The sequence below is a fragment of the Ochlerotatus camptorhynchus genome, unplaced genomic scaffold (assembly GCF_037179485.1).
Source record: "Ochlerotatus camptorhynchus isolate MF236.1 unplaced genomic scaffold, CSIRO-AGI_Acam_v1.1 ptg000193l, whole genome shotgun sequence".
In the NCBI taxonomy this organism is placed as follows: domain Eukaryota; kingdom Metazoa; phylum Arthropoda; class Insecta; order Diptera; family Culicidae; genus Ochlerotatus; species Ochlerotatus camptorhynchus.
Genome location: NW_027040683.1, coordinates 11176581 through 11248669, shown reverse-complemented (window position 1 = coordinate 11248669; position 72089 = coordinate 11176581). Strand labels below are relative to the sequence as shown.

Genomic DNA, 72089 nt, shown 5'->3' with positions numbered 1-72089 from the left:
TCTCGGTTGATTATAAGCCGATTTCAGTTCTTGGCATATGATTCGCTTTAAAAATGGTTTTTCTTTCGTTGTATTTACTAAAAATATATATATTTAACCAGAATCATATATAAAAATTCACCAAAAATTTAGCAAGTTAGACAAGCCCTCCGAAAACCCGGAATATCTCCGGTATCCGGTGATCAGGATTATTTTATATTAGTTTTCCAGTCAAATGCCTTTGGAAGATTTAAAATCGGATCATATTTGACGAAGTTACAACGCTCCAAAGTTGACCAAAAATTTGCCTATCCTAGTTATTTTGAGTAACCCCTGTATATATTAATGGGTTTTTTTTTTGAATATGCACAACGTCATTTTGTTGTACGCAGTTGATTTTTTACTATTTTAACCAAGACCAATGTTCAACGTCACACGCCGAAAGCACTGCTGCTGCTGACACCGACGACCGGACACAACCACACACGGTGATTGAATGAGCACCGTTACTACTGAAATGTTTGTTTTTTTACTTATTGTCTTGTGCTTTACAATTATTGTTCATTCCAATTGATTTAGCCCGAAAGCTCTTCATCTTTGTTTTGCACTGTAATAGTTTAAATTTTGCTTTTTGAGGAAAGCATATTTGCAGGGCTGTTACAAAAGGCGCGGATTTCGCAAATTTCGCGGATTTCGCAAATTTCGCGGATTTCGCGATTTTCGTGGATTTGTCGCGGATTTGTCGCGGATTTGTCGCGGATTTGTCGCGGATTTGAACTTTCAGTCACGAAAATCACGGAAACATTAAATGATGTCGCGAAAATCGCGAAGGGACTGCTGTGCTGTCACAAAAATTGTGGAATTCAATGTAACCTTTCCGTCCCGGATTATTTTGCTGTCATCAATTTTGTTGTTCATTTGGCTCTCAATTTTTTACCGGTTCAATCCAAACACCCTGTAAATAATCGAAAAATGATCTCAATTCCATAAGTCACACCGGATTTACACGGAAATTCCATGAGGTCTGTCCAATGTGAGACATTTTCCTTTTTTTTCCCAATATGAACATAGCACATCATAAACGAATCGTATATATGCGAGTAATTGTCATGTATACCGGATATTCTAGGTTCTCCAAATCGTCCTGGAGTTGAGTTGATTTGTTCTACTATATCAACCAAGACTCCAAACAGATTCAAAGTGTCTATGTGGATTGTCCCCGACCTATTGCTACGTATACAAGATGTTATAGGTTCTGAAATCATTCTGGTGATCATATTTTTTTTCTACTAGATCACCCAAGACTAATTAAATATCTGTAGTATCGAAATATGTCCAAACCAAATTGCAGTGTCTATGTGAATCATACCAACCTATTTCTGTGTATGCCAAATGTTCTAGGATTTCCAAATCGATATTTCGATACTACAGATATTATCCTAGTCTTTGTTGATCTAGTAAAACAAATCATCTGAACTCCAGAACGATTTGGGAACTTAAAACATCTGGTATACATGACAACAGTTCATGCATGATCCACATAGACACTGTGATTACTCGGAAATAGATCATGCATGATCCACATAGACACTTTTTTTTTTTTTTGATACTACAGACATTATTGCAGTCTTGGTTGATCTAGTAGAACAAATCAACTGATGTCCTGGACGATTTGGAAAACCTATAATTTCCGGTATACATAGAATCTCATAATGTAAGGGTGTTTTATTATGTTCACTTATTACTCAGAATGTACACTATACATAAACAAATGAAGATGATACATTGTTATTTTTTATTTTATTTTTTCAAAGGTTACACACGATACTCCTTAAGCACAGTCAGTAAAGGCGCAGCTACAAAGCAAGTTCATGCTGAAGGTGGCTGAGTTCGATTCCCGTCCGGTCTATTAGTTTTTCGGGTTGCAAAATGTGTCTACTTTCTTTGGCATAGGATGGTACGGGCATAGAAAGTTCACGATTAAAATGTGAAAGTAGTTTAAAGAACACTAAGTTGAGCGCAGGCAAAAATCTAATATGAAGCAATAAGCTTGAAATGCCATGTAGTAGTACACAAATGTTATTTTTAGGCAATGAAAACAGTTTTTTTTGTCGTGGATTAGCATTTGAAGTCGCGGATTTCTTTTGAGAAATCGCGGATTTCACGGATCGAATTTAGAAAATCTTGTAAAAGCCCTGTATTTGTTGATTTTAATTAGAAGATTTGGTAATCTACCTACTTAACCTAGTTGCCTAACCTAACGTGCCAGAACCCTAATGATCTGTTGATCGGATCGCGTGCAGTTATCTCTGAACCTTTCGATGGTAACAGTTCTCCGTAACGCCAAGGTCTGAATACCAGCCAGGCGGTGGACCTCAGAATTTCTAGAACACGGTGGACTGTTGAGGATCATCCTCAGGATCTTGTTCTGGATCCTTTGTAGTTTGAGGTGATGAGAATGTGCGCAACTCTCTCAGATTGGCAACCCGTATTCTATGACGGAAAGGATTATTTGCTTGCAGACAGCAAGCTTGTTTTTCAGGAATAGGGTGGATCTCCTATTGATTAGCGGGTACAACGACCTTATCAAAATGTTGCATTTTGTTTTTGTTTTGTGAACATGCTCCCTGAAAATCAGCTTGCTGTCGAGTGTTAGTCCGAGGTAGATTTCAGGCAGATTTTGTTATTCTCAGGCGGAACAAGTCTTGGAGATTTTGAGTGTGGAAAAATTATGACCTGGGTCTTCGCCACGTTGATACGGATCTTTCAGCTGTTGAAATACTAAGACAGGACATCCAAGCCTCTCTGAAGTTTGGTAGTCCGAGCTCCGATGACCCTACCCTTGTAGACGATGGATGTGTCGTCTGCGAACAGAGACAACGATCCACCATCAGGGAGAGTCGGAATATCGGAGGTGAATAGATTGAACAGGATGGGCCCAAGGATACTTCCTTGGGGCACATCTGCACCGATGTTGAAGGCATCCGATGTGATGTCATTCAGAGAGACCTGGAACATCATGTCCGATAGATAATTTTATATGATCTTCATGAGGAAGATCGGAAGACCGTATTGATGCAACTTGTACACCAGGCCATCATACCAGACATTGTCAAACGCTTTTTCAACGTCTAATAATGCCATAGCAGATGATTTTGAAACAGTTTTGTTCCATCTAAGAATGTTTTTTACTCGGGCCAGTTGGTGGACGGTTCGAGTAAGATGTTTTTTTTCTTCGGCAGATGTTCGGAGCCGGCTGTAAACTGCCCTTTCCAACAGCTTGAATAACCCTGAGAGAAGGCTGATGGGTCGGTAACTTGAAGGAGAGGAAGGATCCTTCCCAGGTTTTCGAATGTTGATGACTTTAGCTAACTTCCAGCACGAGGGGAAGTAGCCAAGTTGGAGATGGTAGTAGAATCTGGAACTCAAGTGCTTGAGCTCCAGATTCAGGATGTTTTCGAAACCTGAAGCCTTCATATTTTTGGAAGTTTTGATATAAGCTAACAGTTCATCAGCTGTGATCTCAGATTCCTCGGGAAAGATGTTAGGAATCTGAGAGGTGGAGATTGGTTACATTTTCAGCAACCTCAGCTTCGTGAGGGCTGGTGATGTTTTGTCCGAGAGTGTGGGAGCTGACGAAATGTTGGTGTTATCAGGTGAACCACTGAACCGTCGGGAAAATTCAGTGGAACCAGCGGTGGAATAGGCCTCGGTTTAGTTTTGAGGACTTTTGTTAGTTTCCCAAAGGGTTTTGCACAATCTGGGAGGGAATGGATGTTATTGGCAAAATTATCATTGCTGAGTTCCAACATTTTGGCTATAATAAATTTGGTTAGACGGTTGGAATGGGTCTTCAAGGTAGGCAGTCCAGTTCTCTGGTACTGCCTACGTATGGCGTTACGGAGTCTGATTAGGCTTTTAGTATTCTGATCAAGGTTCAAAAAATTACTCATCCGTCTGGAAGCTGACACGTGTTGTTCGTGGGCTCGGGATACCAACTCCTCAACGGCGCACAGAGATCTATCGATGTCATCAGTCGTCTCCAGTAGGGCACCGAAATCAATGGCTTCGTCAACGACTTGTTGGAACCGATCCCAGCTTATCCGATGGTAATTCCAACGGGAAGCTGCTGTGTTACGTTTTGATGTTAATCATAAATAAATATGCTATGCTCACGATTAGTAAGGCTGACAATGTGTAAAAACGTATCAGCGTGTAGGCCATATAGCTATAATAATAGCGCTCAGCTCTGCCGCACCACTTGACAGCAGAAAACAAGCAATAATTTTCTTACTAACGGACCGTGGACCGGTTATCAGCTCAAGCGAAGTGTGACGTTTGTACTTCCTCAGCCGAAAAAGCCGACTGCGAGAGAAGGAGTATATCGTCAGAACGCGTGTGACGAATCATCCCATCGTATGGGAAGCGTTCATCGCGAGTGAGGAAATCGCAGTGCATAAATGGTACATCCGTCCGTCCGTCGGAGTCATCTGCTCGGGAAAGTGCACTAGGTGCAGACAATCGTTGTTACTACGCTTTTATCTGCTCAGCGAACACATCCACCCGAGGCAAGTAAGAAAAGTGCGTGTCAGATCGTCTCGTCGTAAGAGAAAACTGCGAGAAGTGCGGCATCGGGAGTCGCAGCGGTCACACCGTCGTCGTTGGCCTGTGGAAGCATACCAGGTGCGGATTTTCACTTTCGCCGTCAATAGAACCGCAAGAGCACGTGAAAGAACGTGAATCGTGAACGAACCAAACACACCAGCCGGTCTCACGTACAGCTGACACGGCAAGAGACGACGAAATCACCCCAACGACAATCAATCTCAACAACGCGGTTGAGGAATCCGACGCTGACGTCATTAGTAAGTCTAATTGAGTATTTGAACGAAGTCTGAAGCTAATTCCCACAATCCCGACAGACGACAGCACGAGTGAGTTCAACGGTGTAGACAACGGATAACGTGCGCAGCCAACGGTTATGTTCCGCCAAAACACCTGAATCAACTCAGAAGGGCCCCAACGGGTGAGTTATATTGAGTGGTTGGATTCGGAACACAGTGCTAATGTGTAAATCCTCCTTAGGGCTCTTTTTTCGGAGTTTGTTTGGCAGACTGTCTGAATCGACTCGTTTCCAAGCACAAACCATCGGATCGGTACTACGAATTGGCATACACTGCATCCAACTGCTGGTTAGGAGTACCAGCGAGCGAGGAAAGTAGACCGATAGCCGGTGAAGTGACTTGGGAACCCGTGAGACCGGTGTCTTCTCCGTGATCTCATCTTATCTGGTCGGCAACGCGAGCTTCTACGGAGGAAAACCAATCCACTGCGTTGTGACCGGGATGAAGTGCGATGGCCTGCTACACATCGCTTCGTGAGACTCATCTAGCGTTGCTGGCTGGTCAAATGGTAGTGGCAGCGGCACGGTACGGCAACTGAGAAGCAGTATGGTGAGCGAATTATCTGTATTACTCTTAAGCGAAACTTTGAGACCAGTAGGACAAGGCAGGGTATATTATAGGAGAGAAATCGTGTTTGTTATCTAAAATGAATAAAAACTAAATATCTTGAATGTATTCAGCTTAGTGAGTGCACTTTTGGAACATAGCCGGAACGACCCGAGATTTCACATTCCCCTCGGAGGTTTTCATTACAAAGCATGAAATCGATTAAAGGAGGATCCCACCGCGGCCACCACCGGAAAGTGGTCCGAGCTTAACTCTTGGTGGGCTACCGGTTGGGAGATGTTCTCCATGTTGGCGATGTCGATGCTATGTTCGTTTAGGAAGTCAACGAACTCGATAATTTTGCGCTTGAGCGAGCAAACGTTCCAGTTTGCGATTTTGATGAGCTCACGGTCCATAACTGAGCATGAGGGTAGCCACAGCTTGGAGCTGAACGGATTTGTTCTTGATGGTGTTGGCAATGTCGTGCATCTTGAGGAAGATGATCATTGGTTCCGCTGCGGCAAACCACGAACCATCGTTGATGCCTGGCTGCGGTAGGGACAGGCCATCCTGATGCCAGTTTAGTCCAGGGGCTGTGGGGAGATCCATGGCCGAACAGCAGGCAGTTCGAGCATTGGGTGACTCCGCGGCTTACTGGCTTGTACCGCTCCCACTTCACCATGATGTTGAACAGGACGCGGATGCCCTGTAGGTCCTTCAGACTTGTTGAGTTCTTCACAAGGTGGACCAGGTATAGCTGGTCACGGTACTTGACGGCCTTGTTGTCGCGGGCGATCTTGTGAATTTGGATCGGCTTCAGTCCATTAGCCACCAGCTCTTCCAAGAGGATGCTTGTGTCCATGTCGTATAGTCCTTGTAGGACCACCTTGAGCGGCTTAACAGCCTCGATGTCGTGGAAAAAGTACTCCACCTGTGCTTGGTCCAGCATGGTCTGAACCGCGTTGTAATGGAACCATCAAGTTGTATCCTTTCGTGCACAGCTGGATGGTGCACCGGACGCCCTTCGTGATGTAGAAGTTTATGTTTTTCCGCAGTCCGGGAAGGAAGCCTTTCACGTAGAAGGACGGCATTCTGTCCTTTTTCGGCGGTCCTGTTATTACCGTCACCGGCTCTGCAGCGTCCTTCAGAACGGAGAATCGATTGTTGTCAAGCAGCTTCTTCGCAGCTGTCGCACTGTCACTATTGTCTTCAGGCCTAGACCGTTTCCCGGGATTGCCGGCACTCGCGCCATGGAGAAGCAGATTTGTGCAGAGTAAAACCACCCTGTGGAAACCAACGATTTAAAATTGCCTCACTACTTGACTAGCCTATTGGTCCCAAGCAAACGATTAACGTACCCCATTCTAGTTGAAATTCTAGTACTACACTATGTTTGTTTTGATTCACTATGAAAGTTTGACAGATAAAATGAGGGGTTCGTGGATTTTCCAATGTTTCGAGGGGTGTATCGATTAGCTTGGGACCGAAGATAGTACCAGAGCTGAACCAAAAAGTTGAGCACGTTTCTTCGGGACCTGCTGGTCTTAGAGTTACCTATATGGTAAAACTGACTGAGAAATATCCTTTTGACCCTATCTCACGCATGACCAGAAAGTACTCTAGTACATGTTCATCCACTTTTCTTCATGAATGACCGCACTGTTTTCCTTCTTCTGAAATTCAGCATGTTCCACCCGGTGAAATTACTTACAGTGGCTAACGATAATTTTGCAGTAATTTTTTTTTCTTCGCCTGCACAAATTTTCGAATATCAGTCAACCCTATAGAGTCGACCATTTCATCGAAGTCAGCAATCCACTTTTCAACTGAGTACACTTCCGTGCCACTTCCGTTCTGCAACCGACGATCTTTCAAATCCGAAAACTTTTCACTTTCACGCGGCGTTCAATGTTTCGATTTACTCTTTACGCATTGTTCAGGCTATCGTGCCTCTTACATCACTATGACCGACGTGACGATTGTTTAAGCCATGAGAAATGAACAGAGAGAATGAATCATGCACTATAGCCGAGCAAGTACTGTGTTGGCAGTGGGAGATTTTGATTCTTTTCTCAATGTGCGTACTTACGTTCTCCAAGTTTTCCAGAAGCTAATGAAATCGCTTTGACGTTCTTCCGGCTCCCCTGAAGTTTCCAAAGTATTCCAGAATTATTCCTCAGAGCTTCTGCAAAGAACCATCCATTTTTGTGAAGCTAATGGGACTGCCTAATAAAGAGATCTCTAATCTTTCTTGAAGTTCACAAAGCTTCACTGAAGTTGTCACTAATTTACTGATGCTGGTCTGGAATTGACCGAAATATTTCTAAATCTCTCTGAAACTGGACTTTCCTGAACTTCTTGGAATTTAACTTTGTAAAGTTTCGGAAGTTTTTCTTAAGTTCACAAAACTTTCCTGAAGATTTATGGACTAAAGTATAATTTTCGGAACTTCTTGGACGTTCCAGGTATTGTCCTAAAATTAATGAACCTACCCTAAAGTACTACAAATCTACCTGAAGTTTTCGGAACTTCCCTGAAGCTCTTGCTGTTTTCCTGATATTCATGAAACCGCTTTGCCATGTTCCGAACATTCTCGAAGTTCACGTTGCCTCTATAAAGATCATAAAACTCATAACTGAAATGTTGGCAACAACGGTAAAGTTCTTACAATATATCTGAAGTTAATGGAACTGCCCTGAAGCAGTTTGATATTCGATGAAGTAAATCTTTTGTGAAATCTATGGGACCGTACCATTCGAGATGCATATTTAAATTTCCCCGTAGTTTTAGACGTTCTTGATGTTCGTAGATCTACCCTCAAGTTTTCGGAACGTCCTTGAGGTTCTTCTCTTTAAAAGTTCCGGCAATTTTTCTGACCGCACCAGAATCGTTTGGATAATTTTTTCTCATATACTTTAAAGATTTTATTATGTGATGAAGTTTATTTTAAAACGTTAGTTTCAATCACTAGGGGTGGAGCAATGTTGCATTTGCTTAATGGGCGCCTATTTGAAATTTGCATTTAAAAATATATCAATGAATTTCGAGATACAGGTTTCTGTCTTCATACGAACGCATGAGCATTCATGAGGCGGCCCAATCAAATCAAAACAATTTGCACCTAATGGAATATTTGAAAGCTGATTTTTTTTCTTCAAACAATTGCTTTTGAAAATGTTGTAGGGGAAATGACGGCTTCGGCATGCCAGACTATTTTCGGCAACCCAAATTGAAATACTATTTTCACTGGATTTTCTTACGAAAACACTTCGCTGAATGCATGCAAACGATTCTTTATGCTTTCAGCTTCAATTTGATTATATTTTTACCACTGAGAAAAAGCAATCTAGCAAGGTTTTCTTGAAATGAAACACACGCACTACAAATTGTAGCTGATTTCGAGTTGCCGATAATAGAACAGCAGATTTACATGCAGTTCAAATGGAACGGTTGCCGAAGAAAAACTGGTTGCCGACAATACTCGCTCTCACTAGAGAAGATTGGAGCTTTGTAAAAGCGTTTCAAAACAGTTTTTGACAATTCTTTCGACTGAAATTGTTAGAGCAGCTGGCAGCAAAAGATTGTAAACAAACCAATACTGCATATGTGTGCATTCCTTAGAGAAAAAGGCTATAGAAAGAAGGTCGCTGCTTAGGTTGCCGAGAATACGTAAATTCCCCTATCTCTTTCAACACTTAGAGGTGCAGTTTGCATCTAGATTAATTATTACAACTTCGTGTATTGTAAATTTCCGTGCATTTATTACATCTAGATCCTTCGAACTGCAATTTCCAGTGCAAAAGTTATGCAACTCGTCGAAAATCCTAAAACCATTCCGATCCACAGCACCGATAAGTCATTAATCCGCAAGCCCATAACCCCATCAGACTTGTCATGTGACTCACCGATAAACCGTTCGATCTCTTCCTGTTTCCATTTGGACAGCAATCCAGCTTCGAAAAATACGCGTTGAGTAAAGTAGAATATCTCCGTCAACGAATTACCGCGAAGCACGAAATAGGTCCCAACCCGCATTCCATACGAATCGCTCAGTTTCCGATGGCTTGACGTCCGTACAATGATCTCGATCTTGTCACTCGGCCCGTAATATGCACTAGCTCCGTCCAGCATCAATCCATCGCCACTTACATACATCGTTGAAGCGTTCTTCAGCCGGTTATCGATCGTGGTGGTGGTGGGATCGAAAGATATGAAAATCTTCAGGACCATCTTGCTCTCAATCAGGTCTTCAGCAGATCCGATCTCACCAACCACCATCGGCTTGACGATCATGAACGACAAGAACCGAGCTCCACAGAGATGCATCACAAGAGCCAAGAATACGACTATCGATAGAACAACGAACTTCCGTGCTTTAGAGAACTTGGACCAGCTTGTGTTGATCAGTTGAGCTGCCATCAAAATCGAAACCAGAATCATCCAAACATTCCAGGTAAGCGACCAAAGGAACATATCCTTCGCCAGCAGAATCTTTCCGTCGGGAACTGCAATCATGCTCACACTCGGGAAAACGTCAAAAAGCATACGCTGCATGAACATCTTTGATGATGTAAATACCGAAGACGTTACCGACACGATGACGTGGTTCTCAGCCAGATGCGTAATGTAGCAGTCAATGAACGTTGCCGGTCCGACGCCATCACAAGGGCTCTTGTAGTAGCTAGTTGTCGCATTCAGAAACTCCGCCGTACCTTCTATCCAATTTCGACCAACGGGCGAAACCGTGGTCTGTGAGCTGTACCTAATCGTACGTCCTTGCATATCCTGCAGAATGTTCTTGAACAGGTCCCGCGGATGAACGAAATCCGTAAAGTCCGCAACTCGTCCATCGAAACCCGTCCGGACGACCTTCAGGATTCGGATTTCAATAAAAACCACCTGAGTGAAGATATTCGGCAGCGCCAATATCGAAGCCAGTTCCTTCATAAAGCTGAGTTGCGCTCCGGCGAATAGGATCATGATTCGGGTGTTGGGATCCAGCACCTGGAACATCCTCTGGATCTCTCGCGGATCGACCGAGTAGTCCGGTTTCCGGAGGTTGACCACCATCAGCGATGGAGTGAAGGGAAAATAGGCGCTTGCCTGCACCCAGTAGGAACTGTTGATCACGAACCGGGGGACTCGGGTGAGCCGTGGTGATTGCAACAGTTCATCGAACCAATTGTCGAACGGGCGGCCACCACCGATATCGTAGAATACGCACTCAAAGAACCCAGCATGTTGCTCCGTTAGGTATTCGATCACCGATAGGGAGTAGTTCAGCAATTGTGGAGAGATCCAGGCGCTGCTGGTTGAGGTGAAAAGGAATGTCAGGAGTGTGAGTCGGTGTAGAATTGGCAGCATGGTTGAAACGGTACTGAATGATGGGGAAAAGTACATTACTTCGATTGGTAGCCGATATTATTGTGATGGAGGAGCTTGCGTGTGTCTAAGTATTGATTGGAGATTATATATGCATTAATCAAATAGGCATATCCACTATTACAATTATTTATTGAGTTGTTGTTTTAGCTGTGGTTATTATTTGCATATCAAACCACGAGAGAATGTGTCAAGAAATGTTTAAACTTAAGAAGGGTTGTTCAAAACAGGTTAGATATGTTGATGTCTGCGAGATCCGTAGACCACCTACCGAAGTTCTCAGATTACACTAAAAAAAATTCTACATCAGCTCACACAGGTTGTACAGAATTTTGTTAAACCATTATGAGTAGATGTAAAGTTTTTTTTTTAATGTGATCTGAGAACGGATATTCTGAAGCTCAAATAAAGTATTATGTAGAGGTGGGCACAATTCCGGTAATCCTCTAACAGCTAATTAGCTGAGCTAACACTGTTTTCCGTTAGCGCTTTTGATAGCCTACGCTAAATTTAAGTTCTTCTGAATCTTAAAGCACTGACGGGCATATTTGCGGTAGCTAACGATAAAAAATTATAGCTGCAGATAATAAAGAAATTATTCTGGCCACCCTGCTTACTGCTGCGTTAGAGTGAGAAAGATATAAATGACGTTTGTTGTTAGACCTTTTTGACGTTTAATCGTATTTCTTTATCTAGCACACGGTGATGCGTGAATTCAATGTTATTGATGAATCTACGCGAAACTGCACCAGTGCATGCGACACCTAGGTTTGAAATCCAAAACCACAAAGGGAATGATATACTAAAAATTATTCCATACGATTTGACAGGTAGCAAAACGTCATTATCATTTTCTCATCATTTCCATCTGCTGGTCGACCGTAACGTAAATTCATCAATCCCACTAATCAGTTTCCCTCTTGCTCGCACTTCTCGATTTAGATGGTGCAGCAGTGTGTCCCAATTAAACGGCCAAAGCTCGACTCAAGTGCAGTGTTTCTTTTGTTTTGTTCGAGTTATTCATTTCAAGATCTGATCAATTAAAGTTAATCTGTTTTCGATCATACGTACTGAACGTATCACTTAAAGCAGAAACCATGGCAATAGCATCAGTAGATCGAAACATCGTTCGAAGTTCGTGGCCGCATCTCAGTAGTTAGTTTACGTTACACGCAGTAGATAGCAACAACTTTCTGCAGTATCGTTGCGTTTTCTGTCAGCCGAAACCAGTTCTAACAAAGTGTCAGACCACTAGTTTATTTAACTTGAAATCACACATCAAACGAATCGATCCCGGTAGCATCGATAAATTTGATGAATGTATCAATCTCGTGGCCGTGGAAAACATGCCAATATATCGAAGATAACCTCAGCCTCGGTCTCACCTGCTAAAAGGATGTGTCAACTGACGCTCTGATCAATTACAGAAAGGTTCGTGTCTGCAAAGCGAGTTCGCCAATCGACCGTGGACAGCAAAGCCTAGTGAAGACTTTGAATACAAGCAAATCTACGTTGCCTCAACGAACACTGGGTAGAAGAATTGCCCAACGGCAGCAAAACCAGGTATAAATTCCGTTTTCTCGTTCTTTAGTTATGTTAATCATTTTGATAAAACCTAACTAAAATTATCCATTGGTAAAGTTGTTCAACGACATTCCATGGGAAGGTGACCTTTTGACCGGTGTTGCCAGATATGACGCAAATTCCTCTAATGACTTTTCGAATGACAAAGTCGGCAACGCTGACGAGCACCTAGAGTACGTCTCTTAGGACGAGTCCTGTTTTCAAATCAGCATATAGACTGACCATGGCTAAGGCACAAGCCATTTGGAATCAGCAAAATTGCATTTCGGTTTCAACTGACGTCATTGCAGGAGAATTGAAGCGACGATTGGTGACCCCAAACATGATGGAACTCTACCTACGATTACATAGTTGTTCTTCATGATCTGCTGGATTGAAATCAGGAAGGAGGCCGAAGATCATCTTCTTCGACAACTTCACTGTTGAAAGTACCATGACTCATCACAAACGGCCAGTCGGAATAAACCCCGATCGCAAACGTGCCCTGCTGACTTCAATTCTTCCCATTGTTCCTGATGATCAAAAAGTTGGAGGGTGGTGTGCAAGACACGACCGCATTGTTGACGTAGGTCTACGAAATTTTTGTTCGATTTCGAATGAGAATCGATCAACAGTGATAGGCCCTTTTCTCGTGTTGCGCGAGAAATCAGTTTGGCACGGCATTTGTGACCAGCATACCTTCCAGTAGCATTAAACAGGTCAAAATTGCCCAAATCTGTCAATAAATTGGTTTGTTTTGCATTTGCTTATAGCAAAATACTGAACTTTTCAGGAACATTCACGCCAAAGAACTCACCAACATACTTTTTGTTACATGCCTCATGCATATAACAAATGAAATTTTGATTGCCTTTCTTTTTTAACACGCCTGTAAAGTACACAGACTCCTCCCATCATGAGTTATCCTACTATCAAGTAGCAACACTGGCTCCTCTCCTTTTGTACTCTCTGTACTTTAAGTCTATACTCTATGTACTCTCTATTATTTAACGGTTCGGACGATTTCGAAGATGTCACGCAGCAGGAGAATGCAATGATGAGGGTTTCTCAGTTTATGAAAGTGAAACGAAATAAATTTAACCTACCGATAAGACTACAAATAGAACATAATTTGTTTCCCTAACAAATTATTTGATTTTTGTATCATTGTGATTTAGGGTTAACTACCCCATTTCCGGCCTATTAAGCACAACCCGCACTTAGTCTTTCTTAATCTAGCGCAGTTTAGCACCAAACGGAATGTGGTTATTACTGATGGCTTCCAAATTTATTTACCTTTCCGTACGTACCGTAAGATTTGATAAAGAGAAACCAATCGTTGAGATATTGTCAAAAGTCTAACACTGCTTCTTGACGCCAAACTCGGCCTAGAGATTTTAAACTCGGCCTAACGCATTGAAACACCAATGAATTCACTTCGGCCTATCGGATGAAGATAAAAATTGATTCGGTCGGAGCGCTTCTTTTGTTTTTGGGAATAATGGGTGCAAACCTTCATATCACGCGTTCTCATTGACTTCGTTCTGTAGCTTATTAACTAAAGTATCGTACCAAACGCATAATTGACTTATTAACTCTGAAATCATGGATTTATTTGAAGGTTTCTGCTCGATAGGCCCAAAATGGGCGATTAGGCCGAAGTAGTTCTCTACCCTATTTAGTGACAAATTGAATGGGTGAATCATGGGTTACTCTGTATAAATTCTATTCTAACTCTTTTCTTAAATGAACTTGGTGGCCCTAAAAAGGGCCGTTTTGTTACGTTGGTGATAAGTTTTAACCCCCGAAACCGTACAGAGTGCGTCCCTGTCGCTTCAGAGTGTAGACGACATCTGTTGGAAGAATAGTTGCGGATGTCGCCTGAATTAGCCGAATTCATTAACATTTATTACCGAGTAATAGGGAGGTTATAAATTCCTAGAGGGATTAATTAATAAATTAGACATATGTGAAATCAATTACCCTAATCAACCTACTTTTAGCAATTCAACTTCTCTTCCACATAATACTCCGAATGCATCTTGAGCATTCCTAGCTATGCGCAGCTTTAGCGTTCACTTGTGTAGATCTAGCAGTAGTTTGTAGTATTTATAGTATAGCACTAATTTCTCCTTAGTTTCTAGCCGTAGTTGTAACCTTATGTTGAATTTAGTATTTACGGTCAAGGTATAAGCACTAGATACATTAACATAGGTTCTAGCACTAGATTATAGGACGTAACTAGTATCTTCTTTTGTCTGATTGGTTTGTTGTCTATCCTTGGTATCGCAGCGTCGAGTGGGGGCACCGACGCTCTAGTTACCGACGGGGCGTAGACAACACTCCCTCCAGAATGCGCGAAGGATCATCCGATAGCGTACTCGATCAAAACAGACTGGCCAGTGAGTTCACTACGAGTCGTACCCAGTGGACATTTATTCCACCGGTTTCACCACACATGGGTGGAGCATGTCCCCGGTTCACTCTCGGGTTTCGGCACCATCGATCGTGTCTCCTTCATTGAATCGAAGGTAGACGACCGCTGCAAACCCATTCTCATTGGCGTCGACGAACGTATGCATCTCAAAATCTGCTTCAACGGATGTCAAGGATCGGTAGCATCCGGGAACCTCGACGGAACTCATCTGTGGAAACACTGCCAGCCATGTCAACCATTTTTCGAACTGCGTATCTTGAATCGGATCATCCCAGCCGATCTCTGTCCTCCAAATCTCCTGCAGCAACACCTTCAGGAACATCAGTAGATGTGAGATAAATCCCAACGGATCGTAGACCATCATCAGCATTCGAAGAACTTCTCGCTTTGTTGGCCAACGACTTCCGGTTAACAATGCTTGTTCGTATCGGGATGATAATTTGTAAGTGTAACGATCTGTCATCGTGTTCCACCACATCTCTAGCACCTTCTCCATTGTAGCTTCCTCACCGATGTTCAGATTTTTCTCCTGAACCCTTTTGGAGTTCGAAATCCAGTTTCGTATCTCGAATCCGCCACGCTCATGAATTTCCTTCACCTCTTGCGCCAGTTTCACAGCTTCCTGTTCCGTTTCCGTGCTTACCAGCTTGTCATCGACGTAGTGTCGTTTGATGATGGCGTCGACTGCTTCCGGGTGGTCCTGTTCAAAACGCTTTGCATTAGTGTTCTTGACGTGTTGCGCGATGCTCGGTGAACAGCAGGCTCCGAAGGTCATTACCTGAACGACGTACAAGCTGGGTTCTATTTCGTTTTCCTCTAACCAGAAGAATCGTTGGCAGTGTTGATCCATATACCGCATCAGAATCTGATGGAACATCTCCCTGATCTCTCTGAAGCGAATTAATACGGACATAAGCGATGTCAGCTCATCAGGACCCTTTAGAAGGACCGAGTTGAGAGAAATGCCGTGAACCTTGGCTTCAGCTGTCAGCTTCCTAACATAGCCCTTGCTGATGTGTTCCTGCATCTTCGTCTTCAGCCCGTCCGCAAAGGCTGGATCCTTTATCATCCGATTTTCCAGACACTTCCACCGCTGGAGGGCCATCGCTTTACTGTCCGGGAGTCGGACATTCTCGTACTTCCATAAAAGACCACATTCGTAACGGTTATCTCCTAAGCGGGTTTGAGAATCCAACAGGGATCGAGCTCGCTGTTCTTCATGTGAGAGTAGTAGCTTGTTTGGTTTGACAACCCCGAGGCTGTCAAGCGCGAAATATGATTTCATCGCTTTGTGGAGATCATCATCATTCTCCCGATTGCAATCGCAGGTTTGGACACTGTGGTAGTCTCTTCCTTTCCGATACAGTTGCCGTACACCATCCAGTCTAAGCGAGACTTCACTGCGATTGGCTCACTCTGCTTTCCCTCCCGGCTTTTGATTCCATGTCCGAGTTTGGCGTTGTTTAAACCGATGAGGATTCGAGGATTCATGTCTTCGTACGCTTCGAGTCCAGCCAGGTGCGGATATTTGTTCTGCATCTCGGTCAGTAGCAGCGTTTGAGGACGAATTTGAAGGGAAGACATGGTGTGCACTCCCGACAGGTCGTACTTCTTCGAGCTTCGCACACCGGATATTTGCAGATTCACTTGCGGCGACTCGTTTTCCACCCTACGGGTTGCGCCGGTCCATTTTAGGCACAAAGATTTTCTCGGCTCTTCGACGCCTAGTTCATTAGCTAAGTCTTGCTCCATCAGGGTTAGCTCGGATGCATCGTCGATGAACACGTAGGTCTGCACTGCCTTTTCCGGACCGTATAGTGTACGACAGGAGCGATGCGGAATAACACTGCCGACTGACCTTGGTGGACGTTGCAGCTCGGCTCCGGTCCTTTCGGTCCAGACGGAAAGATCGTAGATGATTGCGACGTTGATGACTTAGGGTCGTGGTACTTTTCCAGATTGTGGAGCAGAGGATGATGCAGGAATGTACATCCGTTAGTACCGCACTTTTTCTGTTGCTTGCATGTTCCGTTATGCTTTCGCAGACACTTGCGACAAAGCTTGCACTCTTTCACCGTCGCCCACTTCGAATCGTAGCTCAATCCCTCGAACCTGGTACATTTTGCAACTGACGGACAGCTCCCTTTGCACACCGCGCACTGCTCCTTGATCGGATCCTTCGGAATGGACGGCTTTGGCTTGCTATACGTTTCGATTGGTTTTGCGGCACTCGTTTCTGGCTCGGAGTGGAAGTTCAGGAACCCATCCTTCTTGGTACTCCGCCTTTGTTGATCGCGTCCTGTATCCACCATAACAGCACATGCATCTTCCGCTACTGCATACAACCAAGCACTGAACGTTGCGAGATTCGGGTTCGGGTTGTTACGAGCATACCTCGCCCAGTCTAGCTTTAAAGATGACGGAAGCCGCTCTACTAGCTCGTATCGGAGAAATGCGTTGAAGGTAAAGTCGTCGACCTCACATGCTCTGATTGTTGCGACCATATTCTTCACCGTTAACGCAAAATTCATCACTGTCTCAAGCTTTTCCGTGTTTGGTGGAGGCAGGTTCCTTGTCTTCTTGACGATCGACTGTACTATCGCTTCTGGACGCCCGTAGAGCATCTTTAGCGTTCCCAATACGTCTGCTACGTTTGAAGGAAAAAGTAACTCGCACCTCACTGCCTCCAGCGCCTTCCCTTTCAAACACTTGCGTAGTCTCAGCATGTTCTCCTCATTTGTGAATCCACACATCTGCGTGTCATGGCGCTGGTCGTCACTTCGTGTGCTTAGATTTAATTCCGGAACGTAGGAAGATCTCGCACCAGCTGCTGGTTCCCGAATCCCTTGACGACGCTGGCGATGGCACATATCCGGTATCGTTCCTGGCATGAACACTGTTCCATCCAGGGGATGTGAAGCACGACGTTCATTCGACATTGGATTGCGGTTGTCCAATATTAGGGTGATGGGAGCTTTGCCAGAAGCGGTTGCACTGAGCACCTAGATCCAACGGTTGCATGAACGGCTGCTTCGTGTGTCGTACAGACTGTGACAGACATCTCTGATGGGGCTGACCGAGCTGAACATTGCGAAGAATTGGTGGATTTCGCTGTCGCTGGACGACATCCGGAGCTCGGTGCTCCTTAGGTCTCTCCGATGTGTTCGGTGTTTGCCCATCTGCCTCCTCTACTGCTAATCCGGAATCTTCACCGTGGAGTTCGGTTTCGACTAACCATTGCTCGATCTTGTCTTCGACGTCATCAGCCTCCGTAGATGTCTCGCTTCCATAAGCCTTCATTAGTTGGTACTTCCGTTCGAGGAACCGCCTTTCCAACTCGAACTCCTCCTCGAGTTTCTTCAACTCGAGTTCCTCCATCCTTCTCGATCCACTGGTGTTGGAGCTGACCTTGCTCTTTGACCGTAGCGATGTAGTTTTCTTCGGGGGTGGACTTACTTGCTGTTGTGCGGTCGTTGTATTGGCGAAACTAGTGGGGGGAATGCGTGGGACCTTACAGTTCGGACAGACCCAACTGACATTGGTAATTTCCTCCGAAACTTCCACACAGATGAAGTGGAACCACCGAACGCAACCATCACGTTATCACGCTCTTCACACAACTGACACTGGTAATCCCGGTTTCTTCGAGCGCCGCGGATTGGATTGCGCCTGACTCCGATCGCGGTACCGATGGCGGTATTGCCGACATTGACAGCGTTAGATACCGTTGACCCAGTTAAATGGGGATTTTTATTATTGGAAACGTCAGAATTTACCTGGCCTTCGGTACTAGGAGGAGAAACGATGACAACGGGTGGACCTGCCTGCCCAAAATCTTCTCCAGTTTCTCCTACCATCCCTGGTGTTGGCATTCCAAGGGCGCTGCCTCCAGGGCTGGACGACTTCTTCGACATTATAAAAGAATTTATAAAATGTTGGAAGAATAGTTGCGGATGTCGCCTGAATTAGCCGAATTCATTAACGTTTAATACCGAGTAATAGGTAGGTTATAAATTCCTAGAGGGACCTACTTTTAGCAATTCAACTTCTCTTCCACATAATACTCCGAATGCGTCTTGAGCATCCCTAGCTATGCGCAGCTTTAGCGTTCACTTGTGTAGATCTAGCAGTAGTTTGTAGTATTTATAGTATAGCACTTATTTCTCCTTAGTTTCTAGCCGCAGTTGTAACCTTATGTTAAATTTAGTATTTACGGTCAAGCACTTGATAGATTAACATAGGTTTTAGCACTAGATTATAGGACGAATTTAAATTTTAATAATAGACTACCTTCACTATAGCATGTAACTAGTATCTTCTTTTGTCTGATTGGTTTGTTGTCTATCCTTGGTATCGCAGCCAATCCCTTCGCCAGCGCCAGGTGTGGCACGCAGTGATGCAGCGTCGAGTGGGGGCACCGACGCTCTAGTTACCGACGGGGCGTAGACAACAACATCCATGGTCGTGATGGTTTTGCGCTTGGCGTGTTCAGTGTAGGTGACGGCATCACGGATTTTTCTAGGGACACCTTCAGTACACCTCAGGTTTCTTCGTAGATATAACCGGAAATACGCTTGACCCCACCATGTCGAGCCAGACGACGAATGACCTTGGATGTTAACACGCAGAACCTTCCGATGACGCTTGGCGCCTTCTTTTCCAAGAGCTTTGAATCCCTTGCCACGACCAGTCATTGTTGCTTGATGTTTGTCGTTGAACGGGTGAATCGAAATGAAGCCAATCTCTGGTCACGTCTTCCTTCGGAAGGGAAGTAAAGCTGTTGGTCCCGCCCCATGTGTGTTGATGAATGGGTGCGATATCCTACGCAGGTGTGGAAGCTGCCTTCCTGCACATTCGATTGCCGTCAATGGATGGCAATCGATGTCCGTCGGTGATTGGCACTAGATTGCGGAACAGAGACCGACGTTAAATAAAGGAAAGAAGAAATGAAGCCAAAAGCGTAGTTAGGAACCTGTTATATAGAAAACCAGCACTGCCGGTATCATATTATCTCGCTTCCCATTGGCTACATACAGTCATGATGATGCAGTTTTGTCGATATTGGGAAATTCTGCCTGATAACATCCAGGGCCTGCCATCCGTCGTCTGGCTCGACGTGGTGGCGTCAAGCGCATCTCCGGTCTGATCTACGGGGAAACCCGAGGTGTGCTGAAGGTGTTCCTAGAAATTATGATCCGTGATGCCGTCACCTGTACTGAACACGCCAAGCGCAAAACCGCCACGGCCATGGATGTCGTCTACGCTCTGAAGCGACAGGGCCGCACTCTGTATGGTTTCGGAGGTTAAAACTTATCACCAACGTAACATTGGTGGCCCTGAAAAGTTAGAAGTTATTTCAGAAAAGAGTTAGAATAGAATTTATATAGAGTATCCCCTGCTTCCAAGTTTGGTTACAGGATTACAACTCTGGAGAGCAGCAAAATGTTCCGCAAGTGCATCCTCCCTATTCGTACACGCCCTTCGTCACTTCGGCTTGTTTCATCTAGGAACCATTCTCTGATGACTGTGTTGGGGAAGCAGCATATGCATTAGACCTGTTCATTTTAAACGAAATGTTCGGAATGTAACGGGTCAACCGTGATTACTGTTCGTCATGTAAATTTGAACTTTTGTGCAAATTTTCAGCAAAATCGGTGTTGATTTAGAGGTGCTTCAAGTTAATTTTATGTTTTTAAGGTAATTTACGGCTTACAATATTTGTATCTCGAGACTGAAATAACGAAAACTGCTGTAACAACTTTCATAGCAAAGTTTAATGTGTCATGTATCAACTTTGTGACCAAAGGTTGACTATTAGAAGTGATTTTATTGAAGTTTGACTTAGTTTCATGCTCGAAGATATCTTAAAAAGTGAAGAATTTTAAAGTATTTGTTCTACGAATTTTCCACCCGTATGATATAAAAATGTGTAGTGTACGGCATAATGTTCCTCATATTGTTCTAGAAGTTTCATTGCAACATAGTTTTCGTGTTTATTTCATAGATTGAGAGATAAAAATCAGAAAAGAGGCCGTTTTAGCTAGAATTCACAAGACAACAGAACCAATAAAAGTCAATTAGATTGACAGAACAAAGTTGCATTGCTTTTCAATGACGACCGATGACTGTTTCATTGATATATGATTTTTTCATAAATATGAATCCTCAGTAGACGTGTTTTTTATCAAAGGCAAGTGTCACTCGAACCATAACAGCAATTTATAAAATAACGAATATTTTGAATGGCTCGAGTGACACTTGCCTTTGATAAAAAACACGTCTACTGAGGATTCATAGTTATGGAAAAATCATATATCAATGAAACAGTCATCGGTCGTCATTGAAAAGCAATGCAACTATGTTCTGTCAATCTAATTGACTTTTATTGGCTCTGTTGTCTTGTGAATTTTAGCTAAACGGCCTCTTTTCTGATTTTTATTTCTCAATCTATGAAATATACACGAAAACTATGTTTGAACGAAACTTCTAGAACAATATGAGGAACATTATGCCGTACACTACACATTTTTATATCATACGGGTGGAAAATTCGTAGAACAAATACTTTAAAATTCTTCACTTTTTAAGATATCTTCGAGCATGAAACTAAGTCAAACTTCAATAAAATCACTTCTAATAGTCAACCTTTGGTCACAAAGTTGATACATGACACATTAAACTTTGCTATGAAAGTTGTTACAGCAGTTTTCGTTATTTCAGTCTCGAGATACAAATATTGTAAGCCGTAAATTACCTTAAAAACATAAAATTAACTTGAAGCACCTCTAAATCAACACCGATTTTGCTGAAAATTTGCACAAAAGTTCAAATTAACATGACGAACAGTAATCACGGTTGACCCGTTACATTCCGAACATTTCAATTAAAATGAACAGGTCTAATATGCATGTACGTAATTGGTGGATTTGTTAGTTACTTTGAAGATTTTGGACGATCCTTGAAATTTACCACTTTTTCAATAGTTTCACTTTGAAAACCAACAGTCAAAAGCATTATTTTCGATGCGTAGAAAAATGTTTCTGATCGATTGGTGATAAATTTTTTGAAATTGGTCCAGGGGCAGCTAAGTTATTAACGTTCAAAATCTTTCATAATTTCATCTGTCGGTTTTCATAAAGTGTACCCCCATCTTCCCGAAACATTCCACATCGAACGCTCGACTGTTTCGGTCAAGTATTGCTTGCACTCCGTAATCGGTACTAGTTTTTTTTCCCCTATTGAGGTTTTTTTTCAATCCGCTTTCATACTGAGTGGTGTTGTAGTATACAACAGTGCAGTGAGCATCGCGGAATTGTAATTGCCGCTCAATCGTTCGAGAAAGGAAGCAGTCATTTCCGGCCGAGTCCGGCAGATGAGCTGTACATCTCTAACCAACAAGTTTCATCGCATCACGAAACGGCAAACTCAAGGTCATCGAGTTCACCAGCCGGCGAGCCAGCCGGTGCTTTGTTGCAAACACTCGAGGGCAACAATAGAACGATCATCACCATCATTCTCACATCAGGATAGATCATCGTCATCAGCCACACTCCGTGCGCTTGTGTGGAGAGTTAAGTAACAAACGGTTATCTTCCGTTCTCCGCAACCTGATTAATCTCCATACAGTGTTGATTAACTTTTCTGACACTGTTTTTTCCTGAAAAAATTTTCATTTTTTTTTTTTTCTCTTTTTTTTTCATTTACTGTTTTTTTTTTTGCAAGTTGATTAATCTCCCTATAGTGTTGATTAACTTTCCTGGCATTATTTTTTTCCATTTTAAAGTTTTTTTTTTTTTTTGCTTTGTTGGATTAAGTATTATTTTTACCGTTATATTTTTTGGATAAGTTTATTTTTTTCTTATTTTTTTTTTTTTATTTATTTTTTTTTCTCAACGCATATATATATATATATATATATATATATATATATATATATATATATATATATATATATTTCCTTTTTTATGTCGAAATCTGTTGCGGAGGTACTTAAGACCCCGCAATGGATGAAACCAATGATGGCGGGGGTATTTCGCTAGCAGATATCTCCGATGATGAGTCTGTTAAATCTCCATCATTCGAAAATCTGCTTCTCACTGAAGAGGAAATGGATACCTCAGGGGATTCTACTTCGGACCCCAAAACGAGCACTGGAGCTTACCCAAAGGTGATGTCTAAACAACAACCTCCTTCACCCCCTGCCCCCCCTTCTCCACCATCGCCCCCTCGTCCACCTGTTCCCCCTACTCCAACCGTTCCCTTAAAAATTTCTGCGACCCCCCGCCATAAAGCTTACCCAAGCGACTCAAAAGGTCCGTGGGTTGTTTTTTTCCGGCCCAAACAAAAACCTTTGAATATTTCTCGGATTTCGAAGGATCTGACAAAACATTTTTCGGCCGTAACCGATATCTTTAAGGTAACGTCAAACAAACTGCGCGTTACCGTTGATGACCTGAAACAGGCAAACCGGATTGTTGCCTGTGAGCTTTTTTCGATCGAATATCGAGTCTACGTCCCCAGTTGTGACGTAGAAATTGAAGGAGTGGTCACCGAATCGAGTCTGACTTGTGAGGATTTCCTGCAAGTCGAATCTTTCGGCATTTTCAAAAACCGTGCCCTCCCGAAAGTCAAGATACTGGACTGCATTCAACTGCAGTCAGTGTCGCACATAGGCACAAAAAAAAAGTATACCCTCTCAGATTCGTTTCGTGTGACCTTTTCAGGATCGGCATTACCTGACTACGTCACAATTGGGAAGGTTCGACTACCTGTACGCTTGTTTGTACCGAGGGTAATGAATTGCTTGAAATGCAAACAACTAGGTCACACCGCGGACTTTTGTTCCAACAAACCGCGGTGCGATCAATGTGGGGAGGAGCATACGGAGGGTCCTTGTCATGCTACCCCAAAATGCGTTTACTGTAAGGATGCTCCGCATGCTCTGAGTGATTGCCCGAAGTACAAACAGCAGGGAGAAAAACTAAAGCGGTCTTTGCAAGCTCGCTCTAAGCGCTCGTTAGCAGAAATTTTAAAAACGACCGCTTCATCTTCCCAAACCACCCCAAAAAGCAACAACACATTCCACCTCCTGCCAGATGATGATCAGGGCTCTGACTCAGAGGTGGGTGAGAGTAATCCTTTTGTCTTTAATGGCAACACGAGGAAGCGGTCCAAAATAAACGTCACCCAAAAACCTCGTAAGGCCTCTCGTATGGACTACCAACCTACCTTGACAAATTTAAGAGGTAGCGGAAATGTACCGAAACCCCCACCACCGGGATTTAAATCTTGTAATTTTAACAAGGACTTTCCGCCACTTCCGGGATCATCTAAAACCCCAGATATCCCAGTTTTTCAGCCAGAAAAACAGCTGAATAATCAGCAAGAACATGATGCCATGTTCACGTTTTCTGAAATTGTGGAGAGCATCTTCAATATATTCAACGTCTCTGACTCAACTCGGAACATTATTAATTTAGTGCTTCCATTCGTGAAAACTCTTTTGAAGCAACTAGCTTCTAGGTGGTCCTTCCTTGCATCGATCATATCCTTTGATGGATAATTTTCCGAATGAGGTCGGGGATATGATCTCTGTTCTTCAGTGGAACTGTAGAAGTCTTATACCGAAACTTGACACATTCAAATTTTTAGTTCACAACTCACTTTGTGATGCATTTGCTCTTTGTGAAACATGGCTTTCTTCAGACACCGATCTCCCTTTCCACGATTTTAACATTATTCGCCTTGATCGAGCAGATTCGTATGGAGGGGTGCTTCTCGGGATTCATAAGCTCCATTCCTTTCATAGAATCGATCTGCCTTCCGTGACAGGCATTGAAGTTGTCGCATGTCAGGTAAATATTCGAGGTAAAAGCCTCAGTATTGCCTCAGTATATCTTCCTCCAAGAACTGCGATTTCTCGCCAAGGTCTCTCAGATATCTGCTCAGCTTTATCTGAGCCTCGGTTGATATTAGGAGATTTTAACTCCCACGGTACAGGCTGGGGGGAACTGTACGATGACAACCGCTCAACCCTGATATACGACCTTTGCGATAACTTCAATATGACAATTCTAAACACTGGGGAAGTAACACGAGTGGCCAAACCTCCAGCAAGAGAAAGTAGATTAGACCTCTCCCTCAGTTCGAGCTCACTATCGTTGGATTGCTCGTGGAAAGTAATTCAAGATCCCTACGGTAGTGACCACTTGCCAATCAAAATTTCTATTACCAATGGTTCATCTTCCACTCGCTCGGTTGACATCGCGTACGACCTCACGAAAAACATCGACTGGCAAAAATTTGCGTCCGCGGTTCTCGGTGGTACTGATTCGGTTGAGATACTCCCTCCGCTGGATGAGTACTCCTTTTTATCGCGACTTATCGTTGACTGCGCTCTTCAAGCACAGACGAAACGCGTTCCGGGTGTTTTCGTTCGCAAACGACCTCTCACTCCGTGGTGGGATAAGGATTGCACCGACGCGAACAGCGAGAAGTCCGCCGCGTTTAAACGCTTCCGCAAACACGGTAAGGTCGAGGATTTCGAGCGGTACACCGACCTCGAGAAAACTTTTAAGAGCTTGATTAAAGCCAAAAAACGCGGTTACTGGCGTCGGTTCGTCGATGGTTTGTCGAGAGAGACTTCGATGAGAACACTCTGGAATGTCGGCAGGAGAATGCGCAACGCGTCATCACCGGTCAACGAAGACAAGGAGTACTCAGACAGTTGGATATTCAGCTTCGCGCAGAAAGTTTGCCCGGATTCGGTGTCGGTTCAAACCAACGTTCGTGATAGTCCGTCGGGTAGTAACGAAATAGATTCTCCGTTTTCGATGGTGGAATTCTCACTTGCTCTCCTCTCATGTAACAACTCAGCTCCAGGAATGGATAGAATCAAGTTCAACTTGCTCAAAAATCTCCCAGACGTCGCGAAGAGACGCTTGTTGAACTTATTCAATCAATTTCTGGAGCACAACATTGTTCCGGATGATTGGAGGCAAGTAAGAGTTATCGCCATTCGAAAACCCGGTAAACCCGCGTCGGATTATAACTCGTACCGTCCCATCGCGATGCTGTCCTGTATACGGAAATTGTTGGAGAAAATGATTCTTTTTCGTCTAGACAAATGGGTCGAGTCGAATGGTTTACTTTCAGATACGCAATTTGGATTTCGGAGAGGCAAAGGAACGAGCGACTGTCTTGCGTTGCTTTCAACTGAAATTCAACTGGCCTATGCGCAAAAACAGCAAATGGGTTCAGTTTTCTTGGATATTAAGGGGGCTTTTGATTCTGTTTGTATCGATGTCCTTTCGGATAAACTCCACGATAGTGGGCTTTCACCAATTATGAACAACTATTTGAGCAACTTGTTGTCTGAGAAATATATGAGCTTTTCTCATGGAAACTCGACAACTTCACGAATTAGTTACATGGGTCTCCCCCAGGGCTCATGTTTAAGCCCCCTTCTTTATAATTTTTACGTTAAAGACATTGATGGTTGTCTTGATGAAAATTGCTCGCTAAGGCAGCTTGCAGATGACGGCGTTGTGTCCGTTATAGGGCCAAGTGCACCGGACCTGCAAGGACCATTGCAAGATACCTTAGACAATTTGTCTACTTGGGCTATGAAGCTGGGTATCGAATTCTCTCCGGAGAAAACTGAGTTGGTTGTTTTTTCTAGGAAGCATCATCCTGCACAGTTACAGCTTCAACTAAAGGGTAGAACAATCACTCAAAGTATATCTTTCAAGTATTTAGGTGTCTGGTTCGATTCCAAATGCACATGGGGAAAACATATTGCGTATCTAAAACAAAAATGCCAACAAAGAATCAATTTTCTTCGTACAATTACCGGAACTTGGTGGGGAGCACACCCGGAAGATCTTATCAGGTTGTATCGAACAACCATCTTGTCGGTTCTAGAGTACGGTAGCTTCTGCTTTCAATCCGCGGCGAAAACACATATCTTGAAGCTGCAACGAGTTCAATACCGTTGCCTCCGAATCGCGCTTGGCTGTATGCACTCGACGCATACGATGAGCCTCGAAGTACTCGCGGGTGTTCTCCCACTGACAGATCGTTTCGCTGAGCTGTCTTTCCGGTTCCTCATCCGTTGTGAAGTATTGAATCCTTTGGTAATAGAACAGTTTGAGAAGCTGCTCGACCAAAATCCTCAAACAAGATTCATGAGTTTGTACTATGAGTACATGACGCTGGAGGTTGGTCCTTCTTCATTAATCTCCAATCGTGATTGCTTCCAAGCCTTCTATAGTTCCTCTGTAAATTTTGATCTGACCATGATGCAAGAAATCCATGGAATACCAGATCACCATCGGTCGATGGTTGTTCCCTCAATTTTTGCAATCAAGTACCACCATGTAAGTAACGATAAAAGATTTTTCACAGATGGGTCAACCATAAATGCTTCCACTGGATTTGGTGTATTTAATCAATTTCATAGCGCCTCCTATAAACTGCAGAAACCATGCTCCGTATACGTTGCGGAACTCGCAGCTATATTTTACGCAGTAGAGCGAATTGCCTCACTACCTTCTGACCATTATTTCATTTTTACGGATAGTCTTAGCTCATTGGAGGCTATTCGTTCAATGAGGCCGATGAAGCACTCCTCGTATTTCCTGCCTGAAATACGATCTAAACTGAGTGCTTTATCTAACTGCTCCTATACTATCACCTTAGCTTGGGTCCCATCTCATTGCTCAATTCCGGGTAATGAGAAAGCGGACTCATTGGCTAAGGTGGGCGCTATGGAAGGCGATATTTTTGAGCGACAAATCGCCTTCAACGAATTTTTCTCCATTGCTCGCCAGCAAGTCCTCATCAGTTGGCAACAAAAATGGAATGATGGTGAATTGGGAAGATGGTTACATTCTATTCTCCCACAGGTGTCGAACAAACCATGGTTCAAAGGGTTGGACATGAGCCGCGACTTTATACGCGTTATTTCAAGGCTTATGTCCAATCACTGCTCGTTAGACTCGCACTTCTATCGAATTGGGCTCTCAGGCAGCAATTTATGTGCGTGTGGCAGTGGTTATCACGATATCGAGCATGTTGTTTGGTCGTGTACCTTACACCGTGTTGCCAGATCTGAGTTATCCACATCCCTCAGGGCCCGAGGAAAACAACCCGCGATACCCGTTAGAGATGTCTTGGCGAGCCGAGACCTTGACTATTTGAATTTAATTTATGTGTTTTTAAAACGGATAGATTTGAGGATTTAGAAGTTAGTGTCATCTTGTGTTCTCCCAAGTTGTTAGCTACCCATCGGTGTACCCCCATGTTTGTCTTTTTCATCAGAGTGTCGCCTAGTTCGAGATCAAGAGCACATTGCTCTCCAAACCTTGTGTTCACAATCCCTACCCTGCCATCCATTTGTTACAATTTGTTACCCCTAACCTCGAGATAGCCGCGAGTAATCGGCCCCCGCTTTACTAACGTTAGTTTTAAGTTATTTTGTTATCTAAACAATGAATATCGGCTCCGCAAAGCTACAGCAAATGAGCCTGGAAAAATAAACGAATTATTAAAAAAAAAAAAAAAAAAAAAAAATCTTCCCGAAAGACGTAGTCCTACGTCAAAAGAGTTCCGGAACAATCTTCCCGAAAGTAAGAAAACCGAGGAATGATCTGCTTGTCAACTGGAGCTCCAGCATAGCGGAAGGCACAACAAAAGAGCATCGACGAAATCTGTTGAAACTGTACTAATGATGGAATTCTTCGAATACAAATAAATGAATAATTCAACATGGAAACACTGGTTTGTACTGTTTTCGAATCAAATGTTCAGAAAGTATTAGGTGATAAGACTGAAATTTAAATGAAAATCAGTAAACTGTTATAACAGATAGCGTATTTTTACTTAAAATTGAATTAAAAACATTCACCCAATGAGCTTATTTGAGTTTGAGAACGTAGGACTGTTATGCAAATAATTTTGACGTAGGACGACAAGAGTGAATTTTGTTTACGCAGATTTCGGGAACAAACCCTACTTTAAGTTTTTCTTAAGAAAGATGCTAAATGTATCTCATTTTCGAAGAAAACTAAAAAACACCAAAATGCCACATAGGGCTGTTATGCGAATAGCGACAGTTAAGGCCTTAGAGAAGGGAACACATCAGGAAGACTGGAGTAAATTTCCAAAACCTCACCCAGTGCCGAAAGTGCCAGAGATGGGGTCACGGAACTAAAATTTGCTACATGCCAGCTAAATGCACAAATTGTGGTGATTTCTCTCCTGTCCTATGAAGGAATATCCTAAGAAATTTACATGTTCAAATTGTGTTGCAATCCTCCACAGTTGAAACTTAAGCATGTGTCCAAAGTAGTTTTCTTGTTTATAAAAATTCATAGGATCTGTTTCTGAGATATTTAATTGATGATTTATTCTTGCTGTGGCCAGTGCGGTAGAACCCGAATACTTTATTCGAAATATTGTTACAACAAGGCAATCAGTGAAAATCCTGGTGAAAATGATGTGCGATATGATAAATATCAAGATCAACTCGAAATCAACCGGGGGATCCAAAATTCCCTAATATCTTTTAGAAACCCCAGCGCAGCACTTAACCACCAGCTCCATAACGAAGACTACCGAGCTAACGGACAGCCCCACAGCCAACGCAATCCACGTCGAAGTGAGATCCTCAAATGCGAGCATCCCCAAATCTTCAATAACGATCTTTCTGAATTCATCCCGGTCCTCCATGGAGTACACATTAAAAATCTCCTCCTTCCATACATCAAATAATCCGCTTTCGAAAAATGACATCTGTGTAAATTGCAACAGCTCGGCCAGTGGGGTCTTCAATCCGATCCAGTGCATACCGATGGTAGTTTTTCGCTTTTGATCGATCTGGACGTACTTGGGTCGATGCAGCTTAAAGTCATAGTTGGACAGCAGCGAAATTATGTGCGATGCAACAAAGCTCAGACTGATGTAACCATTGACTCCATCCATTCGAAGTGAATCTTCATTCGAATCTATGGGAATTACAAGTGGTCCCAGGATACTGTCGTTCAGAATTTTCAGATTGAGGTTCAAATCAGTTTTGATCTTCAGCCCGGATTGCTGCAGCTCCTGAAGCGTTCTAATTTTCCCAATCGATGGTTTGTTGGTCATAAATGAAATGATCTTTGTTTCGTAAGCGTTGAACATCAGGAAAAAGAAAATGATCAGAGGGAAGAAGGTAAACTTTTCCCTGGTACTAGCTGCATGCAGGTTATAACGTTCGAACCCGCAAACTAGCAGTAAGATAGGATCATTTTTGAAAAGCGCTGGGAAGATCAAACTGATCACTTCAATCAGCAGTATCATCCCGATCAGCACGATCCAGCTTTCCCAGGAGAATGGCTTCACGAACATTTCAATATCGTTGAAAGGTCTACTCTGTGGTACCAGGATGACAGTCGAGGTCGGTTCGAAATCAAATATCATTCGGTACATCGCCGGTGTCGTTCCAATTATACTAAACTTGTCGATCGACAAATCAACATCGTACGAGCCGAACAACTGATCGATGCATTTAAAGACGGTCATAGATGCACTGCAAACCCCTGGAATGTACACTTCAGAAGTATTGACGAAATGTGCCGTTTCATGCACCCATTTAACTGCCGGCTGCCATGCATTACCTTTGTACGTAAAACGAATACCACGTCCCTTCATGTTTCGAACATAGCTCTTGAACAAATCTCCCGGTGGAGGAAAGTGCTTCAAAATGGTAGTTATTCTACCTGCATGGTCCATCAGAAAGATAACCCGCCTCGTGGATCCCATATAGACCACCCTGTCGAACTGCCATCCATTGAGAAGCTCAGTGATACCATCGACACAATCCATACAGGTGACATTGACCAGCACCAGCACTCGAGTATTGGAATCCAAGAAAAAAAAGTTGCTCCGTATATTCTTGGGTCGGAATTGTGGCTGCAGTATTCGGTTGCCCACGTTCACCACCACCAGCGATGGTTTGTGCGGAAGATTTGCATACGTTGCCTGGAACGATGCGTTGACGACGTATCTGATGACGTTCGAGAGCGCGGGAGACACCAACAGCTGGCCAAACCAACCGTCGAAAGGGTAGCCCAATTCCAGGTCTTCAAATACGCACTCGAAGGTTCCCACCTGATGCTGTGCGAAGTGCTGAATGACGGATACGGCGTAGTCCAAGTGATCTTGCGGTTGAGGAGGTGGTCCTGGTACAGATGAGGCGACATGGGCACAGAAGAGTGCGTAGAGAATCGGTCCGGTTGAATCGATGAGTTTCATCGCTAAAGCCTTGACTCGAATGACACGAAAATGAACGATTATTGCTAAGGTGTGAGGATCAGGGCGTCACAATATCAGCTTCAATCGACCAAATCGATGCGACGAAGAGACTGCTGGCTTTCTTTTTCTGTTAAAGTCGAACAGCTTCGCAGCATTCTAGAACCTCAGTCGGCGTGCACAAACAAATGTTCAATCGCTTGTCTCTCTTTCTCCCGTCGCTCCATTGGTCTTCCTTTCAAGCTTCGTCGAAATGGATGAGCGAAAGAGCGCTCGACTTTGATAGTTTTCTCTTTCATGAAACACATCAACAGAGGTTTCATGACGTATATGACGGAAAATGAAATAACACATTTAAAGCATTTCTCACGTCAAAACACTTGAAGATTACACGTCATATTTCTAATTTATCTTCCATCCATATATTTATCTAAAAAAAATGATCGAAAACGGGACATAACGCATTTTAAACAAATTGAAAGAGCGGCGATAGAGTGTTCGTGAAAGGGGATTGAAAGCCATAATGAAGTTCGTTTAACTAGAAAATCGACGTTATTTACATTGAAAGCGATGAGCAAAGCAACGACGAGAAGTTCCACAGCCAGCCTTTCCTTCCAAGCGTCCTTCTTTTTTATTTTCGTTTCTTGCTGATAGTCTAGCTAGGCGTTATAGAAATGAAGCGTCGAACACGTATGTATGAGAGAAACAAAACACAAGTTCATTTTAGAGCTTCGAAATTGTAGAGCCCTGGTGAGGATGCAATGTTTTAGTCATGAAGAATGCATTAGGATGATTGAATGGTAGCACTATTTACTCGGACGGTATTGGAAGATCAATCAATGTTAGTGATATTAACAGCGATGGCTATCTTTTAGGAATAGTGCATGGTATACAGCAGGTGCTGCTAGAGGAAGCTATCCGGTTGCGATAGATCACAGGACACTCAAATCAAGAACACTTATCGGTATGAGTACCAATAAATGTGAATTAGAACACACTTTTATTTTTACATTATACCTAGTTGCTATCTTCTACTCCCACCTTATAATTTTGCAAACAGCTTTTTATCGCTTTTTGGCGTACACATCGAATGAGAACGACCCAAATTTGAGTATAGTTTATTCATAAATCACATAAAGTGCAGGAACTCAGGGATGAGTAAGTTTGCCTAATGTTATCCAAGTTTTTTTCAGGTTCCAGGAACAAAATTCCCGAGTATGAGAAAAGTAAAGATTGGATTTACTCAGTCTATCGATACTGCTACTGGATTGGGTAAAATTTTCGGCATATTTTTTAGGTTTTCCAAAGGAAAACATTTGGCAGATTTACTCATCGCTGAGTTCCGGCTCTTTTGGCGATTATGAGCGAACTAAACTTAAATTTGGGGCGTTTTTATTGGCCGTGTAGGACTACGTCTTTCTTTAATAGACTGGGGGTCTCATAAAGAAATCGGAAATGAGACATGTAACGAAAATGGGGGTGTTTTGATACGTATATTTCTGCAAAGCATTAATGGGAAATAGGGCATGTAATATGTCATTCGACGGAGAATTCATCCAGCAATTTTGTGGTAAACAGTACAAATAATAAACAAAAAGTAGAAGGGTATGTGCCCAGAGGCACGAACGGAAGCTTGACGTAGGATCACTAGTGGACGGAACAAATATGTTGATCATTTAGTTCTTAACTCTTTCCGTTTTTTAATTGGTGGCCCTGAAAATGTGCTTTCGTCGTCGTCTCAGTGATCTCACATATACAGATTTATCTGTTATGATACAGATTTTTCTCAACATTTTGATACAGATATCTGTATATACAGATTACAGATTTTTTCAAATATACAGTTTGTTCAAATAAGTGGAATAAATGTTTAACTCTGGATTATATTTATTAATATACAAAAATAATCCTTTCTTCCTTTTGATTTGGTACAAGCACCTAACCAAAACCCAATTTTTCACTTTTTATTTTGTTATCTTCGTTAATTTTGAACGGACTTCTGCTGAGATGTTCTGATTTCTGATTGCTCATTAGAAAGGATGTTAGTTTTTCATTCTTACTGTTTAATTAACCATATCACATGGTGACAGGAACTATGATTTTTTTTGACGTTGAATAACGTCTTTCGGCAACATACGGGGGTACAAAATTGAAAACAGTCATTTTGGATGCGTTACGAAAAATTAAAAGATTTTGAACGATAATAACTCAACCGTCTCTCGATAGATTTACGAGATAATGGCATCAATCGATTTGAAATATTTCTAGCAATTTGCTGAATGTTTCAAAACTATTGATTTCATTCTGTAAACTATTGAAAAATGGTTAAAAGTAAACCATTGTCTAAAGATGGTGAAAATCGATTGATTTTTTTTATATTCTTATACTTTCTCCAACCGAGACATCAGATGCGAGTATCTGACACCTCTGATATTTTCTGTTCTGCTATATAAGCGTCCAACAAGGTCGCCCGTTCCATCATTGTCAACAACATCAGCCCAACAAAACGGCCCTTTTCAGGGCCACCAAACTTTCGCAAAAAAGTTATTAAGGAATATTCCTAAAATATAATATACACAATTAAGTACAACACATAACAGACGTTATCCAACGCCAACCCTGCGGTCGTATCTAGTATACAACCCTTCCAACTTTTTTAATTTGTCGAATCGGCAAACAAGCCCTTTTAACAACCCTGATTGATTACAGTATGTGAATCGAACAGTCAACTGGATATTATGAAATTTGACTAGCGTCATTGTTTTCCCGATTTTGTCCACCCCTGATTTTGTCAGCCTGCTGATTTTGCTGAACTTTTTGGTTGTTAAGCATGAATTCTCAATCGTTTCGCTCCAAATAACACTGTAAAAATAGTAACGGAGGTAAACCTCAATCATGTAACCATTGCACAATCGTATCGAGTCCCTCCTGATAACGGTAACTAGGTGGCAGATAGAGCTGCGATGGCTGTAATACAAGTTATGGGCAGATACCCCATTCAAGAAAATGCTTTCGTGATCGCCAAAGTTAACGAAATCTTTATATGCAGTTGCTTCGCACGGACGATGGAGAAGTTCCACGAGATGCTGGATGGACTTACCGTAGAGGTGATCGGACGAAGACCGGTAGACATCGGAGGAGACTTCAATTCTTGGGCAGTGGATTGGGGTAGCAGACGTATGCTATTTGAGCTGAAAAGGGATCCTACGGTTAAGAGCGCAGCTTTGAAGGAGCTCGTCGAAAAATCTCTTGGCGGGACGGCGAACGTAAGAGCCTTATCCCAGGAGTCAGTGGTCGAGTGAAAGGATCTGGACGAGATCACAATGGAAGACGAGTTGAAAAGGTGTATGATGACACACAGACGGCGTCAATAGGACTTTCTTCGGACGCAGCTAACGAGCTGCTGAATAAAGGCCTAATCAAGGTTGGGTGGTCAGTGTGCCCGTTGAAAGCTATTCCTCGGGTGTCTAAGAAAACGGAGAGATGCTACAAATGCATGGGCTTCGGTCACCAGGCGAGAAACTGCAAAGGCCCTGACAGATCTGATCTGTGCAGGAAATAATGCGGAGAGAAGGGACACGTGGCAAGAGACTGTACAAAGCAACCGAGGTGCATGCTTTGCAAAAAGGAGGACGGAAACGGCCAGGTGACGGGAAGTTTCAGGTGCCCAGAGTTCAAGAAGGCGATGGTGGGTCAGCAATAATGGAGGTAACCCAAATAAATCTCAATCATTGCGACACAGCACAGCAACTGTCACTTTCTGCAGTACGTCGCTAGTGGCAAATATGAACTGGAGAGTGTGCGAATAGTACACTCATAGTGACCATCAGGCGATCCGGTACAGTATCGGCGAACGGACACCGGTGGAAATGCGGAGGACGAAAGTAAGCGAGTGGAAGTGGAAGACGAAGGCATTCAATAAGGATCTCTTCATCGAAGCTCTAAGTGTAGACAGCAGCGTTCCGGGTCTAAGCGCGAACGAGTTGACCGAATCATTAGCAAAGGCATGTCACACAACTATACCGAGAAAACTGGAACCAACTAACAGGCGGCGTCCAGCTTACTGGTGAAACTAGGAAATTAGCACCCTCCGTGCTAGTTGTCTTCTAGCCAGAAGGCGCGTCCAGAGAGCAAGAACGGAAGCAGACAGAGAGGAGTGCAGGGTGGTGTTCCGAGAGGCCAGGGCTGCACTAAAACGAAAGATAAAGCTGAGCAAGTCAAACTGTTTTAAGGAACTGTGCCGCGATGCCGATGCCAACCCCTGGGGCAACGCATATCGAGTCGCGATGGTGAAGATCAGAGGTCCAACGATGCCGGTTGAAATGTGTCCCAACAAGCTGAAAGTCATCGTGGAGGGACTTTCCCCACAGCATGACCCAACGACCTGGCCACCAACACCATATGGCGAGGAGGATGGAGACAACGTTGAACAAGTCTCCAACGAGGAACTTCTAGCGGCGGTCCAGACGTTCCCGGACATGTTCAGCATGGTGTTGTAGAAATGTCTGTACGAGGGTCAGTTCGCTGATAGGTGGAAGGTACAAAAGCTTGTGCTGTTGCCGAAGCCCGGAAAACTGCCGGGGGATCCTGCATCGTATAGGCCAATATGCTTACTGGATACTGTCGGAAAGCTCTTGGAGAGGATCATCCTTAACAGGCTGACGAAATACACGGAGATTGGACACGGGTTGTCGGAGAGGCAGTTCGGACTCCGGAAAGGGAGATCGACGGTGGATGCAATTCGGACAGTGATTGACAGAGCTTAGAAGGCGTCCAAACAAGGCGCTTCATAGAATGAGGGTTCCAGACTACCTCTGCAGGATTCTAAGTAGTTACTTCCAGAACCGTGTCCTGGTCTACGAGACAGACACGGTGTAGAAATCGCTTAGAATCACGGCGGGAGTTCCACAAGGCTCCATCCTTGGTCCAACGCTGTGGAATGGAATGTACAATGGTGTGCTGAAGCACAAGCTGCCCAAAGGAGTTGAGATCGTTGGCTTTGCGGACGATGTCGTCTTGCCGGTATCCGGTGAGACGCTGGAAGAAGGGGAAATGCTGGCGGCCGAGGCGATAGATCCGATTGGTAACTGGATGCAAGGAACGAAGCTGCAGATAGCCCACCACAAAACAAAAGTGATGTTGGTCAGTAACTGCAAAGCAGTGCAGCTTCACCAGAAATCACCGTTGGAGAGCACAATATTGTTTCGAAGCGCGTACTGAAGTATCTGGGAGTGATGATCGACGACCGGCTAAAGTTTAACGGCCACAACGAATATGCTTGCGAGAAGGCGGCGAAGGTCATCAACGCAATAGCCAGAATCATGCCGAACATTTCTGGCCCAAGCGGCAGCAAGAGGTGTCTTCTGGCTAGTGTGTCTTCATCGATACTAAGGTACGGAGGTCCAGCCTGGAAACGAAGCAGAACCAAAGGAAATTGAGCAGTACGTTCCGTCTCATGGCCATGCGAGTCATGAGTGCGTACAGAACCATTTCGATGGAGGCAGTATGCGTTATCGCCGGTATGATCCCAATCGGCATCACCTTGGCGGAGGACTACGAGTGCTATATGACGAGGGAAACCAGAGGAGTACGAAAAATGGTGAGAACGGTGTCGATGGCTAAGTGGCAGCAGGAGTGGGATGCAGCAGAGAACGGTAGATGGACACACAGGTTAATACCGATTATTTCGACCTGGGTGAACATGAAGCATGGAGAAGTCAACTTCCACTTGACGCAGTTCTCGTCTGGTCATTGCTGCTTCAGGAAGTACCTGCATCGGTTCGGACACACAACGTCTCCCTTCTGTCCGGAGTGTGGGAATGTGAAAGAATCACCAGAGCACGTGGTCTTCTAATGTCCGTCCTAGATTTGATGCTGTGCGAGAGGAGATGCTCGCCCTTAGCGCGGAGAATGTCATCGAAGAAATGTATCGAGAGGAGGGCACCTTTAACGCCGTCAGCAGAGCAGTAACGCTGATCATGTCAGCGCTGCAGCGAAAATGGCTAGAAGACCAGCTAGAAAGTAGTAATGTGCTCACACAAGTGCGAAGTGAAAACCGAAGCCGGGAGAACTCTCCGTCAGAGTAGGCTGAATCCACCACCGGGGTTAACCGAGTAGAACGCGACGCTGGGAGCTAAATGGCTCACAAATTTTAGAGACGATCAGCGAAGTGGAAGCGCCAGTTAGCTGAGGTAAAGTGAGGTGCATAATGCACAGCGTTCTCCGAAGTAATACGACAAGTGGTTCCGGGGGAAAAAAGGGCAAGGCGTCCAAGGAGGTTTTAGCGTGGTAAGAATCCCACACACCGTGTCACCGCCACCATGCGCCCGGTCGTCAAGCTTGAAGATTTCCTCCTTGCCAAAAAAAAAAGCTGTCTGCTGGTAGCTCTAGCAAAGCTGGAAGTTGTAAGGCTGTCCAACGAAGGCACCAATAGCACTTTTCGCAGAGATGGTTGTGACAAACATTGATTGGAGAGTGTGCAAAGGATGCGAAGGAGCGACCATCAGGCAAACTGATACGGAGACACCGGTCAACGTCTTCGGGCGTCTACAGAAGGACCCTGTAGTCGACAGTGGAATCGACACAGTGTAGGACCTGCTCCCAGCTGACACGATGGTAGTTGCGTCAGGAAGCTTGGAATCGGTTGACGGATGAGTCTATTTCGGGTACCACCGGATAGTGGGTCACGACGGAGAAAGTATTTTGCAAGCGTTTTTATTACCGCTGCTTTTCTCCTCCCTTCCTTTCATTGGTGAAATGGTGAGCGATCAACCGAGCATTGAGCTCGCTCTTGTGAGCATGCGCAATGTGTCGTTCGTTCGGTTTGCGCTCTATCTTTGCGTACTACTATCCTTACTGTTACTATCGTTACTATCCTGCACCCCAAAATGGTGAGGACCACAGGGGAAAGAGCGTCCAACATAGCTCTGGTCTTCACAAGCTCCTACCTCACGCTTCCACGTGTCGGATGAAGACAGCCAGTATATGCCCATATATGTGCTGGTAGCGGGGTGTGGGCAATGTCATCACGATTAACCCATATCGTGATGATAGCAAGGCTGAGGAGGTGCGGATCGACGAGCGTCTGTCCACCAGGAGGTGCGGCTCGAACAGCGTCTGTCTGAATTATAGAAGTACTCAGAAAAATGAAGTAAGAAGAAGAAAAAACGAACGGAATTTTCGGCAACTGACCCAACGGCAACGAAATAAGGACAATGAATGGAAACTCGGTTCTTGGAATGTCAGAACGTGAAATGAACCTGGACGAGTGGGCCTTCTGGCCCGTGAACTGCAAAGGTGAATGTGAGTGTGGCTGCTATTCAAGAAGTACGGTGGCTTAGATCTGGAGAACGTGAATTCAGGGCGGTAGATCCTATCGCCAACACATCGTTCAAATACCATATCTACTACAGCGGTGGCGATAGAGCAGAACACGGAGTTGGTTTCGTAGTGATTGAGAAACAGATGAAGCGGGTTATGCGGTGGAAACTGGTTAGCAAGCGCATCTGCGTTTTGAGGATTCGTGGAAAATTCTTCAATTACAGCCTGATCAACATCTACGCACCGACTAACGATAAATCCGATGACGTGAAGGACGCGTTTTATGAAAGCCTGGATAAAACCTATGATGAGTGCCCTAAACACGACGTGAAGATTGTCATCGGAGATGCAAACGCGCAGGTCGGAAGAGAGGAATTCTTTCGCCCAATCATTGTAACAGAGAGCCTTCACTCTGCAACGAATGATAATGGCCTGAAGTTGATGAACTTCGCTGCTGCTCGTGATATGACCATCAGTAGCACCCATTTTGCACGCAAGGATATCCGAAAGCACACCTGGAGACACCCTAATGACGAAAATGGCCCTGCGTCAAACCCTTGAGAAGTTCCGGGAATACAACTTGCAGACTCATCATTCATAGATTTCAAGGCAGCGTACGATTCAGTAAAGAGAAACGAGCTATGGCAGATAATGCAAGAAAACGGTTTTCCGACGAAACTAATTAGGCTGATTCGTGCAACGCTGGATGGTTCAAAATCATGTGTACGGGTTGCAGACGAGATTTCGGCCTAATTCGTGACCTTAGATGGGTTGAAGCAGGGAGATGCTGTTTCGAACTTGCTATTCAACATCGCCCTCGAAGGAGCGATTAGGAGAGCTGGCGTGCAGAGGAACGGTACCATCATCACAAAGTCGCACATGCTCCTTGGTTTTGCGGACGACATCGACATCATCGGAATCGACCGTAGAGCAGTGGAAGAGGCGTTCGCGCCTTTCAAGAGGGAGACAGCGAGGATTGGTCTCACGATAAATTCTACCAAAACGAAGTACATGGTCGCCGGTAGAAAGCGTGGGAGCAATAGTGGTGTTGGTAGTGAAGTGGTGATAGATGGCGAAAAATGTGAAGTTGTGGACGAATTTGTTTATCTTGGTACTTTAGTGACGCGCGATAATAATGTTACCCGCGAGGTGAAAAGGCGTATTGCAGCCGCGAACAGGGCTTTCTACGGGTTGCGTAGCCAGCTGAAGTCCCGCAGCTTGCGTATGAAAACGAAATTCGCGCTGTACAAGACGTTGATTCTGCCGGAAGCCCTTTATGGCCACGAATCGTGGGCATTGAAAGAGGCCGATCGGAGAGCTTTCGGTGTCTTCGAGCGTAAAGTGCTGCGAACAATACTCGGCGGTAAACTGGAAAATGGCATCTGGCGGCGTCGCATGCATCACGAGTTGTACCAAGTATATAACGGCATGGATATTGTGAAGCTTATAAAACACGGCAAGCTACAGTGGGCTGGGCATGTGGCACGAATGCCGGAAGAGCATCAAGCGAAGTCAATATTCAGCAGGGAACCCGGAAGAGGACGTTGGCTTCGGGGTAGGCCACGCACGCTTTGTGCAGTTGAGGAGGACATTAGGTCCTTAAACGTCCAAGACGACTGGAAGCGATTGGCTCAGGACCGAGACCTATGGAGACGGTTACTTCGTTCGGCGCAGATTGGAATTCAACGAGTCGTCGCCCATCAGGTACTCGGGTAGGTACGTTGCGTACGTGTTTGGGATTTTTCGTTACATGTATGAATTTTAATTTTTTTTTATTTTGAGCCCCAGTATAGAAATGAACGACGTAGTCCTAAGTCAAAAGTCAACCATTATAATAATTACATTCAAAGAGAGATTGGGAAAGTCCAATTCCGACACATCCGACATGTTCCGAGTGCTTTCGAGGACGTGGTCAGAATTTGATTCAAAACTAATCATTCGACTTATCATATCATATGGGACATCAAAAGAAAGACATTTTTAATCACATTGCCCACAGGGTCAGGAATGCAAACGAGCGGAGCAAAATTAATAACTCCGAAATGAAGTGTTTTCGCGCCTTGCTGTCTACAGCAAAGTTTTTCATCATAATCAGGACCATCTATTGACATGACCAAATAGTTCAAAACTCTTCTGCAAAGATGGCGCCACAATCTAACTTCTTTATCTGACATGTTGAAGACTTGATGTCTTGCGCAATGTTGTTTATCTTGACAAATCATTAAATAAAGAACTTTTGTGGAGAAACATACAGCTTCAAATTTGAAAGATATTGTAGAAAAAAACGACAAAACAGAAATTTTTGAACTTTAATATCTCCCAACGAGCAAAAAAGTGCAACCTGACATTTTATTTTCCTTGATTTGTTTTCCGTCGATCTTTTTTCCCATGCTGAGCACCAATGCTACCGACGCCAGGAAGGCAGCTCCCACACCTGGACCCTACCTATCGATCCATCAACTCAACTTATTTTAGTTGAACATGTTTTTTTTTTTTTCTATAACTTTTTTTAATGCATTGAAATGGCGCAAGGGGTAAGTACAGCTGTCATTGAAGTTTAAATTTGAAATGTAGGATTCCGAGGACTGTCTACGCAAATGGAGTGCACTACGAACCGAAATACAAGAACAATTTTGATGGATTGGATCATGCACTGGTGGCCGTTGGATATGAGAAACTCAAAGGAGAAGATTACTGGCTAATGGTTCAACAACTGGGGCAACGATAGATATGCTTTGATGGCGCTGAAGGGTTACATATGTGGCCTTTCCACCGATGCGACGTATGTAAATTTGAAGTGAGATTTCTGTTCAAATTGGAATTAAGTAAAAGAGTAGTTTTATGAATATGATAGAATATGTGTCATTTTATACGAGACAGAATAAATGGTTTTTGATTTTTGTAACATAATATAAAACATTAGGTCTAGTGTGCCGTGAAAAGTAGTTCGGTATTGTTTAAGTGAGTTTGGTTTGGTAGATGACCAATTGATCAAGTGCTGGTGATTTGATGCTGAAAAGTTACAATGTCACATCTTGTCACACGTTGCCTCAACATGAAACTTTTTGGACGAATCCTCCCGGAACTCCAACCCGATGGAAAAACCGAACGTTTTAGCTTGGGATCCTCTTTCTTGGCATAACCCATTCTGACGTCGAAAACCTCCGAGAACTTCTTGCCCAGAATAATCACGCAGTTCCTCTTCCAGATTGAGCAGAAAGGTGTAGTGCTTCTGAAAAGTTTTCGTCAGTGGTCAACTGAGCAGTAAAACTTGTAACGCGTACCGAGAGAACAGATGATCGATCCGGAGTGCAGATAGTTCTTGTCGCTGGAAGCACTGAACTTCAAGCTGTAATTGCCATCCGACTGAATAATCGTTAGGTAGCACATATCCAACTAGTTGGTATCCACACCGGAGACTACCTTTTGTCCGTCAAAGCCTACTCGACACCCTCCGACAGTTTGGCATGTTTTACTTTCTTATCAGCATAGATAATCTCCATGATGTGATCCTTGAGGTACTCTACCGTCACCAGGCAGGCCTCCTTGATAGTGATAACATCGGAGTCCTCCTTTGAGCACATGATGTACCCGATTGGGACGCTGATGTCCACCGTGTCGAAGCTCTTGTCCTTGACGAAGGCTCGCCACGATTCACAGAATTCACCCGGGAAGTTGTACTCGGAGAAGACGCCCAACGTTTTGTCTTCCTTGGATTCCTTGATCGCCTCCAGCAGCTTTTCAAAATTGGCCTTGTCTTTGTCGTTTTTATTCCGAATCAACAGCTTCACCGACGGAATGCCCTCTTCACCGTCCTTGTCGATCTGCTTCAAGAAGTCGATCTTCTTCTTGCTGATCAGGAAAAAAATTGACTTTTCGCACAGCACCGTAATCGTATCGGTCAGCTCGGTCTGCAGTGAGATGTATTTGCTGTAGCTGGTTTCCTCGTCTACGCCGATCACCGTCAGAATGCAATCCACTTTCTGCAGCGAATCATCATGGAAAACTCTGGTTCTTTCCAGTTGGCGAAGAGGCGTTTTATTCGTCGGTAGTTTGATTCCTTAAGAAATTAATCCAGAAGCATTAAACTTTGGTCTCTCGGTGTTACATGCAAGTTTCCGTATCTTTGAAAGTATGCTGCATCTTTCGTATAAACTACCTCTAAAAAATGGAGGCTACAGTTACAAGAGGATAAAGATGTCGTAAAGCAAAGTAAAACTAGAATACAAGATGAATTTAAACAAAAACTAGGCCTTCTAGTGGATGTACCCAAGCCAGGATTTGGAAATACAAATGATGGTAATACCAGTCGACGTTTATTGCAGAACTAACTCTTTAAGTCGATATAACTGGGATTGATTACAATTTACTCTATTGCTTCAAAGTTATTTTAGAGGCTCTATCTAGTGGCCATAAAATTGAAATCCACGGAATTATATCCACGGCACCCGATGACGCCCACGATTCATAAAATATTGCTACACGGTGGGATTATTATTGAAAATGCACTGCTTCCCATAGGGCAGCTTTCAGAAGAAGCAGTAGAGGCCAGGAACAAGCACATTCGATCATACCGTAAGAATTTCGCCAGGAAATTTTCTAGAGAATCCTGTAACAGAGACGTGCTCAATAGGCTACTTCTTAACTCGGATCCTCTACTTTCAGGTATGCCGTTTTTTACGAGTTCTAATAGTATGATAATCATGTAAATTTCCGTTTTTCACAAGGAATAAGACAAACACTGCGAAAGAAATCCAAACCCTTCTTAAAGGAGTCTTTAGAAATGTTGTTGCCAGCTGAACCAACAATTGATCATTTTTATACAGTCTCTAATTCGGATGTATTGTCGGAAAGCACGGAAACATCATCTGAAAGAGAACCGTGGTATTCATCATATTCAGATTAGATTATGTGTTTTTAGTTTTGTTGTGTTTGTTTATAGTATGTGATTATTAAATATGCTTGTTTCTTTTGGCTTAACCTGAACGTTTTTCGTTTTATTATTATTTTGAGGAACACGTTGCTTGCCAGCTACACTTAAAAGCGTGTAAAAGGTGTGGAAAATACCTTCGCATACCAAAGATACACCAATGTATGGTACTGGTACTTGGTTTTAAGTCTGATAATATATCATGCATGTGCTCATAGTACCATTATAAAGGTGGTAAAATATCATTAGTAGCAGTTTTATGATTTTTTTTCCGGTGTAACAAAAGAAAAAAAATGTTGAAAAGTTACCCTCAATATCCAAAGTTACATCCATGCATGGTACTGGTAGTTGGTTTTTTGTCTAAAAATATACCATGGTCTTAGTACCATTATGAAGGTGTCAAAAAGGTTCGGTAGACTTTTATAAATATTTTTTTGAGTAACGAAAATGGAGAAAAAAAAATGGTGGACAGTTACCCAATTAAACCATAGTTACACCTATTAACGGTACTGTTAACTGGTTTAAAACTTAAAATATACCGTGCATATGATCATAGCACCGTTCTAGAAGTGACAAATCATCTTTTGTAGCAGTTTTAGGTCTATTTTCCGGTGTAACAAAAAGGAAAAAAAAATGTGAAAAGTGACCCTCATAATTCAAAGTTACACCGATTTACGGTACTGGTAGCTGAAGACTGAAAATGAACCATGTATATGGCCATAGTGCCGTTTTAGGGTTTTAAAAATATCTTTCGTAACAGTTTTAGGACTATTTTTCAGTGTAACAAAAAGGAGAAAAATATGGTGGAAATTTACGCTCATTATCCAAAGTTACACCCATATACGGTACCGGTAATTGATTTTTGTCTGAACATATTCCATGTATATGGTCATAGTACCATTATAGAAGTATTAAAATTACATCTGAAATAGTTACAACGTATAAATTGTTTTGGCCAGCTAGATTGATCAAATACCCCTCCGTGCGTCGTTAGAACTATTCCACAGCCGCAGTCAGTTTATGAGCAAAAGGAGGAAGCACATTTGTTGCCTGTAGACTTGAAGACATACTTCAAGTCTCCGCGTACATCGTACGGGTTAGGCAAAAGATGTGCGTCTATCTTCAAAAAACTGTCGCATTAATGGCCCTTCGCTCATTTTCAACTTCTATTCAAATTGCATACTGCCGTACTCTAACGGAACTATCCACCTACTCTCTTCTAAAGATCATTCTCTAGCTAATAAATTAACACACTAAAGCTTCATGTTAGCATTTCCAACCAACTCTGAATATTACATTTAAAAACCTGCTGCGGTTTGTAGTTCAAAATGCCAAAATATGTTTAATTGTGTAGATATATCAGGATATAATTATAAAGTGCCTGAAATATGAATCAAAACGGTAATACCAAACAGTTCTAGATAATGCTGGAATTAGGGCGTAAAAGCTTTTGCATACAATGACTTCTCTCGATGATTTCTCGAAAGTCATGCCTCTCCCTGGCAAAACGACATCACCATCGAGTAGAGGAAGACTATTCCCGAGCAAAGTCGGATATCAAAATAATATCAAAATGATATCACATTATGTTTTTGAAATCATATTGATAACATAGTTTGATATACTATTTTTTAATTTCATTTGAATTCATATTTTGATATTTCTAAAAAATATAATTAAAAACTCAATTTGAAATTTTATGAAAACAGCATATCCACATTTATCACTGAAATCTACGTTTTTTTCTTACGAGTAAAAGCTGTAAAAATCATAATTGTCTTTGTGATGTTCAGAAAGAATACAGCAAGCATGCTGATTTACTTACTGTTATCTTCGTGAACACCACAAATACATTATGATTTTTTACAGTTATATTTTACAGCATTTATTGATATTAATATAACTGCGAATTTAATTTACAAATTGATATAAGATAAATATCGATAGAACTGATTGAAGTATAGGTTTGTTTTTATTTCGAATAAATCTTATTGATAACATTTTTCGATTTTGAATCTTGATATCAACCAATAGATTTCAAAACATTCCGATTACTAAATTTGACATCATAATATCAAAATAATAACTAATTTAGTTTATTTTATTTTGTTGTTTTCCTACCATAGTTATAATAACATAATGATAACTAATTTTGTTTATTAATAACGAAATACTGACAGTGTTGGGAAAATATCAGAAAATCAAATCTCACCCACGCCAAAGATCACGCTTGATTTTCGTAGACAATAATCAACAAGCAAACAACTGCGGTTGATTTTGCAAGCTGTGATATCGCAGCTCGGAATATCAAGCTAACAAAACTCACCAACTGCAAATCTCACCAAACTGTGGTGAGATTGAGTTTAATGATTTTTGCTTTACACCCGAATGCAACCGAAACTTCCATAACGGCTTGCAGCAGTCCCTTCGCGTCTGCCATCGGTGAATATTAAAAAAAAGGTAGCAAACTATGCTTCTCTTTCAAAGAAAACGATGTGCAATGGAATCGTTTTTGTGTCTCAGCATGATTTATGCACGTTATGAATAGTCTCGCAATATCAAAGGAGCTTGTAAAATCAATATCAAGCATGATATTTTGTTCCAATATCACGCGTGATATTGCGAGCGCATGAGAGCGGAAAAATATCAATTGATTTCTGATTTTGCCAACACTGAATACTGATATCAAAACGCAAACATAGATTTGTTATCAAGAAAACATGATTTGTTATCTGTTTAATATCCTTGATATACCATTTAGATCTCATTTTTGTTATGATTACTGTTAACTCGACCACACGGTAGGCTAAATATGTTATCACGGATGCTTATATCAAAATATCAAATTTAGTTTTCATTATGTTTTCATTCTCTGCTCGGGTTCCTACGCGATAGATATGTTGGTTTGTGTTGGCGTGCCGTGAATTCCTATAAATCAACGAGAGAAGTCATTGTATACAAAGGCTGTTACGCCCTAATTCTAGCTCTATCCAGAATTGTCTGTGAACCATAACAAGTCACACACCAAAACAAATTAATGCATAATGCAGTCCATGTTTCCTTACCATGGCAATAATATCAACAGTGACTAACAAACATAGAAAGCGAGCAATCAGCAAAATAGAGTGAAAATGCATCTTAAAATAATACAGACATCTCACCTTGCCACACCGCCACATTCGAAATACACCGACAAACGGAAACTGTAGGGTCAGTTTTTCTCATTTCCGCCTTCCGTCACCAGCACCGCATGCTGTCGTCGGACACCACAGCAGATGCCTTCATGGGCGGTGAGCTTCTACTGCAGAGTCATCTGTTTTCTGCATTCCACTGCTCTGCGACTGGTTTTTTCTAAAAGGGGAAATTAAATTGTGTCTCCCTAGAGCAATGCTCAATGCTGCGCTTCTTTCTTTTTTTCGAGCATCAGGTTTCTTCTCTTCCACTTGCATAAATGCACACCGTCGTCTGCACAGGAAACCTGTGCACAGTGGTGCGAAAGGCCAAATCCATGAACTTTTTTCATTGGCACCTTTCACAGTAGTTTTTTTCAATGGGGTGTCTTCAGAGGATTTTTTTTTATAAATGGCAAGGCCCATTGAATGAAGTTAAGTTTTAGTTCGGAACTTCACCACAGGGGGTGTTGCAAAATCTAACTTTTTAGTTTGAGCATATAGAGATATAAAATCTTCAGCTAAGTTGTAGGTTGTTTTATAAATAAAAACTTTGTGGAAGATGCCAGGTCTCAATCTGCTTGCGATTTTGAGTTATGAAGCGCTTTTTATAGCAGGTTCTCAAAAATCCGATTTATGTAAATATTTCCGAAATCATTTGTTTTAGATGACTATATGACTATAATGTTCTGCAATTTTTTAAAAATCAATAAAATACACAACTTTTCTGAAGACAAAAAAGTGCTATCTGCAAAACAGAAAATGTTATAGGCAATATCAGCTCAAAAATAGCTAAATTTCAAGTATCCACAAACTTCAAAGAGGCAAAAAGGGGCAGACGGCTCTTCAATATGATGAAACTATAGGGAAAATACTATCATTTCATCTAGTAGTCATTTGTATCCCGTTGTATACATGTGAGCTGACCAATATTTTATCAACAGCATTCTAACCAGTGGTAGCCACCCACCATGTTTTGTTTGTTTGTTTTTGACAAAGCAACCCATGATTACCAGTTTTTTACTGTCATTCGAGCGTTATGATACAATACGTTCTTTGCATTTGCGTTCATCAGAGTAAAAATTCGTTTGCAAATAATTTCCTGAAAATGGTGATAACATGTCCAATTGCACAGAAGATAAGTCAAATTTTTTTTTTACTTATATTAATGGAATCGCATTTTGTTTTATGGATATTTTGCATTCATGTAATTCTTGTGTTTCATTGCTGGGGAATGGTTTTTGAGAAAATACCAGCCAAATATATTGAACAACATTAAAACGAGGTTATCGATTCTCTATTTCAGTTGAAATCGATAAACGAAAGCTATTTTCCATTTGGAAAAAACTCCATAGGAGATGAAATGGTTGCCTCCGTTTGCAACGAAGTTTTCACTCATTATGGAATTGAACCTGAGCTCATGGTCATTAGCTGCCATGGAAGCTAAACAAATTGTACTATTGATGTGTAAATATTTTAAAAAGCTATGGCAAAAACATAAATGAACCGAAGAAAAAGTATATAGCAGTGATTACCAGGGTTACTTCCACTCACTTGCTATAAAAAAATGTTTTTCGTTATTATGAAATCATGATATAGTATAATGCTTATTAGTACTTGTAAGTTACAAGAAGAGGTCATGAAGTACATGTTTGACACATAAAATCTGTCAATATTGCTTTCAGTGCTTCACAATCAGAGATTTTACGACTCGTGAGCGCTCACTCTGAGTGAACGCTCACGAATCATAAGATCGGTGATTGTGACGCTCTCAAAGCAAAATTGACAGGTTTTATGAGTCAAACACATACTTAACTCCCTCGTCTTGTTACTAACAAGTACAACATAGCATTATTGCATCTAATGATTGCATAATTCCGAATAATATTTTTTTATAGCAAGTGAGTGGAAGCAACCCTGGTGATTACTATTATAGCCCGTTTAAACTTTCTTCCAAAAGTATTCATAACAATCCTTCGTCATCCTCATCTGCTAAACGTGGCAGAAAGTTACTTGTGTTTATTCCGCTTCTCGCGTGACGCGTACCGAGTCGACTCGTTTATGTCACCCAATTCCCGTTCTCGAATAGAGTGACAATTGTCGATACGAATGAACTCCGATGTACTTTCGGTGTATTCCCATAGTCGATGTATATCGACAAAACTCGGATCGGAATGACGTTTTCATGCGAGTGTTGTCGATACGTCAGAAGCAATCGAGAAGGTTTGAAAATCGAGAAAATGGAAGTGAAGCGGTAAGTTTTATTTTTTATGCTTTTGAAAATACTTTTTTATCATATAATTATATTATTGCAGAATCCGTGTGACAAACCAAAAGCAGTTTGCTTTCCTGGTTGATCGGATGGAAGCACACCCGTCGGTTGCCAGAGGGCAAAAATTTTGCGAGGCAGCTGCAATGGACCGGCAAAAGTACCACGCTCTCTCGACGGATTTTTCAGGTAGACTTAACAGTCTAGGTCCCCCGACTCGGGATGTAAAGGGCTGGCAAAAGGTAAGTTATTAAATTTATGTTCATGCCGTTTTAATAGAAAACATTTTACCGTTATGTGCATGAGGAATTTTCTGCTCTCTGTTTCTCAAATGTAAGCTGGTATAAGGTACCCCCGAGGAGCGGATTGGTCACGTATTTTCGATGCAGCAAAACACATTAAAAGCGCATATTCTTAGCACAAAAAAGTGGGACCTGTTAAAAATAACTGATTCCATTTGAATTAAAGTTATGTTTACCCTTCGCTGCAAATCGCTTAAAAACCCGACTTTTGATCCGAGGCCCACAGGGCCAAGTGACATACCATTCTACTCAGCTCGACGAGATCGGAACATGTGTGTGTGTTTTTTTGCAAGGAAGCAACCTTTAAAAAGGCCATTATGCCACCACTTGACGACCGGGCGCACGGTCACGGTGACACTGTGTGTGGGATTCTTACCGCACTAAAACCTCCTTGGACACCTTGCCCTTTTCCCCCGAAACCACTTGTCGTATTACTTCGTAAGGTTCAAATCTCACCATATGTGGATAAATTCAGGTTTTTAGTTTTAATTAAGCAATATGCTTGTGTGTTTATGTCAGATTATCATTCATCGATAAAATTAATAAATGGTTTTAAATGGAGACAAACACACTCATTTGCTTTAACAAATTTTTTATCCATGTTATTGTTTTAAAGGATCTATAAAATTATTTTAACGCTATTGAATATTTCCGGAATTGGTACACAGGTTTCGGAGATACGGCCTGAACATGTTACGGAGGAAAACTCATATGGAAATTCAATTCTGCTCACAACACTCTTTTTGACGTTCTTATATTCACCACCAGAGGTTGAATCGATCGCTTAGTTTCTATTAAAAAGGCGTACAAAGCATCCCTAATAATAATTGTATGGTTAATTTGCTTAACGACGTGTTCTGGGTATCATCCAAACCATTTGTGGAATAGTTCAATGATTTGGGTTATCGTTCGTTTATGGTTATTTTTTATTAGGGATATTCTGTTCTGTTTTTTAGTATGTTTTCTGTCTTTGCAGGTTTGGACAGATTATAAAAACACAATCAAACAAAAGTTATCGTACAACAATCGCGAGACTATAGCTACCGGTGGTGGGCCGAACACAATGAAGGTGTTATCACCAACTGAGGATGCAGTTGTTAAACTGCTGTCCCTGGACAAAACGGTAAATAATTCCGGTATGTATATGCAATCTAAATTAGTTTGGATATGTACAATACATTCATTTATAGGTTCTAGATTTGGTCTGCCTGTGACTGTTACATCACCACTAAGTCCTGAACCGGGTCCCAGTCAACCGCGTAATATTCTGTCGTCACCGGGACCGCCACTTCTCTCCAGTACAATGGAACCTTACGCCAACCCGACTGAAGTAGATGACCCAGTTGACGAGGTAGTAGAAGATATTGAGAACAACAATAACAACAGCAGCTCTCGTACCGCGCAACGCAAACGACGGCATCCGGATAGCAAGGATTTGCGGTATAACCAACCGGTGAACACTCGTGTTTATTTCAGTTACCATGGGGACGTAATTTGTGATTAGCCCCGGTCCCTTTCAAATTGTATCATTATTTATGTATGGTCCTTATATTTGAAATGACGTTTCACATTCATCTAGTGGTGGCCGATTTTCTTACGAATAATTGCTTAATCGATTAACGAAACGAAAAGTAAAATATTTGTAATCGGTTATATCGTGCCGATATAAGCATTAACATCTCCAGAGGATCAGCACCGATCGTTTCAAACATGTGCTGCACTCTCATTGGTGGAAAAATGACAGCACAGCGAACAAAAAATAATCGATTAGTTGTTAATCGAGTAATTAAAAAATGGGACATCTCTGATTTTGGTGTGTTTGTTTTGATAAAAATGAGCGCAAAGTTTTCATCTCTACCAAGGGGGCAGCAAAACCACAAAATTACCTTGAATACGGGGGGTATTCATTGGATGAAAGGGACCGTGAAAGAAGACACTAAAATAGAAAGTTTTTCTTCCGACAGTTTCATCTTTGTATTCATCTTTGGTATAACTTGTTGGAACAACAAACGGAATATTTAAAAAAGATCGTCGAGAATACCGGAGAATGCGCACGGTACTCCCGAAAAGTCTTCAAACTACGAGAGGAAGAAGCGAAACAACGACGTGAATATATGCTACAAAAAACAAAAGATAGACAAGCAGAATTGGAGTTCAAAATTGAATTGTTGAAGTACAAAAAGGAAAAACTTGAAATTTTGAAATACAAAGAGTGTCAGGAATAGAAATATGATTCAATATCGAAACAAACCCACTTTTTAAATAAAAATAAATAAATAATTTGAACAACCTACTTGCTTAAATAACTAGTCCGCTTTTAGAGAAAGAAGGTTTTTTGTGCAATATTTCCGTCTTGTTTATTTGGTCAAATTCCGATTAACTTGCTTGGTTTCGTTATTCGGTGGACATGAGTCTCTGAGTCTTCAGCTCAGTGGTTGAGGAGATATGCCATTTAGAAACATGACCTCACAATCTGTGTGTCTGTGGGTGTTTGGATCCGAGTCCGAGATCCCAGCGGCCGTCGGGGTGGGTGTCCGTGGGTTCCAGTACAGTAAAACCGGTTATATTAGCGTCGTTTTATCGTTTCTGACACTGGCCTCATACCGGCTTCTTTCTACGTTTGGTGTTGGAGGATGATCTGTTTTTCTGTCGACGTCGGTGGGGGTGAGGATGATATGGGGATCGACATCAGAAACGACGGAGTGACGTTGATATTGTGGGGTTTCAAAATGAACACCATTGTCATGTACACAATTCTTTGCTTCACCAATAACCATTGCAAAGCGTCCAGCATCAAAGTTGAGAAAGTGAATCATATTACAACCGCATTATTTTATTCTGCAAACGCTGTAATCTCCGAGGGGGGCGACACATCTAAATCTCAAGTTTGATGGTCAAAAAATCTCACACTAGCGAATCAATCTTCGAAAAATCTTTTTTCATTTGTCGCATCAACTTGCATCGCTCATCATCTTTTTGTAAGAAATCTTCAGAATCGTCATCAATCTTCTTTCTATCTACTCAGTGTGCGCGCAGCTAGCCACAGCAAAACACAATCTTTATTGCATTGTAGATAGAGTCGTCCCCCTCGAGATTAGGGGAGATGATTGATTTGCATATCTGTATTTTACTACTTTTTTGTTTCTTTATTTAAGAGATTTTCATATTTTACTACTAATGGTCAAATCATTTTTCAGATGACATAGAATTCCATATCTTTAGCTATTTTTTTGATGACATTGCGTTGAACTTAAGTTTGTCTAGTTGAAGATGCTAATTTACAAACCTACGACTGGATGCCTTCCTTCAAATAACAACTGAAGTGCGTTAAAAATCGGTAAAACTGTTTCAAACACATCGTTGGTACTTGAGCGATCGGCGTTCATCTCTTTTTGCCAGTGGTGGCAGAGGAGGGACACACCCCTCACCATCCCTCTTCAAAGGGGAGTTTGGTAAAGAGAGATGAAAAAACCGATTTGTACCTTCCTTAAAAGTTGTCCTAGCTCGCTATCTACTATTTATATGCAATTTTCACACTGCCGGATTTAAATACCTTTCGTTTGGCGACTCAAATATGGTTTAGGAGATATGCTGTTTTGTACGAATAATCCGATTTTTTCTGATCTTGTTTTATCTCCGGATCCTGTAAATGTTATTATTGTGGTCGAATAAACAGTCAACATAACAAAAATTGTAACAAAATAATACTCCTTCAATATCACAAATATAACTGATTTAGTTATCATTGAAAACATCTTGATAACATATCCTGTGATCTATGCATTTTTTTGTTCAACAAATTTCAAGTTATTTTATATAGGGGAAATGTCTCTAATGTTGGCCTTTGGATCTAAGATTGGGCCCGTTGCTAAAAATCTGCTATTTATTAATTTTATCTAGATGAACGCGTTATTGGGACGTTACTAATGGATATTTTTGGTTGCTATTGAAAATTTAGTCGATTGCTGAATTTATGTATGGGCCCAAATTAGGGACACTTAGGCCGACATTACCTGCATTTCCCCTATTTGGTATGAAAGCCTTACGCTGATAACTGAAATGTGACTGCCCCAATAAAAAAATAACCATAAACGAACGATAACCCAAATCATCGAACCATTCCACAAATGGTTTGGATGATACCCAGAACACGTTGTTAAGCAAATTAACCATACAATTTTTATTAGGATGGCAGTATTTTTTTTTCTTACTATACGCATAATATTTAAAGTTTTGAACTAACCTTACATCAATTCATATTTTTTCATGATATCAACTGATAACAAAATTATTCAAGGGTGATAACAATATTAGTTATACGATAACAACTGAAAACAAAATGATATCTGGAATAACAAAATTTGTTTTCTAGATGACATCACGTTGTTGTTTTACTTTGCTCGGGAGATTCGCCCACGCATTGCGTGGGTTCAACGGCAAGAGGGTAGACTTTGGCTGCGATTTAAAATACGCTGACTTAAATTCCCGCTGGGAAGAGATCGTTGGTTAGATTACCGAAAGAATTGAGGTTCGCGCGGTGAATATTTCAGATGGTGGTGGCGTAGAAGAACAATGGACGGCCATCAAGAATGCCATTATGAAAACAAGCGAAAATATTATGGATGAGCTACAAACTTAGCTGAAAAAGTTAATCATTGATAAAACCTATTAATGAACTAGCCTCCGGCTAAAAATCACGATCATAAAAAAAAAAAACATTGATAAAGCCTGGAGGAAGGTCAAGGGGCGAAGATTGAAAATCCGCGAGACAGCGGAATAGGAGCCGAGAAGTCAAGATCGAGACCGTTCAACGGTATTCGACTCTCGAAAGGGAAGCTAACCGTTGCTGTAGACGGGATAAGTTAGCGTGGGTGAATTCCCTGACTGATGCAGGGAATCAAGCCGCAGAAACCAACGATATCCGTCTCAGCAACGATATCTCATGATGCCTGAGCGGGGTAAGGATGAACCCAAGGATGCCTGTGAATGACACGAAAAATAAAACAATCTCAGATGAAACCCCGCATAAACGCGAACCATAAATTGACCTTACCTAAAATGGTTAAAAATTGTTTATAATCCCTGCTAAACTTTAACTGAAATGGTTATGGAACTTTACATGAACGTTTAATGATAAAGTTTTAACCTTATGTATTATGGTTTTTTGGAACTCGACCTTACAAATAATGGGTTGTTAAGAACCATTACCGTTCCAAATTCTTGTTTTCTCCATACATTTTCGGAAAGAGAACTATATTAGAACTTTTTAACTTATGGTTTGAGAACTTTAATGGTAATGGTTATGGTAGACAGTAAGGTCCACGAATGGTTTTGTAACATCGATCAACTTTATGTGGAATATATCGCGAATTAGTTGCCTGTAATTTACTGATTACCAATTCACGATATATTCCACGTAAAGTTGAGCGATAATACAAAACCATTAATGGCCCTAATAAAAAATAACCATAAACGAACGATAACCCAAATCATTGAACTATTCCACAAATGGTTTGGATGATACCCAGAACACGTCGTTAAGCAAATTAACCATACAATTATTATTAGGGGGACCTTACTGACTACAATAACCATTACCATTAATGTTCTCAAATCATAAGTTAAAACGTTCTTATATGGTTTCCTTTCTGTAAATGTATGGAGAAAACAAGAATTTGGAATGGTAATTGTTCTTAACAACCCATTATTTGTAAGGTCCAGTTCCAAAAAACCATAATACATAAGATTGAAACTTTATCATTAAACGTTCATGTAAAGTTCCAAAACCATTTCAGTTAAAGTTTAGCAGGGATTATAAACAATTTTTAACCATTTTAGGTAAGGTCAATTTATGGTTCGCCTTTATGCGGGACTCCTTAAATTAACCTGGAGTATTTTTGAAGTTCACATTGTCTTCTTTCTTGTTTATGATTCCAAAAAGGTGGGCTTTTATACTAACTATTTTTCAACATTTATATTTCCTTCATGTAGTATTCAAGCGATAGAGTACATTATTTGCTGTCTTATTTCGTTTGCTGATGCATCATTTTCATTATCATGTGCATTATCTTCAATTTGATGAATATCAATCAACTCGTCAAAGTTATCATCGGGAAGATTAAATTGTTTTCTCAAATTGTGCAAAGCACAGCATACATTAACAATTTTTGCAGCTTTTTCTGGTTTGTAGTGCAGCTTACGAGCTCCTAAGATGCACCTAAACACATTCTTCATTACTCCTATAGTTCTCTCAATTAGCATCCTTGTTTTAGAGTGAATTTCGTTGAATTTAGTCTGCCTTGCATCGCCAGAACTACGGAATGGTGTAATCAAATAAGGTTTTAAAGGGTATCCTGCATCTCCTGAAACCAAATACAAAAAGCCAAGTTTAGTTTTATTTAGCTTGACACACACAATTACCGAAGCTTACCCAAAAGCCAAGTATTTCTTTCTCCATTCTGGTATTGCTGACTCAACTCAACATCTAATGGATTATTATTCCAAATAAACGAGTCGTGATTGGCACCGGGACTGTTTGCATCCACGTAACGGATCATCTGTTTATGATCGCAGACCTGAAATCATGATACATAAGTAATTCAAGTTTTTTCAGCAATTAAACATTCATACAAGCATAACGTTCAAACTATGAAAGCCTTTTCTGTTGTAATATAGGTGCTGAATATCACCAACAGGCTTAACAATCCTGACATGCGTACCATCCACGCAACCTATTACGCCGGGAAATCCAGTTTTTTCGTAAAAGCTGTGCTTGATTTCACGCTTTTCGACTTCTGAAACAGGGAATTTTATTGCTGCTGGACAAATTTCTGCTTCGAACACATCGATAACAGCGGATAATGCCTTCGATAGTGTGGGTTGTGCCATTCCAGCAAAGAAATCGTTGCCAACACCTTTCTGATAGCTCCCTTCAGCGAAGAATCTCAACGCAGCTGAGAGCTTTAACATCGGCTGCACAGATGAAGATTTGGTTCCTCCTAATTTGCCATCCACAATGTTCAATAAATATCGGAAAAGCTCTTTCGATACACGAAAGTAATTTAAAAATCTGTAATCGAAAATAGTTTTAAGCATTAAGATATCTATAGATTTCAGCAAGTACTCACAAATTTGATGGCATATCCAAGGGATTACTCAAATCCCTCAATCTGCGACGCTCAACTCGCACCGTTTCAAAATGTAAATCCTCGATTTCATCCTCCTCATCACTAAACCAAAACTCATAACTACTCATTGTGAAAACCAAAAAACAGAAAACTCACAACTATTAGAAAAAAAATCCACGAAACACCGGGTTTGACCACGATTGGTAGATTCACAAAAAAAAAACGGATCCTTGAATCAACAACAACAAACCTGCACCTCTCTCAAACAAGGACCAAATTACATAACCGGTCGTGCTATCGAAATGGCAAAGAAAGTTACTTAGAACCTTAAGTTATAATTCCCAAACGATAGAAAAACGTATGCTCTATTGTTTTTATCCGTATCTATGATTTTATTTATTGAAAAAAACTGATATTTATTCCAAAATCAAATTACTGTTTTGTTAGAAAATACTGCATACGCCCTTATCATAGCTTGAGCGATGAACTTTTTCAGTTTGACGTTTCTATAAATGAACAGCACTTCGCTGTCGATTCATCCTTCCTCTCGATGCAAAATGAACAACTCGCGTCGTGCGAGTCGACATTCGGAATAGAGTGAGAATTGTCACGCGAGAAGGAAACGAGAATGGTCATCTCGACTCGCGCGAGAAGTGGAATAAACACAACTGGCATTCGAAGACATCGGATTTAGGGAGCAAATATCGAACGGCTGAATTAGCATATGCTACTCAAATGAAACTAAGAGAGGAGGGTAAACACGATTCCGCGACTATTATGCAAGATATTACACAAAGAAGTCCATCAAGAGCAACGCAAGTGTTGTCATTGCTGTTAGGAGCGATGATTACCTCCTGACAACTACGCGGTGCATCCAAGCACCCCCGGGTGAGTACGATCTCTCATCGCATCGTCTTACCTCACGGTAAGTTTGACAGCTATTCTTACTACTAAAAGCACGTTTCCCGCGTACGGTTTATTATTCCTTTTTATTTGAAATACATTGTTCCTTTAAAAGTTAGTCCGCGTGTTTATTTCACCGTTCCGAATCCGAACCTGGTTTCGCTGGTCCGCTGCGCTGGTCCACCTGGTCGTATAGTCGTCAGGTTATGGGCCCAGGAAACAGTAGGATTTGAGAAATAGTGGTAGAAATAGTCCGGTCCGAAAGTGACGGAGTATCGCGAAAGTTCGATGGCGTTTCGTCGCGAGTGCGGGATAACGGTGCTATTTTGCCAAGATGGCTGATTCGCGTTTTGCCTTTGCCAAGTTAAATGGCACAAATTGTCAAACTTGGAAAGTGCGCGTCGAGATGCTATTGCAGCGTGAAGACTTGTAGACTGTCGTGAGTGAACCATTCCCGCTGGAAGAGGGACGGGACGATGAGTGGAGGAACGCCGATCGGAAGGCGAAGGCCACTTTGGTGCTGCTGCTTGAGGACAGCCAGTTATCGCTCATTAAGAACTGTACAAGTGCTCACGAAGTGTTCAACGCGTTGAAATCGTACCACCAAAAGACGACGCGTTCGGTACGAGTTTCTTTATTGAAGAAGTTGTGTGCGGTAAACCTCCCCGAGCGCGGAAATTTGGAGGAACATTTGCGTGAGATAGACGATCTTTTCGATCGTTTGGACGCTGCCGGCACGGAATTGGACAAAGACACAAAAGTGTGCATGCTCCTGAGAAGTTTGCCACATTCGTTTGATGGTATTGTTGCGGCTTTGGACAGTCGTGAAGATGACGATATCTCGCTGGATATTGTCAAATCCAAACTAATGGATGAATATCATCGCCGGTTGGAGCGTGAGGGTGTCGGCACCGGGTCGAAATCGGAGAAAGCAATGCAGTCGGTAAACAATAAATCGAAAGAATCGCGTGTGTGTCACTTTTGTAAGCGCGCGGGACCGTTGCGACGCGATTGCCGAAAGTTCAAGGCACAGAAGGCAGAAAGTGGTGCGGAAAAAGAAACCCCTAAAGCGAAAGCCGCTCAGGGCGACGGAAGAAGTGTTGCCTTTACCGGTAGTGAAAGTGTACGATCGTCGTCGTGGGTGATTGACAGTGGGGCTAGTGCCCACATGACCAACAATCGTGAGTTTTTCGAGTCATTAAGTGACTTCTCTGGTGGGTGGATTACGCTCGCCGACGGACAGAAGACGAAGATTCTCGGAGAATTGGAGGCGAACCAGCCCAAGGCTGAAAGCCTCCTTAATAAAGCTAAATAATAATAATAATTCTCGGAGAAGGTTATGGAATGCTTCGTGGTGTGGATGGTTCAGGCAACACGGTGAAGATCGACATGCAGAATGTGAAATTCGTTCCAGGGCTGTCGACAAGCTTGATATCAGTAGCCAAGTTGGGAGAAAAGAACCTTGCAGTGAATTTCGATGGTGAAGGCTGTCGGATTGCTGATGCAGGAGGAGACGTCGTGGCGACAGGCTATCGCTACGGTGGTTTATACTACCTTCGGACGGTGGAGGTTTCCAACAAGGCAGCAGCTGGTGAGCACCACGAAAACTGCCAGCATCAGTGGCACCGGCGGTTTGGCCACAGAGACTGGGCAGCGGCTGAACGACTCTTCAAAGAAAAAACTGGCAACCGGCGTTAAGGTAGGTGACTGTGGCATGCGACTTGTTTGTGAATGTTGCCTCGAAGGGAAGTCCGCTAGGCAACCATTTCCCCCGGTGGCGGAGCGTAAATCCAAACGAATCCTTGACATCGTGCATACCGATTTGTGTGGGCCGATGAAAACCACGACTCCAAGTGGTAATCGTTTCGTCATGCACTTGATCGACGATTATAGCCGGTTCACGGTGACATATTTGTTAAAGCACAAATCGGAAGCCGCACAAATCATAAAGGATTACGTTCTATGGACGCAAAATGTGTTTGGCCGGAAGCCTGGAGCTATTCGTTCCGACGGAGGGGGCGAATTTTGCAACAATGACTTGAAGAGCTTCTATCGTGCCGAGGGTATCATGGCGCAGTTTACGACACCGTACACTCCCCAGCAAAACGGTGTGGCCGAACGTAAAAATCGGTCTATTACGGAGATGGCCACATGCATGATGATCGACTCTGGCATGAATGAGCGCTACTGGGGAGAGGCGGTGTTGACCGCAACATATTTGCAAAATCGTTTGCCTTCCAGAAGTGTACCAAAAACCCCCTACGAGCTCTGGTGGGGACGTAAGCCGGATTTGTCTCACCTTCGCATCTTCGGATCAGAGGCCTATGTCCACGTGCCAGATCAGAAGCGTGGAAAGCTGGAGGGAAAATCGAAGAAGCTTCGATTTGTAGGTTATTCGATGGATCATAAAGCCTACAGATTTGTGAATTGCGAGACTGATCTCATCACCCTTAGTCGCGACGCCCGCTTCGTCGAACTGGGGAATGGCACTTCGTCGTCCGATATTCCGCTGAAATTTGAAACCCATGGAGAGCAGAGAGCGACCGTTAAGGAGGATAATGATCCACAGAAGCTTGAAGATGAAGAGAAACTTGTCCCGGAAGCAGAGGAAGAAGTTCAAGTTGAGAAATCAGTTCAGGTGGAACCTGTTCGTCGCTCGCAGCGTCAGACGCGTGGCATGCTACCACGGAATCTGGATGATTATGTACTCGATTACGCCGTCGGGGACATGGCTTGTGCCTCGGAGGATGTATTCGCCCCTGTCGCTCGACACGCAACGTTCCGTACACTGTTGACCATTGCATCCAAGCGGAAGATGGCTGTGAGACATCTAGATATCAAGACGGCATATCTTTACGGCGTTTTGGAAGAAGAGGTATACATGAGCCAACCGCCAGGATATGCAGTGCCAAGCAAGGAAGACTACGTCTGCAGGCTCAAACGGAGCATCTACGGGTTACGACAGTCCGCACGTTGCTGGCACAAGCAACTCCATGCTGTGCTGGTCAACTTGCAGTTCAAACAATCATCGGCCGACCCTTGCTTGTATGTGAGAGATTGTGGAAGAGCTAAGGTGTTTTTACTCGTGTACGTCGATGACATGCTGCTAGTGTCGGCGAGCTCCGGTCAGCTGGAGGCGGTAACGGATGGACTGAAAAATGAATTCGAGGTTACGTGTCTGGGAGATGTTCGCCATTTCCTCGGCATGGAGATTCGTCGTGAAGAGAATGTGTACACAATTCGGCTGCAGAGTTACATCGGCAAGCTGCTTGAAGACCACGGTATGAGTGATGCAAAACCTGCCAAGGCGCCGATGGACGCGAATTACGTCTAAGTCGAAGATAAAAGTGAGTTGCTGAAGGATGCCTCGAGGTACAGAAGTGTCGTCGGAAGCCTATTGTACCTCTCTGTAGTGGCTCGACCTGATATTGCCAACAGTGTGTGCATTCTTGGAAGAAAGTTTGCAGCACCCACGGAGCAAGATTGGGTGGCGGTGAAAAGAGTGATGAGGTATCTCAAAGGCACGATCAGCTGCAGTCTGCGTTGGGGCGGTGAAGATAGTCAGGCGTTGCTGGGTTTTTCGGACGCCGACTGGGCCGGCGATTTGACAACTCGCAGATCGACCTCGGGATTTGTTTTTATGTTTTCCGGTGGAACTATCTCGTGGGCAAGTCGTGGTCAAGCAAGCGTGACACTTTCGTCAATGGAGGCGGAATATATTGCCCTCAGCGAGGCCTGTCAGGAAGTAGTCTGGTTGAGACAACTATTGTCGGATTTCGGAGAACATCAGAAAGAAGCTACTATAATCCGCGAAGACAACCAGGGTTGTATCATAGAGGTAACTCTAAGACCACTGGGTCCCGAAGAAAATCATTATTATTTTTGGCTCACTCAGTACCAGAACAACGGTCCCAAGCAGTCCCAAGCTATTTCACTCACCCCTGCATGTTCTGCATGAATCCACACACCCCTGATGTTATCTGTCAAACATTCATAGCGAATCAAAACAAACATAGTGTAATAATAGAATTTCAACTAGAATAGGGTACGTTAATCGTTTGCTTGGGACCAATAGGCTACTAAAGTGGTGAGCCAATTTAAAATCGTTAGTTTCGTATTGATTGTTGGTTGTATCGCCTTCGTTGAAACGGAGCGTGTCAACCGAAGATCTAAACATATCGATACAAGACAGAAATTTGTGCAGGAGCTATGTTTGTCGGGTCATATTGCACTCCAATATTTCCCAACGGATCAAATGGCGGCTGATATACTTACAAAGCCACTGGGACCGCAGAAGCATAACCGTTTCTGCATGATGTTAGGCCTGGAGTAACGGAGTTCCTGATGACGGATGCTGCTCATCGAGGAGGAGTGTTAGGAGCGATGATTACCTCCTGACAACTACGCGGTGCATCCAAGCACCCCCGGGTGAGTACGATCTCTCATCGCATCGTCTTACCTCACGGTAAGTTTGACAGCTATTCTTACTACTAAAAGCACGTTTCCCGCGTACGGTTTATTATTCCTTTTTATGTGAAATACATTGTTCCTTTAAAAGTTAGTCCGCGTGTTTATTTCACCGTTCCGAATCCGAACCTGGTTTCGCTGGACCGCTGCGCTGCTCCACCTGGTCGTATAGTCGTCAATTGTAACGTTCAGTGTCTAAATTTCTTGTTCCGTTTACAAATAATGAAGCTCTTGCCATGCTATTGGATCTGAATCTGACGAAAAATCAATATGAAACCTTTATCTTTCAAACCAGAAAGTGTTGGATACAAAGAGAAGTAGTTACCCCGAAAAAGAATCCTTGCTGATCTCAGAAATTTCAGCGGAAGTAAAACTTGAGACTCTTTTGAGACACACAAGCCGTGGAATAATAGAAGCAAATATTGAGATGCTTCATACTTTCACAGATGACGAACTCAATAATGTTGTATTGACTGTAAAATGGGGATTCGATGGGACTACAGGGTTAAGCGAATACAAGATGAAGTTTGAAGGATACTTCTTTCTTTTCCTTTATTTAACGTCGGTCTCTGTTCCGCAATCTAGGCCAATCACCGACGGACATCGATTGCCATCCATTGACGGCAACCGAATGTGCAGGAAGGCAGCTTCCACACCTGCGTAGGATATCGCACCCATGCACAACACACATGGGCCGGGACCAACGGCTTTACTTCCCTTCCGAAGGAAGACGTGACCAGAGATTTTTATGCCTCAGAAAAATCTCACCGACCTCGGCTGGGATTGAACCCAGACCCATTAGCGTGTTAGAAAGCAGTCACGCTTACCACTACACCACCGGCACCGGCTGGTTTGAAGGAGACTACTATTTCCGACAAAAGTATGTTCGTTACATCGTTAGTGCCCATAAAAGCAGAGGCTCCTAATTCATCGACACACTGGACAACCGAGCACCCGCGAGACGCTGACGCTGCACCACAACAAGGTGATTGACTTGTGAGCTGTTGTCAACGAGTAGCTGCTGCTTAGGTTAGCATTTTATAGTTAGTTCATAATAACAATTGAATAAAGAAGGCACTTCTGTTTCGACCGTCGAAGAGCTCGCGTGTTTTTTTAAAAACCCGAAAAGACCCTTCAGGTTTTAACTGGCGCCCGAAAACGGGACCTCAAGAAAGTATAGTAATTGTATAAAGTAATTTTGCAAAAAGCCGTTTTGTGCAACAGCAAATTTCTGAAGCCGCTTCAAGTCCCCTATAAGGAACCTGGACAACCGGACTTAGATTCCATCGGTCGTCAAGCGACAGATTAGTGTTTCCAGGCAAGGCGAAGGAGCGCACTATACACGCAGAGGAACCACCCGCACATTTGAACCATCAGGACCTAGGCGTTTGTCCCGCGATGCTGATAACGCATCTCCTGTTCTTGTAAGTAAATTCTAACCACTACAAATAAGTGAAAGTGAAAAATCGGAAAATAACCCACACGTGAAAGTGATAAATTGAAAAATAACCAACAATTAAACGCTAAGTCGCCTACTAATTCAGGGAGACAACGACCGACCCGCGGTATCGAAATCTCCACATATCACACAAATGTGCGTACTAACATTAAACGACGCAAACGCTAATAAAATAATAATCAACAATTAAACGTAAAGTCGCCTACTAATTCAGGAAGAGGACGACCGACCCACGGTATCGAAATCTTCAAAATATCACATAAGTGCGCGGACTAACACTAAATCTCAATTCAAAGATTAAAATTTAGATTCCAGAAAAATTGAAGGATTAATCAATAGTTTCTCAAACTTCTCATTAAATATGGCAAACCCAAACCCAAATCCAATCCCCATTCCAAACGCAAATCAAAATCCTCCCCATCCAAATCCAAATCAAAATCAGAATGCAAGACCATTTCCAAATCGTCCATTTGTAATTGACAGGAACATAAGTTTTGAGGATCGCGGAAAAATACCACAAATTGTGAGAGACTTGCCCGATTTTAGCGGTAACCCTCGAGATTTAAGTCAATGGATGTTGGACGTTGAGGATGTTTTAGAACTTTTTGATGATTTTAGAGCAAGCTATCAGTATAATCTCCTCATAAAAACTATCCGGAGAAAGATCAAAGGCGAAGCAAACGACGCTTTGATCACAAGTAATACCCCTACACAGTGGGACAATATTAAGGAAGTGCTAAAATTATACTACGCCGATAAGAGGGATCTAATGACCCTCGATAATCAACTTAAATCATTAGTGCGTAATAAAATAGAAAGCATCGAAAGTTATTACAGCAGAGTAAGAGAACTGGTTACTCTTATCAGTTCTGCAATCTCAATGGATGATCAGTGGCGCGGCCACGAACTAATTCTAATGAGGTTATACAACCAAATTGCTCTAGACACCTTCAGAGTGGGCTTGGAGACCCACTTTCTCGATTCTGTAAAAACTTTAGGCCGCAAAGTTTAGCTCAGGCCTATAGTTATTGTGTAGATTATCTAAATTTGGACGGACGAAATGCTCCAGTGGCTATGCCTTCTTGGCATCCCGTTCCCACTGCTGCACCAAGGCAACCCATTGCATTACCCGGATTCAATCCAAGAAAACTAACAGAAAGACCTCCAGTCCCCCCTCGTCAGCACCCATCTCATTTCACACAGCCGAGGATGTCACTCTTGCCTCCACACCGAAATTTCCAAAATCAAAATAGTTTACCACAACCAAATGTATTTGCTCCAAACAGGACCTTTGTCAAACCACAGCCACGTCCTGAGCCGATGGATACGAGTACAATCCGTACCCATCATTCAAATTACGGAAATCCTCCAGCAGCTCAACGTAGATCAGCAAGTGAATCGATGAGAGTCCACGATCCACACGCCAAAAGAGTTGCAAATACATTGGAGGAACACTTAGATCCCTCTGAATACGAAAAGTGGTACGAGGAACAAATGCAATTGAGCGCAGAATTCTTCAATGAGGAAGATTATTTGGAACCGTTAGAAAATTTAAATATCAATAATGACGAAACCGCCGAGGAAATCATTGAAACAAAAGAAGGTGAGGCAAATTTTTTCGAAGAAACCGATTGGGTGACGAAATGGTTCGACTAAAATGCATCTCTACACTCCCTTACATAAAAGTTCCTACTACTAAAGGAGATATGAAGTTATTAATTGACTGTGGAGTTAATATAAAAATCATTTAAAAAAAATGGGCCCGTAATTCTGGCAGAAAAATCTTCAAAATTCCACAACGTGATAACGTGATCTCAGAAGTAACACACCTCGACATTTTTTCACCTGTAATTGAAACAGCTTATGAGTTTACTATTTTTGACTTCGATCCATTCTTCGATGGAATAATAGGTACCGTAATAATCTTTGACCAAAGTTTTAACCTTGTGTCCATCCGAGAACTATTACAAGTATTTGGGATAAATAAAACTTTGAACACTCAAATTGAATTCTATTCGCCTACACCTGCGAATAGGAAAGTAAACTCTATGCTAATAGAAGAAAAAGTGAGACTTGAGCATCTCACAAGGCAGGAAAAAACTGAACTGATACCGATTCTGCGGGAATATAAGGATATTTTTCACAATTCAGACCATGCTCTGTCATGTGCCACAAATGTGAAATGTGAGATACGAACCTCTAATGATCTTCCCATTCTTCAAAAAACTTATCCCTACCCCATGGCATACAAAGAAGAAATTGATAAACAGATTTTAAAATTAATAGAATCAGGTATAATCAGACCACCTAGATCGCCTTGGAACTCTCCAGTTTGGATTGTTCCGAAGAAAATGGACGCTTCTGGAGAAAAGAAATTTTGTCTTGTGATTGATTATAGGAAAATCAATCAAAAACGATATCGGACAGGTATCCAATGCCTGAGATATCAAACATTTTGGACCAACTAGGGGGAAACACGTATTTTTCCACTCTAGACCTGGCATCAGGGTTCCATCAGATCGAGATGAGCCCGAAAGACATTGAAAAAACCGCTTTTTCGGTCAACTATGGTAAATATGAATTTATTCGCATTCCATTTGGCCTCAAAAACGCTCCTGCTATTTTTCAGAGAGCAATGAACGACGTACTGCGTGAACACATTGGCAAACGCTGCTACGTCTATATTGATGATGTGGTAGTCTTCGGAAAAAAATTAAAAGAACATAATGAAAACTTAAGAGTTGTGCTAGATACGTTGCAGAAGGCCAATCTTATAGTTCAATTAGATAAATTCGAATTTCTTCACACATCAATTGAGTTTCTGGGATACATAATTTCGGACAAAGGCATGGAATCGAAGTGTGCTGTGCTCGTGAACGGACGCGATTTTTGTGTCCTCCCGTCATTTTTTCAATTTTCCACATTGAAATTTTTCTACATTTTGACTCGAATGATTTTCAACTACGGACTTGCAGTGGCAACGGGTCGGATGCGCGGTTTATCGAGTGTTGAAATGGTGAAATTCCGAATTTGGGCCGAACGCGAACGAAGGGTACAAAACGCGTTCCGCTGGTTAGCCGGCAGCAGGAAGGAAGCACTCGCAGCAGTAGCACCACCGGGTGAAAAACTGCAGCCGGAATCAGAGGACTAGCGCTGGAGGAGCACGAGGATTTTTCCAGCTTCCCGTCGGCGCAGTGGAACTCCCTTGAACGGCGAATAGATCCGGATCAAGCAGGAAGAGTGGAAGTCTTTTACCCACGGCCAAGGAAACGAAGCAAATAGTGTTTGTAGTGTGTTGATGTATCTGTGTGCAATGTTAACACCATCAACATATCTCAAGCTGCCTTTAGGTTCAATCGGCTAAACTTGGTGAGTTCGTTCCTTTTTGTTCATTATATCTTTTCAATCCAGTAACGATCATAATCTACCACACCTTTTCCTGTTGTGTTACTGGAACAAAATTTTCACCGAACTCTAGTACTGAACAGGAGGGAAACAGGAGTTTTCAGTGAGAAGGGGAACGCACTTTAGACCTTGTTATTTTTAATGGCTTGTTAATAGTAACAAGACTCGAGTATGTAGTTGTTGGTGCTGCCATGGTGATTGTATTTGGTGAGCTTGTTACAGTTAAAAACAACACGTTTGTTTCCTGCCGGGATAACCTCAATCGCGCATGATCTATTTTGCGAGTGCAAGAACATAGTTGGGTCTGGGGGGGGGGGGGAGACATTAGGATTTATCCCAGGCTACACACTTAGAAATTATCGCCGACTTCGGTAATTTTTACCGAAATCTGAACAACTGAACTTTTCGGTAAAATTTATGCAATTCAATTCAATTGCTTTTCAGCTACTTTGGAACTACAGGTCGGACTCGATTATCCGGAGACTCGATTATGCGGAGACTCGATTATCCGGGATTCGATTATCCGGAATTTTAGACTCGATTATCCGGAGTATTTTTTTTTTTTTTTTTTAGTTAAAAACTTATAAAATAATAATAATAATATAATAAAATGCAGACATTTGAAATAATTTTGTATTATAATATGCAATATGATAATTTTAACAATCGTTAAAAGATTATCCGGAAGATTTGATTATCCGGAGTGTAAAAAAAAAAAAAAAAAAAAAATTGATACTCCGGATAATCGAGTCCGACCTGTAAATCTCCACTAAAATAACAAGATTTAATCTTTTAAACAAGGTTGAACATGTTTTGATATTATTTTCAAATTCAATAGCCTTTAAAATGAAGGTCAAAGTTTTACCGAACGTTCAGCTGTTCTGATTTCGGTAAAATTTACCGAACACGGAAACAAAATCTTAGTGTGTACTATTGTAGAAAATCGTAATTAATAGATATTGGGCGGAACGCGTTGGAAGGTTTAGAAAAATAGGGCGCCCGCTTGATCCAGTTTGGGATACATTGATGACTGCTTTCGGGAACGTGATTTGACTTGTTTAACCAGGGCTTAACAATCGTCACGTCGGTCATAGCTTGTTATGATAGACTGAACAAATGATAAGACAATCTTATTCAAATGTCGTAATAATACCTCTGACCAAGGCAAAATTATTACTATGGTTTTTATTAAACTTGACGATACCAATACTAATAAGGAAAGGAATTCCACATTTCCTTTTCCCAAGTCCTTTTCCTCTCCTTCCCTTCACTTCTTCTCTTTTCAGAAAGCGAGTAATGGCGCTATAACCATATGCCATATAGGGCTAGGACAAGAGTTAGTGCTCATGTCCCAACCGCTAGAAGAAAATGGAGCATCACTTACCCTTTTTAGACTAGATGCTCCCAACGACAAATGATTTATAAATAACAATACAATGGAACGTATGGTACGAGATGTCCACGTTTCATCCATTTATTGGATTCTGAAGCATCGTGCTTAAATCTTGGATTTAAACAGGCCCGATGTTTCTAAATCATCTTGCCCCTCAAATGCTGCACAGTAGGTCTGTCCGTTTTGATATATTTTGCGCATCTATGATGTGCAACATATACCAAATAGGAAAAAAAAGTGATGAAGGTATATCTATCATTTACCAGGATGCTTTCATGAACTGGCTATGTTGGTGTTAGATTAGATTAGATTAGATTAGATTAGATTAGATTCAGTCTGCTGTGAAATTCAGGAGAAATTGCATTTTTTAAATCACAAACTAATTTAAAATCAACAACGCTTGAGCGTGACCGATGCGAGTCTGTGAACACTGAGTATTCAATAGCCGTATGAAATTTTTAATTCTTCCATAATGGAACTGCTGCTTCTACAATACAAAAATCTTCTGAACAAGTAGTAAACATAAAATCCAGATAGGAATTGAGCTGGTTACGAACATGGTTAATTTGATGAAGTCCTAAGTGGCTGCTTTCATCAAAGATGAATTGCAAAGTATCGTTTTCACCTACTATTGGTAACAGCAGAGAATCATTACTATATTACTATCCTCTATAAAATTAACAGTATTCTGGTTAAAATCTCCATAAATATGAATTTGGATTTTTGAATCTTCTCTTTGAATTTTCAGTTCTGCAGTAGTGAAAAACTTTTCATAAGCTGGTTTTTTTGGAAAAGTGTGAAGGAAAGTAGACAGAAGCGAAAATATCTTCACCGTTTATTAAAATTTCAACCCACATATCTTCCAATTCTTTTGGTCTTTCACTAGCGATTTGTTCAGCTTGAAGTGTAGCATTCATAGCAATAAGTACAACACTACCTGTTTTTTTACCTGATAATGATAAATCGCGGTCACATCCAAGGAAAAATGATTTATATAGTTTTCATAAAAGTTGACGATACAAATACTAATGAGGAAAGGAATTCCGCATTTCCTTTTCCCAAGTCCTTTTCCTCTCCTTCCCTTCCCTTCTTCTCTTTTCAGAAAGCGAGTAATGGCGCTATAACCATATGCCATATAGGGCTAGGACAAGAGTTAGTGCTCAGGTCCCAACCGCTAGAAGAAAATGGTAGCGAGCAAGGGCGCTATAACCTAGGCGAATACAGCATTCCCTCCGTATAGGTTACGTCCGCACACCGCTCTCTGTTGTCCTTCGACTGAGGTCGGCTGGATCGATTGAGGGATGGCAGTGGGTGGGCGGTGCCGTCCACGCTTGTACGGAGGGAGGACTGTACGCTCGAACACAAGGGGTAAATACCTGTGTTCCATCCCAGGAGATCGGACAACCAAGGAGTGTACATTAACTTTCTTAGCTCTGTCACTCCCAACGATTTATATAGCCTATTTTCAAATCCTGCATACGGAGCGGTTGGTACGGTATGTCCCCGCTCTTTGATTACCTGTGGATTAAATGTTGACCACTGTCTATACTTATTAAGTAGACATGGTAAACATTCACTTCCACAAAAATTAACTAAACGCTACACAGTAGGCCTGGCCGCTTTATTGTTTGTTTCACATCCTTGATGTGCAGCAGGCATTAATAATGACAAGAAAAATGATAAATGTATCATTTTCCAGGATTCTTTCAAGTACTGGCTGTGTATGTGTAGACTACATAATTTCGGACAAAGGCATCAAACCGAATGAAAAAAAGATTGAAGCCATTAGAAAATACCCTGAGCCCAAAGATTTAAAGCAACTAAGAGGATTCTTAAGACTGGTTGGGTATTACAGAAGATTCGTTAAGGACTTTTCTAAAATAGCCAAACTCTTAACAAATCTTTTGAGAGGGGAGAGGAATCCTGATTAATAAAAATTAATAACTTTAAATCAAGCAGAAAAGGAATGCTTCGAAAACATGAAAACCATTCTCTCTAGCAACGACGTTTTAACTTATCCTGATTTTTCAATACCATTCATAATTACAACCGACGTGTCAAATTTTGCAATAGGCGCAAAAACCAATTCACTTTGCGTCAAGAACATTAAATAGAGTTGAAGAAAATTACTCAGCAACCGAGAAGGAAATGTTGGCTATTTATTGGGCACTAAAGGTGTTTCGTAATTATATTTACGGGCACAAATTTAAATTACTGACCGACCATCAGCCTTTAACATTTTCGTTATCCCCTAAAAACGTTAATGCAAAACTAAAGAATTTCCTACCTAGAAGAACACGATTATGAGATCGTGTACAAACCTGGTAGGAGTAACGTAGCTGCGGATGCCTTGAGCCGCATCCAAATTCATTCCTTACCCCCAACGCAACATTCGGCAGAAGATGATGACACAAATTATATTCTGTCCACCGAAGCACTCTTGAATGCTTTTCGAAATCAGGTTATCATCGAGGAAGTTAGCGATCATCCAGACACAATTATATCGCACCCCTTTCCTGGCGTAACACGCACAATTATAAAAAGAACCTGCTTGACTGAACAAATGTTGGCAACATTGCTGAAAGAGTTTTTCAACCCTACAAAATTAAACGGTTTGTACACTTCGGAATTTTTTTTAGGAAAACTGTTAAAAGACAACACCGATGAGGAAGAACAAAACAAAATAATTCGTGAAACGCATCTCAGGGCACACCGTGGCATAAATGAAAATAAAGAGCAAATTTTGCGAGAGTTTTATTTTCCAAAGCTCACGCAAAATATTCGAAAATGTGTCCAAGTCTGTGATGTCTGTAGCGAATCAAAATACGATCGACGCCCTTTAGTTTTACCCATTCAAGAAACTCCGATTCCGAGATACCCTTTCCAAATTTTGCATATAGACATCTTCAAGATCCAGAACCACTATTTTCTTTCGAGTATCGATAAATTCAGCAAATATGGACGCATGGTCCCAATTCAAAGCTGAAACGTGGCCCATATAGAAAAAGGAATGTGGACAACCCTAAATTCCCACGTAATTCCCGAGTCGATCGTAACAGATAATGGAAAAGGTCTTCAATCTCCGAATATCCGCAGATGGATGGCTGACTTGAATATGCAAGTTTATTTAACTCCCAACCACAAGTCAGAAGTTAACGGTGCAGTCGAACGGTTTCATTCGACTATACTAGAATTATATCGCATTCAAAAACAGATAACTCCCGACGCCTCTGTTCGAAATATTATTCAAACAGTAGTCGAAAAATACAACAATACGATCCACTCCTCTACATCCATGACACCCAAAGAAACTGTATTTGGGAAGTCGAGGAACCAAAACCAACACATTGACTCTGACAGACTAGAAGAAATCCGACAAAAACAATATGACGAAGTTTTGGCTAACTTGACAAAAGCCCAAGAAAAAATGCTAACAACATTCAATAAGAACAGAGCAGACCCACCTAACTTTGAGATAGGAAAAACAGTTTTTGTAAAGGACAAAATTATCAAAGCGAAACACAAACCAAAATTTAAGAAGAACTACGTTCAACAAAATAATGATGTCACATTTATAAATGAAAACAATTCAAAGTTACACAAATCGAATGTAAAAAATATGAATATTCACTAATTACAGGATGCCTCTGGAATGCACTTTTAATATCGAGATTCACAATGTAAAAGAAGACCCCATAGCTATAGCAAAGCTAGGAGAAGCAAGAATTCTAGAAGGACATAGTAAAATCGTACACGCTATAAATATTACAGCAATTGAAATCACAGTTCTCAATGTAGAAGCACACCTCTCGATAATAAGCACTAATTACACTGACATTATGGAACAACTGAAGAAAAAAATAGACGACCTGAAAAACGATATACAGCAACTTAGACCAAGGACAAACAGACACAAAAGATGGGACGCACTGGGACGAGCTTGGAAGTGGATGTCTGGCCCTCCAGACGCCGACGACCTAAAGATCATGACGAAAAGTATCAATGATGTAGTAGACAACAGCAATAAACAAATATCAGTTAACGAGGAAGTTCATTACAGATTAGATAAACTAACTGAGACAGTAAAATAATTGACCTATTTAGAAGAGGAAAATATTAAGCAAGTTTTGCAAGAAAATCAATTAATCAGAATAATTGTTAACATAGACATGTTATCCAAGGAAATATCAGCTATACGGGAATCGATAACACTTTCGAAGCTAGGAATAGTCAACTATAAACT

The 72089-nt window shown here is 42.0% G+C and overlaps 3 protein-coding genes across 4 annotated transcripts; 1 reads left to right on the top strand and 2 right to left on the bottom strand.

Annotated features, from left to right (window-relative positions):
- Positions 1–19106: 19106 nt before the first annotated feature.
- LOC135702610 (histone H4-like) lies at positions 19107–19505 on the bottom strand. The gene has a single exon (XM_065223656.1). It carries the CDS (start codon positions 19503–19505, stop codon positions 19107–19109), a length of 399 nt encoding a protein of 132 aa, XP_065079728.1.
- Positions 19506–48761: 29256 nt separating this feature from the next.
- Positions 48762–51317, top strand: LOC135702465 (uncharacterized). Its single transcript, XM_065223497.1, has 5 exons — positions 48762–48775; positions 48837–49032; positions 50069–50228; positions 50283–50531; positions 51079–51317. Exons 1-5 carry the CDS (start codon positions 48762–48764, stop codon positions 51315–51317), a joined length of 858 nt encoding a protein of 285 aa, XP_065079569.1.
- A 3754-nt stretch (positions 51318–55071) lies between these two features.
- LOC135702463 (putative nuclease HARBI1) lies at positions 55072–56399 on the bottom strand. 2 transcript variants are annotated; one of them, XM_065223495.1, is made up of 4 exons: positions 56220–56399; positions 55723–56161; positions 55523–55667; positions 55072–55454 (listed from the first exon to the last, which is right to left on the bottom strand). In XM_065223495.1, exons 1-4 carry the CDS (start codon positions 56345–56347, stop codon positions 55087–55089), a joined length of 1080 nt encoding a protein of 359 aa, XP_065079567.1. In that variant the 5' UTR covers positions 56348–56399; the 3' UTR covers positions 55072–55086. The 2 variants fall into 2 exon arrangements, with proteins under 2 accessions (XP_065079567.1, XP_065079568.1); XM_065223496.1 differs by having other exon boundaries at positions 55445–55667.
- Positions 56400–72089: the final 15690 nt, after the last annotated feature.

What these genes read in the sequence shown, in the direction of transcription:
- LOC135702610 (XM_065223656.1), bottom strand. Translation starts at nt 19,505, where the DNA reads ATGACTGGTCGTGGCAAGGGATTCAAAGCTCTTGGAAAAGAAGGCGCC.
- LOC135702465 (XM_065223497.1), top strand. An exon ending in ATGTAAAGGGCTGGCAAAAG is followed by an intron (nt 49,033 to 50,068) that starts GTAAGTTATTAA and finishes CTGTCTTTGCAG; the next exon opens with GTTTGGACAGATTATAAAAA. An exon ending in CAAAACGGTAAATAATTCCG is followed by an intron (nt 50,229 to 50,282) that starts GTATGTATATGC and finishes ATTCATTTATAG; the next exon opens with GTTCTAGATTTGGTCTGCCT.
- LOC135702463 (XM_065223495.1), bottom strand. Translation starts at nt 56,347, where the DNA reads ATGAGTAGTTATGAGTTTTGGTTTAGTGATGAGGAGGATGAAATCGAG. An exon ending in TTGGATATGCCATCAAATTT is followed by an intron (nt 56,162 to 56,219) that starts GTGAGTACTTGC and finishes TTTCGATTACAG; the next exon opens with ATTTTTAAATTACTTTCGTG. An exon ending in ATAGTTTGAACGTTATGCTT is followed by an intron (nt 55,668 to 55,722) that starts GTATGAATGTTT and finishes TCATGATTTCAG; the next exon opens with GTCTGCGATCATAAACAGAT.